Source organism: Carassius auratus, chromosome 49, assembly GCF_003368295.1.
Source record: "Carassius auratus strain Wakin chromosome 49, ASM336829v1, whole genome shotgun sequence".
In the NCBI taxonomy this organism is placed as follows: domain Eukaryota; kingdom Metazoa; phylum Chordata; class Actinopteri; order Cypriniformes; family Cyprinidae; genus Carassius; species Carassius auratus.
This window is the reverse complement of record NC_039291.1, coordinates 4,424,803-4,496,891: the sequence shown is the minus strand read 5'-3', so window position 1 is coordinate 4,496,891 and position 72,089 is coordinate 4,424,803. Positions and strand designations below refer to the sequence as shown.

General features: G+C 40.2%; 2 protein-coding genes and 1 long non-coding RNA gene across 3 annotated transcripts in view; all 3 read left to right on the top strand.

The window, feature by feature from the left end:
• Nucleotides 1-6,386, top strand: part of LOC113066062 (serine/threonine-protein kinase PRP4 homolog) — a 116,903-nt gene extending 110,517 nt beyond the window's left edge. The window contains exons 10-15 of the mRNA XM_026237666.1: nucleotides 209-346; nucleotides 869-1,022; nucleotides 1,097-1,211; nucleotides 1,373-1,524; nucleotides 1,745-1,831; nucleotides 5,847-6,386. Coding sequence (XP_026093451.1) covers nucleotides 209-346; nucleotides 869-1,022; nucleotides 1,097-1,211; nucleotides 1,373-1,524; nucleotides 1,745-1,831; nucleotides 5,847-6,050 — 850 coding nt within the window. The 3' untranslated portion in view covers nucleotides 6,051-6,386. The remainder of the gene's footprint in view (nucleotides 1-208; nucleotides 347-868; nucleotides 1,023-1,096; nucleotides 1,212-1,372; nucleotides 1,525-1,744; nucleotides 1,832-5,846) is intronic.
• A 12,548-nt stretch (nucleotides 6,387-18,934) lies between these two features.
• Nucleotides 18,935-20,783, top strand: LOC113065930 (G2/M phase-specific E3 ubiquitin-protein ligase-like). The gene is made up of 3 exons (XM_026237465.1): nucleotides 18,935-19,089; nucleotides 19,185-19,399; nucleotides 19,932-20,783. Exons 1-3 carry the CDS (start codon nucleotides 18,962-18,964, stop codon nucleotides 20,177-20,179), a joined length of 591 nt encoding a protein of 196 aa, XP_026093250.1. The 5' UTR covers nucleotides 18,935-18,961; the 3' UTR covers nucleotides 20,180-20,783.
• A 2,888-nt stretch (nucleotides 20,784-23,671) lies between these two features.
• Nucleotides 23,672-50,491, top strand: LOC113066061 (uncharacterized). Its single transcript, XR_003279116.1, has 3 exons — nucleotides 23,672-23,791; nucleotides 49,692-49,851; nucleotides 50,355-50,491. It is a non-coding gene; the product is annotated as an uncharacterized LOC113066061 (long non-coding RNA).
• The last annotated feature ends 21,598 nt before the right edge of the window (nucleotides 50,492-72,089 follow it).

Sequence of the window (72,089 nt, the reverse complement as noted above, 5' to 3'; positions counted from 1 at the left end):
GAGTAGACTGTAGCCTAAGACTATCTTACGTTTTAAAATGTAAAACGACTTTAACAGGTGACTGACTTGCAGTTAACGCTGTGGCCCTGTGTCAGCAATACATGTGGCGGTAAAAGGCATTTTGGTTGACCACCTACTGTATCTATTCTTTAGTAGTCATGGCTGAAAAAGACATTTTCATTCAATAGTTTTTTGGTTGTGTCTGCAGGCAGAAGACTGGACTGAAGGAGCTTGAGTTTCTAAAGAAGCTGAATGACGCAGATCCTGATGATAAATTTCACTGTTTGCGGCTTTTTAGACACTTTTACCACAAACAGCATCTCTGTTTGGTGTTTGAACCTCTCAGGTATTTTATGCATGTATTTTTTGTGTACACGCAAGTTAGAAAATTGGTAGTTACAATATATGTTTGGCTGATACCAATGCACAAAATTTGCTGGAGCCAATAACATCAGTCATCACATTAAGCTGTGCGACTGTTTTGTAATAAGTAACTTTTCCTCATCGTGAAGGATCACTTTAGTAATGGCTACTGGAAATTCAGCTTCGCCATCACAGGAATAAATGACATGCACCCAATATGAGTTTGCATCCCTGATAGATGTACACATGTAGAATTGTACAGTATTTTTGGAATAGGGCATCAAACCAATTTCATGTCATTGGAAAAGGTGAATGTTTAATATATTGAAATATTGAAATTGACAAAGTGTACATGTTTGAAATGGGGCTGAAATGACCCTTAACATGATCAGCATTATCAAACTAATTTCACATATAAATATGGCCACTAACATCTAATATTATCTCAAATATAATGCAAAATACATGTATTCTGAGCTGTTTTTCACCATTTTGTCTCTCTCAGTATGAACTTGCGTGAAGTACTGAAAAAGTATGGTAAAGACGTGGGGCTGCACATCAAGGCAGTTCGTTCCTACAGCCAGCAGCTCTTTCTGGCCCTCAAACTTCTGAAACGCTGCAACATCCTCCATGCTGACATCAAGCCAGACAACATATTGGTGAGCATCATCTATATGGCTGCTAACACGAGATTTTATTGGCTCACTCGCTCTCTCAATCACTCTGTCTGCAGGTGAATGAATCAAAGACCATTCTTAAACTCTGTGATTTTGGCTCTGCATCTCATGTCGCTGACAATGAAATCACTCCTTACCTTGTCAGTAGATTCTACAGGGCACCTGAAATCGGTAAGTTGTATTGTAGTTGTGTGATTGGCAGGCCTGCTTACATTCATATTAATATATTTTAGTTGTCACAGATTGTTTCCTCACCCACAACCACAGCAGAACTTGTGAACCAATTCTGCAAGGGTCTAGTAATCGGATTTAACTTTTTCTCTTTTTCCCAGTCATTGGTAAACCGTACGATTATGGCATTGATATGTGGTCAGTCGGCTGTACCCTATATGAACTATACACTGGGAAGATCCTGTTCCCCGGCTCTTCCAACAACCACATGCTGAAGCTGGCCATGGATCTGAAGGGCAAGATGCCCAACAAGGTGCTGAACTAGAGAGTTCAGGGTTTATTTATTTTATTTTTTATTTGTATTTTTTTTTACTTGATTGTTTCTTAGTTTTTTTATTTATTATTATTATTATTATTATTATTATTATTTTCAATTAAAATTGGTTTTAAATAGTTACTCACTTTATTATGGCATTTAAGTCTTATGTATAGATTCTTACGTGTTTTTTTTTTTTATTATTGTTGTTGTGTAGATGATCCGGAAAGGCCTGTTTAAAGACCAACATTTTGACCAGAACTTAAACTTCCTGTATATAGAGGTAGACAAAGTGACTGAAAGGGTAAGTTCCAGTTCACGTGTTGGATTCCACGTTCATGTGTTGGTTTTCTAATTGACTTCTATGCCCATTTCACACAACTATGATAACGCACATATCTGCTTTAGGGATGTAACAATACAGTCAGCCCACGGTTCAATAGATACCTCATTTTTTAACCATGGTTTTCATTTTGATTATGTTCAGATGGCTTGGGACACCAGTTTTTTTTTTTTTTTTTTTTTTTAATTAGCGATTGAAAATGCTATTTAAAAAAAGCTCTAGAACACTTTAAAGGGTTAGTTCACCCAAAAATCTAAATTATGTAATTAGAGAGAGCTCTCAGTCCCTCCATTGAAACTGTGTGTATGGTATACGGTCCATGTCCAGAAAGGTAAGAAAAACATCAAAGTAGTCCATGTGACATCAGAGGGTCAGGTAGAATTTTTGTGAAAATAAATTTTGGTCCAAAAATAGCAAAAACTACGACTTTATTCAGCATTGTCTTCTCTTCCGGGTCTGTTGTGAGCGCGTTCACTGCAGTGTATGATATCCGGTTCACAAACAAATCATTCGATGTAACCGGATCTTCTTGAACCAGTTCACCAAATCGAACTGAATCGTTTGAAGAGAGAAGATCTGGTTACATCGAATGATTTTTTTGCGAACCGGATAATCATACACTGCAGTGAAGAGAATACAATGCTGAATAAAGTCATAGTTTTTGCTATTTTTGGACCAAAATGTATTTTCAATGCTTCAAAAAATTCTAACTGACTCTCTGATGTCACATGGACTACTTTTGGTGATTGTAAAATCGATTTTCCATGTCTTAAAAAAAAAAGTTTCCTTTTTCCACATCAAATAACGGACGAATGTAAAGACAGTGCTGGAAACGCACAAGTCAGCAATATGTCTTATTTATTGGCATGAAGTTTCATGCAGAATAACATACAGCAACAGGAGTGCAACATTCTCGAAAAAATATATATATGCAGAGGGGACGGCTGTCATAACAAAAGAAAAACATCACTGCAGGCTTCAACCAGGCTGCATTTATGATTTTAGGCAATTCAAAAATCTCCAAGATTATTTTAAATAATGATTCAATCCATTTCAAACAACTGTTAAATTGTTTAAATGTTTAATTGTTAAACTATTAAATTTTAAATGGACTTGAGAACAGGCCATGTGTCCAGAGCAGAGTGTTTTTTATTCAACTGTCCAGCTGTTGAGAAGACGTGCTCCGACCGCACTGATGTCCCAGGGACACTCAGGTACAGCTGTGCAAGGTGGGGGTATTACTGCCAATTTTCCACCACAAAAGCCGGTCACTCTCAGCTTGCAATGGTCCTTTTCATAACTCAGAATCTCCTGTAACTAGATTCGCAAATAAGGCGAATTCGCGTCTACCTCACCGCGAGACCTCCAGACGCGTATAAACGCGTCTTTACATTGCCTTAACATTGAAATCATTCGCGCCAGACGCTCTATTCTCGTTTGGTGTGAACGCAGCATAAGAAGTGGCTTTCGACGTCACTGGGTCTTATAGGCGTGTAAAATTGCTGGTATTTTCTGTCTACCTTTTGCAAGGCATACTGTACTTTCAGAATTCTTTCTTTTCTTTTTCTGCTTGTTTGTGAGTCGTGAGTAAAATCGATTCCCTATTTTCATTTTCAAAACTTATTTTGGTTGGTCCGATCGATTGTGCAATCGATTTTCAAACTAAAAGTGACAGCCCTACTTCTTACCTTTCTGGACATGGACAGTATACCATACACACAGTTTCAATGGAGGGACCGAGAGCTCTCGGACTAAATCTAAAATCTTAAACTGTGTTCCGAAGATGAACAGAGGTCTCACGGGTTTGGAACTACATGAGGGAGAGTTATTAATGACATAATTTTTGGGTAAACTGACCCTTTAATTTAACTCCAATACTAGTGGTGGGCGATATATCGTTTAGACGATAATATCCAAATTGTTGTCTGGATGATATGAAAAATTGGGATATCGAATATTTCATCATTTGTACAATCCAACCCCCCAAACATGAAAAGAGCTGAAAGCTAAAGAGAAAACAAATAATGCACACTGTAACCTTCTAAACAATTATATGTAGCCATTTTAATAATGTAGTAGGGGTTTGTTTGACTATATATATATATATATATATATATATATATATATATATATATATATATATATATTTTTTTTTTTTTTTTTTTTTTTTTACAAAATCCAGATCATTCCTCAATTGCACGAGAGTAAGCTGCTACTAATTTGCAATACAACCACGGAGTTCTTACCTGTGTGTTATGATGGTTCTTAGGTTGAAGCTACAATCCAAAAATGTAAAGAGTAAAGCCGATGTACGATTCATAAAATAGTTGTTAGAAAAGGCGAAATATGCGTTGTTTGCGGAAAACTGAAGTCTTAAGTTAAAACGTTTTTCTTAAATGTCTGTGGCGTCCATAAGTGGTGAGATTCGTGATTGCATCATTAGAAAATTGCTCTGTATAATGAGTCCAAAAGATGGAATACATTTTCCCAAGATATCCACCGGAATAGCCTCCGAACACGAACAGGGCTTCTTTTAACTTCTAGAAAAAAAAAAGGAGAAAAAAACACAATTACACAAAAATGAGCGAAGAAAGCGAAAATACACGGTCATCCTCAAAACCAGTGCCAGAAGAGCTAACAGCAAGACGTGGGTCAGCTTTTTTAGCCTGGAGATGGTTTGGTTTTGACAAAGGAAAACAAAAAAAAACAAAGACAACAAAAGTCGCCCAGCTGTAGAATTTGTCGCATGCAGATCGCCGTATAGCAGAGCGCCACAACCAACCTCTTCTATCATCTCCGTACAATGCACAAAACACAGTTTGAAGCGTATGAAAGGCTTTGTGCTGAACAAAACAGCACTGCTGCTACAAACACGGTACAAAAAAAAAAGAACAGACACAACAGACCTTGGCAGAAACATTCACAAAGAAAACACGGTGAAAAGTGGAAAATGATTACAAACTCTGTGACAAGTTTTATTGCAAGGTCTGTTGCCAATTCAATCAGTCGAGAAGGATGGGTTTCAAGAAATGTTACAGACTTTAGAACCCAGAAATAATCTGCCTTCAAGGAGATATTTCAGTGAAACAGCTCTACCAAAACTGTTGAAGTCTTGTCGACAAACGCTGTCTCATAAATTGCACAAGGTAACCTATTATGCCATATCCTCAGATCTTTGGTCCAGCAGAACCTCAGAGCCGTACTGCAGAGTAGGGTCTGTGTTATTTTGTTCCTTGTCTTTTTTTTTATCCTCATCTTCTATATTAATATAATGTGCAAAAATGTTATATTGTGTTGCAAAACACAACTTTTTTTTTTAAAGAGGTACTCACATTAATGTTAGTCTATTACTAATAGAGTACTGTTTGCAAAGCACAAAGCTAATTACGTACATATATTGTACTGAAAAAGCGCTGTTCTTGTATTAAAATAAACATTTAGTACAGTAACTTTGTTCATGTTTAAATCAATAATGTCTCATATCTTAATGTACTAGTAATTCTAAACAATAATAGGTCAAATGCAGCAAGTCAAAAGACCAACTGGAACTTCTTTGCCAATTTGCACACATTTCTTTAAAGTATTAAAGGAAAAATATCGTCTGAATATCGATATCAAGATATTCGGAAAAAATATTGAGGTATACATTTTTGTCAATATCGCCCACCCCTATCCAGTACACTGTAGAAAACATGAATTATTATGTCTACTTCAAGTTTCTTTTGAACGAAATGTATTATTTTCATGGATTTGCTATTATTGAGCTCTATAAACACATGTAATGTCTGTTTAATATATACTGGACGCCAGAGGGAGCCCTCGCACAGAAGCTCCACATACGCATCTCAAAAATAACAGAAATCAGGGAAAACTGTGTATATTGTACTAAATGGTTCAGTGTATTATTGAGAATTGTAACATCCCTAGTTTGTTACATGCCCTTCACCTTCTCTCACACATTCTTTTAAACCTTCAGGAAAAGGTAACTGTGATGAGCACCATTAACCCTACTAAAGACCTGCTCGTGGACATGATTGGAGGTCAGAGGTTACCGGAGGATCAGAGAAAAAAGGTCATGCAACTTAAAGATCTATTGGATGGTACTCTAATGCTGGACCCAGCTAAACGCATCAGCATCAACCAAGCCCTTCAGCACCTTTTCATTCAGGAGAAGATATGATACTTTCACATCAGACCTCTGTCTGTCCACTGTTCCAGTACTGAGCCAATAGACTCAGAATGTTTTGAATCAACACAAGACTTTGAATTTTCTATTTTTATTCATGTTTTTCTAGTGATTTTTGTTTTACCCAGTCATTTTTGATTCAATTCTCTCAGAATGATCTTGTTTTTATTGTACATATGCACACATTGTCATTCACTTGAGAGAAAGGCATGTTTAGCAGTTATCAGACTGTCTTATTTAACTTCAGAAGTGACCGAAATGTGCAGAATGCAGCATTTACAAGTTTAGTTGAGTTTTTCAGATGTTGAAGGCTAGAAATGGCTGGGCAAACAGATCAGAGGGGTATCTTAAGAGGAAAAAAATATTTTTTTGGATTCTCCAATTATAATGCAGATGTATCCGTTTTGGTGACTGTTTAAACCAATGGCTTCAATTATTATTATTATTTTTTTTATCTAATCAAGGAGTGCACCACTTTTGCTGGTTAGTAACCTCATACAGGCTCCTTCCTGTTGAAAACAGTATGCAATAGACCATCATGTATAGCTGTTAAAATGATTGGTTTTGCCGCATTGGTACGTTCACCTCAAACGTTACTGGAGATCACAGTAGAATCCTTCTTGTATCATTATATTTGTCCCACCTTACAAGCTTGTCCTATTAAGAAATTATTTTTTAGAAACCAATTTAATTTACATGGGATTTGAGTAAATGGTGGCAAATTTTCACTTTTCAACAGCTAAATTTTTAATTTACCTGGATTCACTGTTTGAAAACGCCAAAGCTGTTGTTTTAATTTGTACTTTTTGGATCATTAGTCTTTATTGGTTTCGATAAGCCTTTTGTTATTGCTAATTATCTCTGAAGTATGAATTGGGCACCACATTACGATCCAAGTATACAAGGCCTGTTAAAGATGATGCTTGTATTTCAGTTACCCAATGATAAGGTTATATACTAGGGAGTGCCTCCCTCTTTGCCTGAATTGAATCATAGCATAAAGTCTCAACAGATATGCCCTGACAGACAGACGATCAATTATTTTACAGTGTAAATAATTCCATTTTCGCAGTGTAAAACAATTTTTCTTTCTAACTTGGAAGTTTTTTTTTTTTTTTTTTTTTTTTTTTTTTTTGGAAAAAAAATAAACTTTAAAGATTTGATAAAGGAAAATGAAAAAGTGTTGTCTTTTTAGTAATAAAATGTTTACATTTTCGGATGTATTAAGGTGTTTTAACCGTTACAGTATGTAACCTATTTTAAGTCATCTGAAATTCTTACATAATCTGTGGCATCTGAGACATGCTGAGACCTCTTCTGTTTTGACTACATAATGTGACATTTAAGCCCTCAAGATGACAAATACAGATTAAGGTAGTAAAACAATCTACTTTAAATTGAAATGCTGTTGATCATGTATATTAATTGTAATTATTCTAATTTATGTTAAATATCTTAAAATTTAAGTAGCAATTTTTTTTTTCCTGATTGTGACATATATCCAAAATCAAAAATATTGAAAAATGTAGACTGGGTTCTAACTGGTTATTGATTGGATTTTGAGATATGATCTTTGCACTCAAAAATTAATTCAAGCATTTATTAGATTGTGGAGGGATGCAGTTTAACGGTGCAGTGTGTAATGTTTGAGAATTAGCCTTTTTCACAATTCTGGGTTTTGTATTTCCAGCTTTCACCAATGCAGGGTAAAGTTAATTCCAGTGTTGCCAACTAATTTTCAGATAAAGTTGCTAAAGGAAGGTTGATTTGTTGCTAAAAGTTGCTAAATGACATTGCATAATCACGACGCAAAATAGTCACATCATCAAATCTCAGCCAAACAATATCTATATTTTCTAGATGTTAATTTAGATTCATTTGTAAAATATGCATAATGTTAAAATACATTGAATTATTGAACACTTTTTACATTTCACATTTTAATAGTTAATTAGAAATTCTACACATTTTCCACAATTATGTTTTAAGTAGTTAATCTGCTACACTGAGAAAAGTTTGTGAAAACAAGGCACAGTCTACTGTTGATATGGAATATTTTGCATATTGTCTTATTGTCCATATTCTTATTTATAATATAAAAAAAATAAAAAAAGTGTATAATTTGCACTTGTAATCTTTAATCAAAAAATTTAATTGGCAATCCATTTAAGCACTGGCCACAATATTTCAATCACTAAAAACAGCAGGGCATTCTAAAATGTTTCATGTGAAAACACTTAAAGTGCATTTTAAATGCGTGATATTAAAAGATCAAATTCAGTACACACCTTATTGATGATGCATGCTTTATGCAGGCAAGCAAATGAGCCCGGAACGTGAACGCAGTGCATTAAATGGTTGTGGTTTCTTTATAATGGTTTTCTATGGGGAAACTTTAAAGAGCAAACTTTTCCCATTGTGTTAATGTTATGGTGTTGAATAAACATGGTGTTAAAAAAAAAAAAAAAAAAAGTTACTCTGGTGAAACTACTGAGAGTCTGACCTCATTAACTCTGGTTAGTGCGATTACACATCCAGGACATTTACGTGGTGTGTGCTTCTACCAGCCAAAACTCTTCTCGCTGAAGCCATTTTATTTGAATCGCCGCTCGGAGTGAAGAATCATGTTTTTTTTTTTTTTTACTGGAAGCATACAGGACGATTATTGTTCATTTACAATTGGAGAAGTGCATAAAGTGATATTTCATAAATGTATGTAAATAATTTTTCGATTGGGTTTAGCAGTACTTGTTATAAAAGTATGTTCAAATTGATTTGACATGGACTTTAATACTTGACCTGGTTGATTGAAACAACTAACAAAGCTATTTAATAGGTCAGTGTAATTATAAGTTTTTATTTATTTGTACATTTCGTTAAATATCAAGTTCGTGTAACGTTAAGGGCACACTGTGCGTGCTGAAACTTTTCTCTCAGACGCCATTTGTTTCGACTGACCCTGCAGACGAGGCCAGTGCTCATTTACTGGAAATGTAGACTGAGAGTTTTCTTTGCAGTATTTAATTTATAGTCTTCTTATTTAAAATTTAATTTAAAAGTTAAAATTTTCTTGACGTGCTGACCTAAAAGTGTTAACTTTTCTCACATAATGTTACACCATTTTCTCCAGTTCGGGCTACAGTGCAAATAAGACGGCCTACGTTAACGTGACCTATAAACTGGGGAAAAACGCAGAAGGTAAGTTAAGCTCTTTATTTCATGAAGATAAGCGTTCCATAAATCAAAATGGTTTATCTTTGTGTTTAGCGTTAGCCGTTTGTCTTAAAAGCATGTTCAAATGTATTCGATATTAACTTTTGTACTTAAGCTGGTTGACTAAAACTATGGAGGACCAGGAGTGCCACTTAAAAATAAAAAGAATCAATTTATCAATTTAATAATTCAAACATAAAAATGTATATAAATAAATCACTTTTAAATGGAAAAATTAATAGACATTTTTAAAGTTGTTTATTTTATTCATGTTTTAAAATGTATTTAAATAATACCATAAAACAATAAATAAATAAATAAACATTTTAAATGTATGAATAAATAGACACATTTAAACTGTTTATTTAATTCATGTTTTTAAACATGGATTAATAAAACAATAAAAAGTACATTAATAAATAATTTAAATGCACAAGTTAAATTGCTTTTTTTTTTTAAAAAAGCATTTGGCATACCTTTTCTCTCTCTATTTGCCAGATGCTTTTCTTTGCAGTTTTGCCAAATGCTTTTCTTTATCCATTTGTCAATCGAGTTAAAAAATGCCATTGGACAGTACACACGTGGGAGCAACCAATCAAATGTCGCCTCAATTTGAAGCGCCAAACTGTCATTGGACAGTTCAAGATCAAGGCTTTATCCCGCTTTAATTTACTTCTGTGGGCTTCTGAGGCGCTGATTGATGGTAATGAATGATTGGCACTGTGGTGATAATTGTTGTGCATAAAACATACAAATGGCAGACATTGCAAACATTTTAAGAAAACTAGCCAATGATGTGGATAGTGGTTCAAATTCTCATGTCCCAGACCGACCAAGTCCAGGAGGACATAACGCCGTGGACGGTAGGAAAATTAGCTTATCTCTATTCTTAAATTTTGTAGTTCGTCTGTATGCTAATGTGTTTGTTCACATATGACTTAAATATATATATATATATATATATATATATATATATATATATATATATATATATATATATATATATATATATATAAAATATATATATTCTTTATCTGCTAATGTCTCCTCTGCTAAAAAGACATACTACCATAAAATTAACAATTCATCTAACTCTCGCATGCTTTTTAAAAAAAAATTCTCACTTCTTTGTCCTCCTCCTCCTGCTTCATCTCTAATAGCTGAAGACTTTGTAACGTTTTTCATTAATAAAATTAAACACATTAGTGCACAATTTTCCACACCACAATCAGTCAAGCTCATATCACCAGCAAATTTACACTCATTTACATCCTTCTCTTCACTCTCTGAGGCAGAAGTGTCAAAACTCATCCTTTCTAATCACCCTACAACTTGCCCGCTTGATCCAATTCCATCTCATCTCCTTCAAGCCATTTCTCCTGAAGTTGTACCTGCACTCACTCACATCATCAACACTTCCCTCCACACTGGTGTTTTTCCCTCATCATTTAGACAGGCACGTATAACTCCACTACTTAAGAAACCCAACCTCAACCCATCTCTTTTAGAGAACTACAGACCAGTTTCCCTTCTTCCTTTTATTGCAAAAACACTTGAACGATCTGTGTTCAAACAAGTCTCTACATTTCTCACACACAACAATCTCCTTGACAGCAACCAATCTGGCTTCAGAAGTGGACATTCAACTGAGACGGCCTTGCTCTCAGTTGTTGAAGCTCTTAGACTGGCAAGAGCAGAATCCAAATCGTCAGTACTTATCCTGCTTGATCTGTCCGCTGCTTTTGACACGGTTAACCACCAGATCCTCCTATCAACGCTACTGGCGAAAGGCATCTCAGGAACAACACTTCAATGGTTTGAGTCTTACCTATCAGATAGGTCCTTCAAAGTATCTTGGAGAGGTGAGGTGTCCAAGTCTCAGCATCTAACTACTGGGGTGCCTCAGGGCTCAGTTCTTGGACCACTTCTCTTCATTAGGTTCATTAGGTTCTGTCATTCAGAAACATGGCTTTTCATACCACTGCTATGCTGATGACCCTCAACTCCAGGGGCGGACTGGCCATCTGTGTGATCTGGAGAATCACAGAACGGCCGGTACTCCAGGACGGCCGGCGGGCCGGCCCACCACCCGCCAAGCATGCAGTCATCACCTGTTTTTTTTTTTTTTTTTTTTTTTTTTTGCCCACTAATCTGTTTTACACTCCAGTACTGTAGGTCGCAGCAATGTAAGTTGGATGCCAGCTGCACTGGCCGTGGGCCGCCAAGTAAGGAGAAAAAGTGGAAGAGTAGGAATAAACGAACAAACAATATGCATAACGTGGACACGGGTAAAAAACTGAAGCCGCTAAATATCCCAAACAAACTGAAATATATAGCAATATTTTCCAGCAGCAGCACCTCGCAGTAAAATATAAGCAGCAGTGAAGTGAGCCAGACAGTTATGCAGAAACATGATTACAGTAGTTAAAAAAGCTAAACTTCAACATTTTAGCTGTAAAAAGACACATCCAGTAGCTAATATTAAAAATACGTTGTGCTTTTACTTTTAAAAATGTTGGTAACATTACAGTTAATGCTTAAAAACTTTTTATCTAGCTGGTTTCCAATTTTGAATACAGAAGTTACATTTGTAATGGTGTATTTTAAAATATATTATATTATAAAATAAGATTTCATTCATTTTAAAACCGCATGGAATAATCAATTCCATCGTTTGTTTATTCAGGTTGAGTTTACGCAAGCCGATTGCTTTGGGCCGGGCCTAGTCAAAGTCCAGGGCTGTTTTTTAGTCCCAGTCCGTCCCTGCTCAACTCTACCTCTCATTCCACCCTGATGATCAGACGGTAGCTATTCGCATCTCAGCTTGTCTAACTGACATTTCTTCCTGGATGATGGACCATCACCTTCAACTCAACCTTGCAAAGACAGAACTGCTTGTGATTCCAGCAAACCCATCGTTCCATCACAATTTCCCAATCAAGTTAGGCACATCAACCATAACTCCTTCAAAAACAGCAAGAAGCCTTGGAGTTATGATTGATGATCAGCTGACTTTCTCAGACCACATTGCTAAAACTGTCCGATCCTGCAGATTTGCTTTACTGAAGATCAAGCCCTTTCTTTCGGAACATGCTGCACAACTCCTTGTTCAAGCTCTTGTTCTGTCCAGGCTGGACTATTGCAATGCCCTCTTGGCAGGTCTTCCAGCCAATTCTATCAAACCTTTACAATTAATTCAGAACGCGGCAGCAAGATTAATTTTTAATGAGCCAAAAAGAATAAACGTCACACCTCTGTTTATCATTTTGCACTGGCTTCCAATAGCTGCTCGCATAAAATTCAAGGCATTGATGTTTGCCTACAAAACTACCACTGGCTCTGCACCCACACTGTGTTAACCTAACTGAGACTTGTTATAGCACTTATATATCATTGCTCTTTTTGTTGTTTTTGATTGCTTCCACTGTCTTCATCTGTAAGTCGCTTTGGATAAAAGCGTCTGCTAAATGAATAAATGTAAATGTATATAATTTGACGTGATAAATAACATTACCCATTTAAAACAAGGCATTTGTTGTGCCGCGTACGGTGTAACTTAGGTATTGTTTTAGTCAGACACCCGCCTCATCCTGGCCTATTCTCACATCCACAGGTGCGCATAAAACCAATGTTGCAAACGAAGCACCTTTGTCACTTTATTTTTTGCACTTTTTGCTTAAGCCTTAGCTTTATATCCAGTTGAAAAATATCGCCAATATCAGTCTTGCTCTCCCAGTACAGGATCGTCTCTGTGTTGATTGTCTCGTCTGTGTTTTGGCCGGGAGAAGCTGTACATTGCCCGCAGCTGATTCGTTTGTCGTTTGTTTCGATGCTGCGCTCTGCTTTAATATTTTCAAAATTATATAGCCGCTCTTTAACCTTATTGTATGGTGATTTTTGTCAGATCATGTCACTGTTATAAATCATGATTTTAGCAGGTCAGTGAAAGTGATTGCTGGTATAATGGGTCGCGTTTATTCACTATTTATATTCAATTCAATTCAAGTTTATTTGTATAGCGCTTTTTACAATACAAATTGTTACAAAGCAACTTTACAGAAAATTGTTTCTACAATATTTAGTAGTAGCTAGTAGTTTGTGCACGTTTGACAGGATTTTAGAAAAAAATAAATAAATAATAATAATACAAGACGTAGTCAGCTAGACGATGATCAATATTAGTACTTAATAGTTATTATATGATGCAGTCATACATTTAGCAATAATTGTTAGTTCTGTTTGTTGATTCAAATGTTGATTATTTTGTTCTGTTAAAACAGAAAATCAAAAATGCCTTTATTGGGGATTCAGTTTATTATTAAATATAGTATGTGGCAATTTAGAGAGAAGAATAACGTCACGAATATTGTTATCACGTGACACCCTTCTAAATGTAATAAAGAAGGGGATTTAAGAAAACTACACTTATGTATAAAATATTTTGGAAGTATTTAATTTCATTTGATTAAAACAAACCACAGAAGTCCTGGACTATCCTGTACAATATGTACTGTAAATTAAAGGAGCTCTAAGCGATATCACGCGTTTTTTAGGCCAAAACATTTTGTCACAGCAAACTTCTCCTCAGTATTTGCTAGCTGCCTGTCCCCTGAACACACTGTAAAAAACAGTTGGCAGCCCATGCTCCACAAGGGGCAAGAAAAACAAAACAAACTGGGCTAATCTGCACCACGAAACATAGCAAACTGTTCCAGCCAATAACCGACAAGAAGGATTTAAGGGTGGGGTTTGGGGGGTTAGTGCATGGAGGAGGGGAGGGTCTAGCTAGAGTTTTGTTTGACAATACTTTGAATGTCAACAAGAAGTTACGTCACCCAACATTGCTTAGATCACCTTTAAATGAGCATCAGCAACCACCCTTTTCTTTAAAAGCTGAATCCTGTATTGTTTTTCAAAGGCAAAAAAAAACCACGTGAAAAATGTTTCGTATGTTCAGATTGGTTAATACAGATGTGGTTTCACAGATAAGGTCAAAAGATGTCAAACGCATTAAAGCAATGAAAATCAGTTTTGCACACTGTACAGTCGTGGCCAAAAGTTTTGAGAATTACATAAATATTGGAAATTGGAAAAGTTGCTGCTTAAGTTTTTATAATAGCAATTTGCATATACTCCAGAATGTTATGAAGAGTGATCAGATGAATTGCATAGTCCTTCTTTGCCATGAAAATTAACTTAATCCCCAAAAAAACTTTCCACTGCATTTCATTTCTGTCATTAAAGGACCTGCTGAGATCATTTCAGTAATCGTCTTGTTAACTCAGGTGAGAATGTTGACGAGCACAAGGCTGGAGATCATTATGTCAGGCTGATTGGGTTAGAATGGCAGACGTGACATGTTAAAAGGAGGGTGATGCTTGAAATCATTGTTCTTCCATTGTTAACCATGGTGACCTGCAAAGAAACGCTTGCAGCCATCATTGCGTTGCATAAAAATGGCTTCACAGGCAAGGGTATTGTGGCTACTAAGATTGTACCTAAATCAACAATTTATAGGATCATCAAGAACTTCAAGGAAAGAGGTTCAATTCTTGTAAAGAAGGCTTCAGGGCGTCCAAGAAAGTCCAGCAAGCGCCAGGATCATCTCCTAAAGAGGATTCAGCTGCGGGATCGGAGTGCCACCAGTGCAGAGTTTGCTCAGGAATGGCAGCAGGCAGGTGTGAGCGCATCTGCACACACAGTGAGGCGAAGACTTTTGGAAGATGGCCTGGTGTCAAGAAGGGCAGCAAAGAAGCCACTTCTCTCCAAAAAAAACATCAGGGACAGATTGATCTTCTGCAGAAAGTATAGTGAATGGATTGCTGAGGACTGGGGCAAAGTCCTATTCTCCGATGAAGCCCCTTTCCGATTGTTTGGGGCATCTGGAAAAAGGCTTGTTTGGAGAGGAAAAGGTGAGCGCTACCATCAGTCCTGTGTCATGCCAACAGTAAAGCATCCTGACACCATTCATGTGTGGGGTTGCTTCTCATCCAAGGGAGTGGGCTCACTCACAATTCTGCCCAAAAACACAGCCATGAATAAAAAATGGTACCAAAACACCCTCCAACAGCAACTTCTTCCAACAATCCAACAACAGTTTGGTGAAGAACAATGCATTTTCCAGCACGATGGAGCACCGTGCCATTAGGCAAAAGTGATAACTAAGTGGCTCGGGGACCAGAATGTTGAAATTTTGGGTCCATGGCCTCGAAACTCCCCAGATCTTAATCCCATTGAGAACTTGTGGTCAATCCTCAAGAGGCAGGTGGACAAACAAAAACCCATTAATTCTGACAAACTCCAAGAAGTGATTATGAAAGAATGGGTTGCTATCAGTCAGGATTTGGCCCAGAAGTTGATTGAGAGCATGCCCAGTCGGATTGCAGAGGTCCTGAAAAATAAAGGCCAACACTGCAAATACTGACTCTTTGCATAAATGTCATGTAATTGTCCATATACAGTATTGTTCAAAATAATAGCAGTACAATGTGACTAACCAGAATAATCAAGGTTTTCCGTATATTTTTTTATTGCTACGTGGCAAACAAGTTACCAGTAGGTTCAGTAGATTCTCAGAAAACAAATGAGACCCAGCATTCATGATATGCACGCTCTTAAGGCTGTGCAATTGGGCAATTAGTTGAATTAGTTGAAAGGGTTGTGTTCAAAAAAATAGCAGTGTGGCATTCAATCACTGAGGTCATCGATTTTGTGAAGAAACAGGTGTGAATCAGGTGGCCCCTATTTAAGGATGAAGCCAACACTTGTTGAACATGCATTTGAAAGCTGAGGAAAATGGGTCGTTCAAGACATTGTTCAGAAGAACAGCGTACTTTGATTAAAATGTTGATTAGAGAGGGGAAAACCTATAAAGAGGTGCAAAAAATGATAGGCTGTTCAGCTAAAATTATCTCCAATGCCTTAAAATGGAGAGCAAAACCAGAGAGACGTGGAAGAAAACGGAAGACAACCATCAAAATGGATAGAAGAATAACCAGAATGGCAAAGGCTCAGCCAATGATCACCTCCAGGATGATCAAAGACAGTCTGGAGTTACCTGTAAGTACTGTGACAGTTAGAAGACGTCTGTGTGAAGCTAATCTATTTTCAAGAATCCCCCGCAAAGTCCCTCTGTTAAAAAAGGCATGTGCAGAAGAGGTTACAATTTGCCAAAGAACACATCAATTGGCCTAAAGAGAAATGGAGGAACATTTTGTGGACTGATGAGAGTAAAATTTTTCTTTTTGGGTCCAAGGGCCACAGGCAGTTTGTGAGACGACCCCCAAACTCTGAATTCAAGCCACAGTACACAGTGAAGACAGTGAAGCATGGAGGTGCAAGCATCATGATATGGGCATGTTTCTCCTACTATGGTGTTGGGCCTATTTATCGCATACCAGGGATCATGGATCAGTTTGCATATGTTAAAATACTTGAAGAGGTCATGTTGCCCTATGCTGAAGAGGACATGCCCTTGAAATGGTTGTTTCAACAAGACAATGACCCAAAACACACTAGTAAACGGGCAAAGTCTTGGTTCCAAACCAACAAAATTAATGTTATGGAGTGGCCAGCCCAATCTCCAGACCTTAATCCAATTGAGAACTTGTGGGGTGATATCAAAAATGCTGTTTCTGAAGCAAAACCAAGAAATGTGAATGAATTGTGGAATGTTGTTAAAGAATCATGGAGTGGAATAACAGCTGAGAGGTGCCACAAGTTGGTTGACTCCATGCCACACAGATGTCAAGCAGTTTTAAAAAACTGTGGTCATACAACTAAATATTAGTTTAGTGATTCACAGGATTGCTAAATCCCAGAAAAAAAAAATGTTTGTACAAAATAGTTTTGAGTTTGTACAGTCAAAGGTAGACACTGCTATTTTTTTGAACACACCCCTTTCAACTAATTGCCCAATTGCACAGCCTTAAGAGCGTGCATATCATGAATGCTGGGTCTTGTTTGTTTTCTGACAATCTACTGAACCTACTGGTAACTTGTTTGCCACGTAGTAATAAAAAATATACTAAAAACCTTGATTATTCTGGTTAGTCACATTGTACTGCTATTATTTTGAACAATACTGTAAGCCTTTGAAACATATGAAGTGCTTGTAATTATATTTCAGTACATCACAGAAACAACTGAAACAAAGATCTAAAAGCAGTTTAGCAGCAAACCTTTTGAAAACTAATATTTATGTAATTCTCAACTTTTGGCCACGACTGTACATTTGAAGAAGCTTTTTTAATTTTTGCACAACATGACCTCAGTCATCATCAAACTGAAGCACAATCCTGATAGATAGCCTGGTAATACCAAACTATGCTACTTCGCTTTGCTTCGTAGACGGAGTATGGCATATCATAATTGAAAAGCGTTTTGTTTCTCGCGGTGTGCTGCTTTCTTTCAGGGTGCTTGTCTGAAGTTTAAAATCATTGGTTACCCGTAAGCCAATCACATAATCCCATCACGGCTCTCAGCCCGCCCTCTGTTCGTTGATTGGCCAGCTGTTTTCAGGCCGAAGGAAAACTGAAATCTATGATGCTTTCTCAGACTAAGTACAGAAGCTAAATGAAATTGAGCGGAAGTACGAAGTCTGATGTAGTCAGGCTACCTGATAGAGCCGCTTATACTGAAACACTGATATAGGAGTTTCAGTTTCAGACGCAGCTGTAGTCTCACAAATTCCTGTGGGATATCTATGTTGATCTATGAAGGTCTATACAGTACAAAAACTTCTGTCACATGTTTTTTCAACTTTATTTTTCAAAATAGCTGCAGTTTAAACAAAGCATTTTTAAAATGTCATTGTTATGGGTTGTTTATATTTTCAAATTTACAGTTGAAGTAAATAGACTTTTCGCAAGCTATGGAGCAGAAGCCAGCAGGAGACCTTTAAGTCGTCGTAGTCGTTCTACAAGACCTCGCAGTAGCTTCACAAGAGTTTTCTGCTGCTTAAGTAGAATGACACAAAGTGTTGCACCAACAAAGTTTGAAAGGGAGGAACTGGAAGCTACAGGACTAGGAGAGAAAAAGGTTAATTTTTTTTGGTGGGGATTGTGTAAGTTTTTGTTTATAGACAAAAGATTTCAAACAAAAGTTTTGCTTCTAAAATTGTTGCTTTATCTTTTCCTTTTTACAGGTGATGAAAACCATGCAGAAGATTTCAAAAACTACATTGTAACGACATATCCAAAACTTGGTGACTGTGGGGGATTTGAGATTTTAAAAACATCAGGCATGACCAGATCTAGGAATCTGGTGGTGTTGCCTTGCCCAAACACAGTCTTATTTAAAATGATTTCATAACATTAAGTCATTGTAGTTAATTAAAATATTTTGGTAACTTTCTTTGCACAAAGGTCTCTACAGGCAGATATCTCAAATGATATCAGTTTGTATAATTCATGGAGGAGGAATGGGGCCACATTTCTTTTCAGAAAAGCTCTTTCTCCAAGTTTGTGGTAAACCCACCCGTCCTGCAACCTTGGATGAAGTAGATGATGAGACCTTTAAAGAAATGCTTTGCAAAGTAAGTATTTTTCTTAAACTGCAGTGAGCAAAATTTGGAAGTTATGCTGGAAGAGTACACCATTAATACAGTGTTTTTTTGTATTTTAGCTGATACATGACGGTTTGTTTTGTTTTTTCAAGCCGAAACTCTTCCAGAAGCCAAAGCTGCCATTGATATGGCAGAAGATGGCCTGTCCATAATTGGAGCCTTTAGATCCATTAGTACTCTTAAGCAGCGGGACATGCTGGTACAGTCAGCTGTGGAGTATTATGTTGATGGGAGATGCAATGTTGCACTGCAACAGTACATAGTATCAAACACTTTCTTGTTTGTTGAAATTGTTTTCATTCCTTGTTCTTTGTACATGCTACATGTTTTTTTTTTTTTTTTTTTTACAGGTTTGTCGATGGTTTTAACACCCTTGGACTTCTTCAAGAAATGCAGACACACACAGATCTGTTTCACATCATATTTGTTGAAGACAAAAAAACACTGAGATCTTCAGACCTGACATCACTTTTTGAAGTAAACCTGTCAGATCAAGACACCTATAAGAAAGAACTAGAGACCAGGACCTTGTGCTTCTGGAGAGACTGGATCATTGATGTTGAAGGTATTTTCAAAAATATATATATTTATTTATTTTTTTTACATATTTTTTCCTATAAAGTTTTATATACAGCTTCTGTATTCACTATATATTTATATATGATTAAAAGTGTGATATTGCTTTTATAAAGTAGTTCGTCCAACAGGTTAATGTAAGTGACATTTCACACAAATATTGATAGATCTTATCTCTATCTCGGTTCCAAAGGAAGAGAGCCGTTAGAGATGTCATTGCTTGTCTTAAATAACAGTATTAATACTAAATTAGATTTCAGACATTATTGCAAATTTTGCATTTGTACTGTCAATACTGAACCATTGCATTTCTCAAAACATTGCACAGTAGCATGGTTTCTCTCCTGAATGAATCACATTTTTAACGAGTTACATGGAGAATGATTACATAATTTAGTTATCTGTGTATATATACAATTATTTAATGAAAAGGTGAAATACCCACCACCAATACACTGTCAGCTTGTTTGGAATGGCACAAACAGTACAGTTGTTAGACTGAATTTCTACATGTGTTACAGATGAAGAATGTACACCATTGACGTTGGAGAATGTGCTGGAGTTTACTTCAGGGTCTTCAGCCATTCCACCCCATGGCTTTCTGCAGCAGCCCAAAATCAAATTTCTTCATGAAGCACCAGAGAAAATATTTCCAGAGGCAAACACTTGCAACATTGTGTTAAAATTGCCCATCCATTATAATTACGAGTCATTCAAAATGCACATGAGCAATGGCATACTGTGGGCACCAACACTTGGCGTAGCGTAGTTCAACTCATGTGCATTAAATGGATACTCCACTTTGAAATGAAAATTCTGTCATCATATACTCACCCTCATATTGTTTCAAACCTGTATGAATTTCTTTCTTCTGCTGAACAGAAAGGAAGATATTTAGAAGAATATCAGTAACCAGACAGTTTCTGGTCTCATTGACTTCAATGTACTCCAAATACATGTGGAGTAACATTTAACAAAATCCTAGCAGTTCATATTGAATTGTTTATCACAACAATGTCATAACAAAGCTATGGAAAGTCAGAATTTTATTTATTATTTCTCCAATTGTGTTTGGCTGAAGTAATGAAGACATCGTACACCTAGGATGGCATGAGGGTGAGTAAATTATGGGGTAAGTTCCATTAGGGTGGAGTTTAAATTCATTGTTGTTTGAAAATACTATGTTTTTTTTGTTTTGTTTTTTGACAACATGAAATGTTACAGTTGTTCAGCTGTTTTATTGCTCAGTGACAATGCACTATAACCAGTCAAGTTCATACTACAAGATTTGTTCATTTCTGAAAGCATTAGAAAAAAAAACAATGTAAACATTAACACATTAATAATTGATGCATGACAGTTAATCTCGTCATACTGACATGGTTAATTCCAACTTTTAATGAGTTTAAAATGTTGTTTACAGCGTGTTAAAGCATAAATTAAATTAAATGCTTTTTCAGATATTACTGTGTCTTATTTCTGATCAACAAATACAACGTCTTTCTGATATGCACATATTGTTACGAACTGCTCCGAGACACGAAGTTTGAGGATCCAAATGCAGTTTATTTAAAGTGATATTCAGAATCGTAATCAAAATCCAGGCAAAGGTCATACACAGGCAGGCAATCCAACAAACAGACAAATCCAGAGGGTGAGGCAGAAACAGGAAAACCAGGACACGGGCAGAGATCAAGAACCAGGAACAACGACAACTAAAGAAACGCTCAGAAATGCAGTGGAATAACGTACAAGACTTCGCAAAGAGAAGACTATGATTCACCAATCATTTGTTTTACAGCAAGAACGGTTTCCATGTAGACAGATAATGCATCTGAGAAAGGTACATCTGGGTTTGGTAGTGTTGTCAGCTCGGTCAAGCCTCGATGCAGATCCAACTCAGGAACATGAACACCTTCTGCTTGTTGCCCTTGAATATCTTCCCTGACTTCATCATCAATGTCAATCTACAACAGTTTCAGTATGAATAAATCATTTAGAAAACTTAATTAAAACAATTAAATTAATCGATCAGTACTTAAGTTTACATTTTTACTCTTAGATTTTTCATTGTCAATTTATCAGTGAAGAAATAAATGAAAAAAAGGACCATCCTTCTATAAAAGCAAAGTAATTAATGGTACCTTATGCAACTTGGAGCCACCTATAGGCAATTAGTTGAATTACACTTGTAACGGTTACTAACGGAGTTTGATTGACAGCTTTGCTTCCCAGTACAGTAGGCGGAGACACTTTTTGCTTGCAGGCTGCAGTCAGACAGACCATCTGAGAGAGTGTGTGTGATGATTTGTGCATACATGTCAGCGCGGCATCGCTCGTCAAGTTCGTAGCTTATTCAGTCCATTTTAAATTCTGATTTTGGCCGCCTCTCAAATGGGTTAAACCATAGATATATTGCCTATGTATGAAGTTCAAGTAAATGTGCTAGATAGAAAATCTGCGATCATTCAAGGATGTGCATTTATAGCATGGACAGGAAAGGGCCGACGCCTGCATGATTTCATCTGACGGTATAAACATATTATAATCGATCTGTTCTGTGTGAGAACAGAACGAACGAGCCTTTTTTGACGTTTTTAAATCTGAAATGTCCAAAAAGCAACTAAATTGTCTCTTTTGCAGAGATTACAATGAATGTTTGCGAACTAACTAGCTAACCTGATAAATGGAGTATTACATTACTGTACCTGTCCAATAGAAACGTGGCCAACTCTGCATCGCTCTTCAATCCAAATGCAAACCTCATCTGCTGCCATCTGACAAACGCCAAACCCAGATTTACTCTGGTTTTACTCCGGGCTTTATCTGATGCTCTCTTTACATTGCTATATTTTCTTTTTTTTTTGGCAAGCTCCGTCGCTAGTAGGGCTTTCGTCCGCCATTTAACAAAATATTGGGCATGTTTGTAACTCTGTGTACCTGCCCTCAAAGCCTGTCATTGGCTATCACCTCACACACACCCTTACAAATGTACACACCCCAAAAGGTCCCGACTCCAATATATGCTGGCTACCACGGCAGTGGGGGGAATGTCAGTTTTGATACTCTGCCAGATACTATGTTTTAACGTTAGCTGATGACATATAAGGGTTATTATTGGATATTTTATTATGGAACAAGTTGCATAAGGCACCTTTAACTAAACCCACTGCATAATTACCTGATTTGAGCCTTCCTTCTGTAACGGATATGCAGGTCATCGATTCATGGGTTAAATTCAGGCATATAACATGAAACCTTTTTACACTAAATGCCTGGCCTGGCGCCAGCCTGGCTGGACTTAAATTATTTACGATACCCGTGGGAGCCTCAAAGGAGACATGAAAACCCCCAACCACATTCCAACACATACAGAAAAAGAAACCTTTCTTAGAAGTTCCTTACCTTCATCATTTTATTAATAATATGTATTTTGAATATGTTTTGTGTGTACCATGGTTAATCCTTGTTATGCAAGGATTATAATTTTACTAGCTTATAAATTGGAAATGTTTCTCCTCATTTTAACTTTCTCAAAGAGAGCCATGTTTCTGCAACCCCCACTCCTGACCAGGTCGTAAAGCTGTATGACCCCACTGGGCAACAGGACAGGAAAGAGTCCATTCACTGGTACCTTTTTCTCAATGTATCCTAAACTATTACCTCAGACGTAGTCTAAAAGTATTGTTTTTGTTGGTGCTTTGAGATGTTTCCCATATAAATTGGGACTATCTGCAATTTACTAGCGTGTGTTAATCTTTAAATGTGTGTAAATTCTGCATTTGAATGTAACTTCGTATTTCTACCAGTTATATATGTACTGTTTTGGTGTTTTTGGAATTGTCATGTTGTGTCCCAACTTTTCCCCTGTGTAAAATGTGTGTAAAATCTATTAATCTTGAATTAAGAACTTGCTAGAATATCACTGCTGAAATCTAACAAGCCCCAAAGTTAGTAGGGTGGGTGTTTCCACAGAGACAAAGGAACTTTTCCCCGCATCAGAACGCGGACGTTCATTGGTTTTTCACGCGAAAAGAGGCGTGAACCATCCCAAGCCATAAGAACCGACCAAACAAGGTCCGCTGACTCCCTTCCCTCCTGCATCGACCCTGTTCGCTCCCGCTCATATCTCTGCGCGGCCTTGGGGCTGAGAGGGGGAAGCCATTCTTATGGCTCCTTCGGAAGCTTTTGTTTTCATTGTTTTGTTTTCTTTACTAAGTTTATTCAACTATTCGCCTCTCCACACAAGGAAGACAAAGGACCACGCTGCTCCAGCGCAGCTCACACGCGCGTCACACGGCCTCCGGCACACGCACGCTGTTTTCAAAAGGACCGGCGCACAAAGCGTCACAAAAGACCATGCTTACGCACGCTGGGCCATGTAAGTATCTTTTTCTATGGAGATTTAAATGCTGTTTTAAAGTGTTGCTATGATTTGAGTCGTTGTTGGCTTCCAAAGTTACTGACTGTGATTTTCATACCTGAGCTCATTCTGTGATCTCATTCATTTTCTCTCTCTCTCCCTCATTTCGATCCCGTTATGTCTTGTACAAAGTTTACTGTCTGTATTATCGTACGCATATTTACTGTGTGATTTGTAGTTTCAATGTATTATTAGTCAATTATTAAAAACCCATATATTCATGATTCTGGTCTCCACCACCCGCTCACATTACGAGTCACTGAGATATCTGATTTAGCTACAAGCTTTAAATTTAGAAACTAAAGTTATCATAATGATAGGATAATGTTTTCATGGCCAGAGAATATTTTTCCTTGAATTACAAGAAGTGATAATTTTACTGAAAATTGATAGGTCAATCTTACGGCCGTTTGCTGGACAAACCACTGTTTGATATGCAGTAATTTACAGTAAGAGATATCACAATAATTGCTATTTTTCATAATCAATAAAATTTATTGTAACTGTCATATGAGATATATATATTAATCATATTCCTGATTAATTATTCAAATTCCCTATATATCATTTGAGTTAATTATTCTGTACAACTCACTGTTGCTACACTTCTCATGATTTGACCAAAGCTGCAGCGGAGTTCTGTTGCCAGCAGATCGTAGACTGTGACTATTCCAGGCACTCTGAAATTCTTGTAGATGCCTCTGAATTTGTGGTACGTAAGACCAGTGCAAGGCAAACAAATCCACTTCCTGGTCCGGATTATGCCACCCTTCATCTTTCAACTGACGAAAGGTAGTGTAGAAGAGGTCTGTTACTTGGTCAAAGACATCTCTCCACAACCGCTTAATTCTTACATAAAAAACAAACAAACTTCAGTTTAAAAAAGTTCAGTGAAGGAAAACGCTATTCATGTGGCTACAAGGTAACAAGCTTTCTGGTTGTGCACACTTCTTTCTGTGATGTGTGACTGTCTGTTTGCTCCTCTGGTTCTTATCATGAAGCGGGCAACCATTACATTTTCTCCCCCCTTGTTAGAACGCACTCTAGAGGGAACACTATATATTTGTACAGCAGACAGGAAGCTTTGCAGCACTGTTTGAGCCTTGTTGTTTGTGGCAACTTTTAAGTACGCCACAAGCCGGGAAAAGCCATCAATTCCCCATGGATAACAATTCTCCATCTGCAAATTTAAGTATTTAAAGTTACTCATTTAAGAATACAACATGTATTAAAAAATAACTTGTCCCACACAAGCACACAAAAACGATATGCAATGGCTACAACATTGAACATGATTTTGTGTCCAATAGTACAGGAAAGGTTTTAAGCAATGGCTTTCTTCCTACACCACATATTCACTTATGTCAATAAAAGCATAACATGAAATCATTACATATAACAAGTAGGGCAAGCTCAAGCATGCAGACTTTTTTGCATATATTCTGATAATCTGAAAGAATACAAGACTATTACACTATAATTGGTAGCTGAAAACATAAAACAAAACAAAATATTTGATAAAACTTTGTGACTGATGGGAATTTTATTTTTTAGACATATGTAAATGATTATATTTAGGTGTGTAAGAGAGCAGATTATGTGTGACCCTAGAAATAAGCAACATTATCCATTAATTTTACCAAATAAATGCTTAACACCAACCGAATAAGTTTATGATTCCCATCAATGTGCCACACACTGTTGGGAGCTGGTACACTGTAACGTCCGCGTCGGGCCGTCCTAAGACGTAACCTGTGCAGTTCCTTCCGGATCTACTCGTCTTAATGATGCTAAAACCCTTTGTTCTTCAACAGATTATAACAATAATATTCATATGTTAGATTTTGCATTTTTTTAAGAGAAACTGCACATTTTGGATGCCTTTTTTTAAAAGTTTTACATCATTTAAATCTGACTCAAATGAACTAGCAGCACATTATTTCTTGCGTAGTGATGGCTATCTATGTTCAAGTACATCAGATGCATGCAGAAGAAGTGTAATTAGACTGTATTTAAAACAAACAGTATATGACTCACACATTGAGTAATTGCGCTCAATTTTTGCTGGTTTGATTTAATCTTCCCAGTAAAGTGAAACATAACTTGGCTAGTGATATGACAGTGTCACTCGCCACTGTAATTTTTTTACCCACATTTGCCTGCCCAAATAGGAATAATGCCCAAAACATACAAAAAGGAATTTTGTAAAGGTGTAAATGGAAAAAGCCAATGGTAGGGATGCACCAAAATGTATTGATTTTTAGCCAAAAGAAAAAAGGCAGAAAATATCTGTTAATTTCAAACTTGGATGAGACATTAGAAATGTAATTAGACATAAAATGTTAATATTTGCTACATTTCCTACTTTTAATATGAAGTTTCCTGGATCGTATGTGTCCCAAGATCATCTTGTAGCCAGTATTGGGGTATCTGTGGTGTATTTCCGCCACTATTCTATCCAACTCCTTATTCGTAATGGAGGTGTACAAGTCACGTTTCCTAAAAACAAAGCATGTTTTAATTATAGTAAGGCATTACACACACACAAGTTTTACATAATACAATTATATTATAATATTTTAACAAATTCTGACTTCACTGCCCTTTAAAGGTGCCATGTGTAATATCCAAAAAATGACCTACACGCATCAAAAGAATGAGAAGAAATAAGGGCGATGATGTCATTAAAAAAATGTCAAGTTATAGTGCCGTAGAGATATCCACCTTAATTAGCATTAGCATTACATGCCACGGCCCGACAGGTGTCGTAATACCAGTTTTGGCCATGGGAGGCGGTATGCGGGCAACATAACCACCAGCCAACCTGCAATACACTAATAATTTGCACGGCTTGTGGGCGTACTTGAACCTGATGTCAATCGTGTGGAAAGTACAGCCCACTACCCGCTACAGGGAAACAACCGTGCTCGGAATCACAAATAAAATCCGATAAGAAAAGGAGCCGAACCAGAGTAAACATCGGCACTGCTTTCCATCGCTGGAGACAACTGATGGACTTGAAAGAAATGAGGTTCGACTCCGAACTTGCAACATTTAATTTGGATTGGTAAGTAAGATGCTGTTAGTATTTCGCTAGAAGTTTGTTTTATATGTTTGCGTATTTTTTTTCGGGAAGTTATAACATAGAAATGTATCGAAGGCTGTTCGCTAAACATGCTAATGTTAGCGATGGCTAACCGTAGCTGCGTTTGATAATTAGCTAGCTATAACTTACCCATTTTTTTATATCATAACTAACCTGCTCTGTCTAGTCTGTTGGTCTCCGTGTCCTCTTTGTTTTGTGGTTTTTCTGTGCGTGAGAAAATTGATGTGTGGCGTGAAAGCGTGTGAAAAGTCAATTGCATGTGTCTCACGGTGAATGCTTGAGAGTTGGCAGCTCTGATTACGTTGGTTGGCACTAGCTTGGTCAATATCAGCTGTCTGATGTTGACCAATGATGTTAACAGAATGCTGTCTGTCAAATTAATTTAATTCAAATAATGTGTATATACAACTCAAAATGTAATATGAACAAAACGAATATGAACATATTCACTGGTAAAGGTGAAGGGCAGTAGCTTGAAGATGTCATGTTTCAAAATCACTTGACATCACCCAACGTTCCTCTGGAGGCAAAACGTCCTCTTAGGCTATGGCACTAGGGTTGTTGTGAAGGTAGGGGCGGAGCATAGAGACTATGCCATTTCTCGTTTGTTACTCTAGAGTAGACCAATTCACTTTATTGAGGCATACTGCCCCCATCTGGTATGGAATGTGGAGTATGACTTGTTTTTTTTTTTTTTTGCCAGACATTACACATGGCACTTTTAAAGCACTCACATACATTCGAGAGCCCCCCCCCCCCCCTCCTCTTCACGTAACCAACTTAACTGTAGTAAATATCCCGTCTAATGTTTGTTGTAATGCTGTAACATTATATGTAAGGGATAATATAGAGTGAGACTGTTGTTATAGCGAAAGCGTAGGGGTCTTGAATCAGACTGAAGGGGTTGTATTCACAATTTGACACAAAATATTGATTTAAAAGGGAATTTATTGATTTAAAAACCATTGTATCCCTTACATAAAGTCAGTCATGCGATTGACCGCTGTAGTTAAATGCGAGCAGGCATATTCTTTCTGGAAACAACATTGATACAACATTTTCTTTCATCAATAAAGGCTCAGTGGACTCACAGGTATTGTGGGAGGTGACAAAGGGCTTCATAAGAAACTTTTCTATTTTTTACATTGTTAAGTCTTTTGTGTCTTCTTTTTGATGTATAATTTATTTTGAATTTGTATTTTTTTTTTTCTTGTGATTGAGTACTGCACTTTGTACTTTTCTCCACTGCAGTGTCTTGTTTTTTTCTCGGCACAGTGTGGGTCTGCCTGGTGGGTTGGTGGGTGTGGGGGGTTATGGCCGCAGTCTGAATTGTTGTCATATCTTGTATTGTACTGAAATGGCTGCTTAATAAAAATAATTATTCACAAAAAATAAAAATAAAAAATAAAAATAAATAATAACTCCTGACTATTATTAAAGGTAATTTAGTCATTTTGATCATGGCTGCTGAAACATCAGTTTATATTTGAGCTATAACTGTTACCCCAGCACTTACTTTATTATGTTTTAAACACAGAAATACCAATCTCTTAATAATTATCTGTGCATATGAAGATCTATTTTTGTGTGTTGTACAAGACCTCGAAGTAACCCATACAATAAATCAGCCCCCGCTTCTGCGATCCATGCCATTTTAATGCCTTTTAAGGAGGACAAAATGGTCTTTCAACGTTCCTCACTTAAGTTTTTTAAAACTATAAAAACATGCATAAAAATAAATACATTATATCAAACAAAAATAATAAAAGTGGATTAAATAAAAGCATGATATTTTATTTTCAAAGACTAAAAAGAAATATCTATACTGAATCTTAATAAAATGACTAAATTATTATTATAATTTAGGCCTAAACAGCTAAATCTGTAAATTCTTTAAACAGACTAAATTTTATATTTAAGGTGGGCTACAATGGGCTAGAACAAAATTATTGATCATTTGCATAAATCATATGTACCATGTTCCAACATGTGCTTACGTGTTGTTAACGCATTCCAGTGGAAGCACAAGTAACTGATTGTGTTCCCAACATGTTGTTTACAAGTGAAGACATTAGAGAGGGTATAGTATGCTTTGTGACAAAAAGTTTGAATGATGAGGGTCATAAAAAGTCCTGTTTGGACCCCCGTTCCTGTACAGCCTCTGTACAACATCTGTTTATTGCCCCTAAAATGTTTTGGAATTTATGATCAGCGGGAAAAGTGTTTCTGTGTGAAACAATGTAATGACCGTTTTTTTTTTTTTTTTTGCCTCGGAAAAGATTAAAAATGGTTCAAGGTATGTATTTAAGAGGGCTTTTACACTGGGCTCGTTTGCAGCAGTCCGAACGCGATTGTTCCCCGTGCCGCCCGCAATGTTAGTCTGCTTTCACACTCAATAGTTGTATCGAACCCAGGTCCGTTTGCAGTCACCTTACGTCATCGCAAACACACACGGAAAATGCATGGACAACACAATCATCTTGGTGCTACTATGCACAGTATAATAATTTATTTTAATTATTTTAATTATTTAATTTAGACTTTTAGGAGTGTGTGGAATCAATCTCGCCTATCTCGTGTGTTGATATCGTGTGTTATGTATGCGCAGGACACTTTACTTCCTGAACAAGTGCACACCCGAGTCTGTGTTGCTTGCAGATTCATGAGCAACTGAACTCAGACATCCTTCTCCAGGAAGTCTTGGGTTCGATGATAGCGTTCACATTGGTGATTTTTCATGCGATCTGTGATCTGTAAACAGTGTGAAAACCCCCTAAGAGTTGTTTGTCACAAGTCAATATGGGCAATATGTATAGCCTATTAAAATGATATAAACAATGCTGTAAATGATAAATAAAAGAGAAGAAAGTTATCATGCAAACCAGTGGTTGTGTGGAGTATTTTTTTAAAGTTTAGAGGATTTAAGTGAATCTATAAGCATTATTTAATGTATAAAGTAAAAAATAAGCTAGTAGGCTAATATAGTAAAAATGAATAAACCATAGCTGGATTAAATCAACCCATTATGCTGGGATAAATAACCCAATTTGCTGGGTAATATTAAACCAAATTGGGTTGTTTTTAACCCAGTGTTTTTAAGAGTGTGTATAATGCACAATAAAATCAGTAATTCTCTTTGATTTTCTTGCCATAAAACTTGTTAGCAGTTGAAATAGATGTAGAATGTCTAAACTTTTACAACATTGCACGAAAGGCTAAATATTTCATCTCAAGTAGTGCATCGAATCGCTGTCACCGCTGAAAGTAAGGAGAGGAAGCAGTTGCGAATAATTGGTATTTATTAAGATGAGTAAAGTCAGGCTGGATGATGGTGGGTGACGCAGGGACCTCAATGGCAGCACAGACAGGTGAGGAGGTGATTAATTGCGCTGGTGGTGGTGGTGAGGAATCCGCGATAATGACTTGGTAATCGAAAAGCGACCAAACAGGAACAAGACACAATGAAGCAGAGCTGGTTGAATACAGACAAGAAGCACGGAGGAACTTGAACAACGATCTGACAAACAAGAGACGAAAGACAGGGCATTAAGTAGGCTGGTGGAATGAACTTCAGCTGCCACTGATCAGATGATCAGCGGTAACACCCACATGAAACAATCAACATGACGTAACATGAGACGAGCAGGAGACGGTGCATTCATGAACCGTGACAGTACCCCTCCTACTAAGGATGCCTCCTGGCGTCCCCAGACTCCCTTACCTGTTGACTGTAATCATCGATAAGAGAGTGATCCAGTATGTCTCTAGCAGGCACCCAACTTCTCTCCTCCGGACCATAACCCTCCCAGTCCACCAAGTACTAAAATCCGCGTCCCCTCCGTCTAGAGTTCAGAATACGATTGACCGAATACGTGAGTTCCCCATCTACGAGTTGCGGCAGGATTAGGCGGATTAATCGGAGAATGAAATACAGGCTTTATTTTAGATACATGAAAGGTTGGATGAAAGGATGGAAGTTTGAGGTGGACTGCCACCGGACTAATGATCTTGGTGACAGTGAACGGGCCAATAAATTTGGGAGCCAATTTATTAGAGATGGAACGGAGAGGAACGTTCTTGGTAGAAAGCCACACTTTTTGATCCAAAACGTATACGGGAGGCCTAGACCGGTGGCGATCGGCTTAAGCCTTGGTGCGCGCCCCCACTCGGAGTAGAGTCTCGCGTGCTCTAGTCCAAGTGCGGTGACACCTCTGGACAAAGGCATGAACGGAGGGGACCACGACTTCGGATTACAGACTGGGAAAAATAGGTGGCTGGTAACCTACACTACACTCAAATGGAGATAAGCCCGTAGCCGATATTGTTAATGCATTGTGGGCGTACTCCACCATTGACAGTTGTTGGCTCCAGGAGGAAGGATTCTTGGAAACCAAACATCACAACACCCTTTCCAAATCTTGGTTGGCTCTCTCGGTTTGACCATTGCTCTGGGGATGAAACCCTGAGGACAGACTTACAGTCGCTCCCAGTAATCTATAGAACTCACAACAAAATTTGGACACAAATTAGGGTCCCCTGTCGGAAACCAGGTCTATCGGGAGGCCAAGTAAATGAAAGATGTGATCTACAACGGTCAACGCTGTCTCCTTGGCTGTGGGTAATTTGTGCAAGGGATAAAGTGAAGAAGAAGTTCATGTGAAGTTGCGAATAAAACGCCGGTAGAAGTTGGCGAACCCCAGAAACCTCTGTAGGGCCTTACGGGAATCTGGACTTGGCCACTCTACCACAGCCTTAACCTTCTTGGGATCCATGCGTATTCCCTCAGTCAACACGATATACCCAAAAAACGGAACAAACTGTGCATGAAACTCGCATTTCTCCGCCTTGACAAAAAGCCCATTCTCTAGCAACCTCTGAAGCACTCGTCGAACGTGATGCACGTGTTCCTGGACAGAAGAGGAAAAAAATTTATATGTCGTCCAGGTAGACATATATGAATTGATTGATCAAATCTTGCAGCACGTCGTTGGACAGCCCAAAGGGCTGCGGAACTCGATAGAAAAGTCTGAGAGGGATCTCTCTCCCTGACGTAATTCAGCTAGCATCCTAGCCGCCTCTCTCCCGGCGACGGCCTGATCAAAGACCCATCTCATCTCGGTGGAGAGTGTCTGGAACGAGGCGCAGCATGGATCTTGATTCTCCCACACCACCATTCCCCATAATGCCACCCTCCCAGTGAGCAGGGTCAACACGAATGCGACCGTGACTTGTTCATTGGAGAAGGTCCTAGGTTGAAGAGAGAAATGCATATTGCATCATGTTAAGAAAGCTCTACAAAAATTCGGCTCATCCGAGTAGGTCTCCGGAATGGGGAGGCGTGGTTCTGGCTGGGAGGGGGTCTCCGGTGGTGTGGGAGGAACGGGCGGTGTGAGCGGCAGAGTAGGAGCTCATAGAAGTTGTAGTTGCTGGGTGAACTCGGACACCTGCGCCACCAAAACCTGAACAGCGCGACCAGTGTCGTTAAGATTCCGTTCCTGGGAGTCCATCCTTCGAGCACTGGCGCTGAGGAACTCTTCCAAGGCCGATGATGGGTTGCTCGCTGCTTCCATGGGTGATCAGATCATTCAGTCACAGCTGAAAGTAAGGACAGGAAGCAGTTGTGAGTAATTGGTATTTATGAAAATGAGTAAAGTCAGGCTGGATGATGGTGGGTGACGCAGGGACCTCAATGGCAGCACAGACAGGTGAGGAGGTGATTGAGTGCGATGGTGGTGAGGAATCCGCGATGATGACTGGTAATCCAAGAGCGACCGAACAGGAACAAGACACAATGAAGCAGAGCTGGTGGAATACAGACAGGAAGCAGGGAGGACCTCGAACAATGATCTGACGAAAGACAAGGCATTAAGTAGGCTGGTGGAATGAGCTGCAGATGCCGCTGATCAGGTGATCACATGAAACAACATGTGTCAACATGAGACGAGCATGAACCGTGACAATCGCGAACGGCATCGGGTGTCTGGGACTGTGTGATTACTGGTGTGATCATATCAGCGAAAGGTATTTTGATAGATTGGTTTATAAGCATTTTGGAAAATGGGGACATGGGTTACTGTATGTCCTCATTAGTCACCCTCTCCTTGTAATACCTGTGTCATACCCATGTCATTATACAAAGTTGTGTCCTGATATGTCACAAAAACATGCACACACAAGCAAACAAAAATATACACCCAAACTCAAACAAGTACATAAATATACAAACAAACACACTAGGTCACAGACACAAAAAGACCTTTATTAGATTGAAAATGAGTTGTCATAAGGTTTCTTTGAAACCAAAAGTGCTTCTTATACAAGTTGCTACAAATGTCTCACAGAACTTTTACAACAGATTAGACTTTTTTTCTCAATTTATAACTTGTGTTGTTAACCATACTGTTTAAAATAGTTTCAAAAAGTATTCTTTTTTTAGCTTTCATGTAGGATTCATGTCCATACTCAAGTGTTTTTAGTAAGAGTCCTGAGACAAATTAAAATAGATGTGTGAAAAGACTTTTCTCTTTGAGAGATTTGAAATTACAGACTAAAAGTTTTACATTCTTTAAAACAATTGAATTTATGCATTTCTCTTGAATATGTATACAGCAGTGTTGTAGTCGAGTCATCAACTGTCGAGGCCGAGTCGAATCTCAAGTCCCAGTGTTCAAGTCTGAGTCCAAGTCCGAGTCACCAAAGAAGAGTCCGAGTCGAGTCCAAGTCGAGTCACCATTGCCAGAGTTCGAGTCCGATTTTACAGGACACTGTATTTATTTACAAGATACTTAAAACATAAAAATCAATATGATATGCAGAGAGAGAGAGAGAGAGTGTGTGTGTGTGAGAGAGAGAGAGAGAGAGAGAGAGAGAGAGAGAGAGAGAGCGTTTGTGTGTGAGTGGCCGAGTGTTTTAGCGTGAGTGCGTTTGTATGTGTTCAAGCGAATGTGTGTGTGTGTGTGACAGCACGCGACTGGTCAGAAGCAACGTGTAACGATAAGGCCCGTTCACATTCGCATCTTTTGCGTCTAAGTTCGTTATTTCAAATGTAGGCGCGGTATGTGCGCTCATAATGATAGCGACGCGCTCATTTGTTCCAGATGCGTCCTAACCGCATCGAGTTAAAAACATCTCAACTTTTAAGAATGCCGCAAGTGCACCGCGGGTCATGTGACAAGAACTAACCAATCAGCTTCATCCTTTCCCACAAGTGCCCGAGCGCTTTGGAAAAAAAGTAATGTGAAAGTAAAGTGAGTGACGTCAGTGAGTGTGTTGTCAAGCAAAGAGAGCGAGCGGTAGCAGTGTCTGTGAGGGAAAAGAATAGATCCTGGCCAGTCTTGGGCACGAAACAGGAAAAGTGTAACACCTTATATAATTTTTTAAATAACATTTTAGTCAAAAACAACGTGATGAATGCTCAAGTCCGATTTTATATATCCTTGAGTCCGAGTCCAAGTACGAGTCATCAGTCCGCGAGTCCAAGTCGAGTCTGTGGTTCTACCATGTTAATCAATAATAAAAGACTCATTTGATTTATGATGTCTTTCTTTTCAAAACACAAACATCCTTATGACTTTTTAAATGCGAACAGCCGGTTTTGTTGGAAATTAAAAAAAGAGAAGTAAATAGATAAAAACACAGTTATGTTTGTTAGTTAGACTGCTTATAGTTTGTAATAAAATCATGTATTTAATCCAAAACATATTTCTTTCAAACACTCATGCACCACGCAGCTTTCACAGACACTCCTCACAAACTGCCAACAAGGTCCTTAAGTTTTATTTTAACAATTAGCTGTAGCTGAGACCCTGATGGAATTATTTTACTCACAGTTTCAGCAAGGTTACTATGGACTTGTAATAGGTTATAGATTGCAAGTTACCCTATGTAAAATCTAAAAGGTAGTGGGGGACCTGACCTGACCCTGGAGGATCAACTGTGTCGGGCATCTTGTGCAGTGGCACCTGACCCAGGTGGATCAATCGGGACCTTAGCTGACCCTGGAGGATCACCTCTGGGGGCCATCTTGTGCAGTGGCGCTCATACATCGAAGGATGAGTCTCAGGGGCAGCGACCATTTTGTGAACAGTCTCCGGGCTGACAGCCATTTTGTGGAGAGACTTTGGGGCTTCAACACTGTCCTCTGCCTCTACCACAGCGAACGGAGGGTCACATAATATCAGTGCATAGTCCATGATGTCCCTTAAACTGCCCTTCACCTAAACTATTGTTACCTGGATGGGAGTTTGTTCATTGAGTCCAAACGGAACAAGTCCTTATACAACACTTCATCATGAAATGGTACTTGGTAAGACAACTCACCGAACCGGTGCACATACTCCTCAATAGATAGGCCTCCTTGACGAAGATATAATAGATGGTCTACTGGGTCCATGGTTGAGCTGGAAAGGTGAAATGTTGACATGAAAGTGGGAACAGATAACACAATGACGGGGGGATACTGGGCTGCTGGATCCTGGTATGGCGAAGTTCGGATCCATATGCAGTGGTTTAAAGGTCCCCTTCTTCGTGATCCCATGTTTTAAACTTTAGTTAGTGTGTAATGTTGTTGTTAGAGTATAAATAATATCTGTAAAATTCTAAAGCTCAAAGTTTAATGCCAAGCGAGATATTTGATTTAACAGAATTTGCATACAAAAAACGACCCGTTTGGACTACATCCCTCTAGTTCCTGTATCTTTGTTTGGGCTTCTCAGGGACACTGTACTTGGAGATTAATGGTTAAAATTTATGTTTAACTCTTGTTCCCGAAAATTATAATCCACATTTAAAACTATGTGCAGCACATTGTGCTGAGCACAGCTTGCGAACCCCAGAAAGTTTAATGCCGGATTTGCACAAAGATTATTCTTGAAAGATGGAGCAGTTCACTCTTTGTCTGGAGAAGGCATTGTTTATGGACCACAACTGGTAAGTGTATTTTATTATTTAAGTTGGTACGTTTAACAGTTTCTGTAACTTATTACACAAAGGTCAATGCTGTTTAGCTTTGTTAACTAGATGTTTAGGGCTGTGCAAAAAAACTAATGAGATTTTCATGCGCAACTCGTCAATAAAAACGCTCCTATGATTATAAGTACATCTCCAGCACATGCTCCTGCCCACTTGCTTCTCAAAACTACTCCAAAACTAGTCCAATCGTGTTTACAGGAGGGCCGCACGCTCAGCTGCTGTCGAATCACAACACAGGAACCGCTTGCCCAATCAGAACTCGTTACGTTTTCTGAAGGAGGGACTTTATAGAACAAGGAAGTCATCAGCCCGTTTTTATGACAGTGAAAACAGCGGTATACAGGTGAATTTTGTGAAAAATACTGTGTTTTTTTACACGAAAAAAATGAACACATTATATTGCACACTGTAAACACAATCAAAGCTTCAAAAAAAGCGCGTAAAACGGGACCTTTAATAAAAAATAAAATGGTCAAACAGGCAATGATCAGAGAAAACAGGTATGTCAGGGATATCCAGAATCAGCAACAGTAACAAGCAGAGGTCGGGGCAGGCTGCAGAGAATCAAAGTCGCTATAAACAATCCAAAGTCAGACACTGGAGGAACAAACAAAAGGAGAAACGCTCAGAATTGACAGACTAGGCTAGAACAAGAACGCACTATTTGTGAGTCCAAACACAGTTTATATAGGGAGTGATAATGGGGAACACCTGGTAGTGATTAACCCTAAGCACAGGATTCTGGGAAATGGAGTTGGAAATGGGGCCTGAGTGAGTCCTGAGTAGAGTCCCCTCTACTGAAGTTCATGGGCACTCCAGCTGACGACCGTGACAATACATCACCCAAATAGGAAATAAGCATGTGTCCTTAACTTCTGAAACATCTGTGTCTCATATTTTAGAGCAGTCAATGCAGTTTATGAAATATGTCAATTAAATCTGTATGTGTGTGAAAAAAAATATATTCATGTAACCCCTCTGTAATCGTTAACATTTTCATAATTAACTGCAATGTCACTTTTTTTCAATTTGTTTTTATTTGTTTCACAATTTTTTCTCAGTAACTGTAACGGATTACAATTACATTTATTTTGTAATCAAATTACATAATTTAGCTATATGTAACTAGTTGCCCCCCAACACTGTTTATGCATTATAACAATAATAGATAATGAAAGAGTTCATTAACCTCTTTAACATTAAAAATGCGGACAATATCACTTAACACTAGTTTGGCAAACGGGTTTATTCATAAAACAACCCAGACCCCTGACTTGAAAGCACTGTAACAAGTACAGCCATTGCCGAAATGTATAGAGACACAGTGAGATAAAACTCTGGATGTGCGATTGACCGACTTATCACATGTTTATTATATTATTACAATACTGTCAATTTCTAACTGACCCTCTGATGTCACATGGACTACTTTGATGATGTTTTTATTACCTTTTGGACATATACAGTATACCGTGCACACACTTTCAATGGAGGGACTGAGAGGTCTCTGACTAAATCTAAAATATCTTAAACTGTGTTCCGAAGATAAACTGAGGTCTCACGGGTTTGGAATGACATGAGGGTGAGTTAATATTGACATAATTTTGATTATTGGGTGAACTAACCCTTTAATAGCATGTGAACAACACAGCTTGGCTACCATGGTTCTGTTGTATTTATCTGTGCTTGTAGTTGATTACTTTCAATGCAGCTACACGCTTTCACCTTCATAGGTATGCAAAAACTTGATTTCAAAACAGTATAATAGCTATTAAATTATCTTGTGTTTTTAAATACGTATTTGGTCTCAGAACAATCTCCAAGCAAATCTGATTTTATGGTGGTTGTGCTTTAAAATTAAATTATAACAATCCTAATTTAAGCGATGAAGGATTTTGAAAGTCTGACAGTCATTAGTTGTTGAGGCCTACTGTAATGTTAACCCTGGCTGATTTACGTTTCAAAAGATAAACGGTTAAAAACATTAAATATTTAGAAAAGTCTTAAAACATGTAATCAAATGTAATCAATTACATTACTTTTTTTTTCAAAGAAATTGAAATAGTTACACTACCTTTTAGATTTTAAATAGGGAAACTTGTAATCTATAACCTACTACGAGTCCATAGTAACCTTCCCAAAACTGTGCATAAAATAAATCCATCAGGGTCTCAGCTACAGCTAAATGTTAAAACAAAACTTTAGAATCTTGTTGGCAGTTTGTGAGGAGTGTCTATGTGTTACAGTAAACCAGGACAGGAGGATGAAAAACCAGTTAACACAGTTTACTAAGGCATAGGCAGAGGAGCAGGTAGTGCACGGTGAGGTAATGGTGCTGGAGGTAGTGATGATTGGATCCGTTGGTTGACAGTTCAAGACGCTGGAGATAGTGGACACCCCCCCCCCCCCACACACACACACACACACGATGGAGACTTGGAGACACTGGAGATTGCTGGAGAGAGTGTTGTCCGAGTGTTCACCTGACCATGGGAAGAGTGGTGGTTGGTAGCCGAGCACACACTGGAATGGAATTAGTCCGGTGGTAGGCTGTCGTATGGAGTTCTGTGCGTACTCGGCCCACCCTCGGAACTGGTTCCAAGAGTCCTGGTGGCCATGGCAGAAGGTAAAAAGGAAACGGCCGATCTCCTGAATCTTCCTCTCTGTCTACCCGTTAGACTGGGGATGGTGACCAGATGTCACTTCCTGTTTGTTGTTGGCAACTGTACTGTGTTTGACTTGCCTGATCTATCTCAACTGCTATTTGTACCCAAAAATACAGATGAATTAGACAAAATTACTGACAACATGGGCACTATTTTCTCTAATACATTAGAAACTGTTGCCCCCATCAAATTGAAAAAGGTTAGAGAAAAACGTACTGTGCCATGGTATAACAGTAATACTCACTCTCTCAAGAAAGAAACTCGTAGTCTTGAACGCAAATGGAGAAAAACTAACTTGGAAGTTTTTAGAATTGCATGGAAAAACAGTATGTCCAGCTATAGACAGGTAGTGCAGAGCATATACACAAACTCATAGAAAATAACCAAAACAATCCAAGGTTTTTATTTAGCACAGTGGCTAAATTAACAAATTACCAGACGCCACCTGATTCAAATATTCCACCAACGTTAAATAGTAATGACTTTATGAATTTCTTCACTGATAAAATAGATAACATTAGACATACAATAGCGAATGTAGATTCTGCAGCGTCTAACACTTCAGTTTCATCCATCGCACCCAAAGATAAACTGCAGTGCTTTACAACTATAGGACAGGAAGAGCTAAATAAATTTATCACTGTATCTAAACCAACAACATGTTTATTAGATCCTGTACCCACTAAATTACTGAAAGAGTTGTTACCTGTAGCCAAAGAACCGCTTCTCAATATCATTAACTCGTCGTTATCTTTAGGTCACATCCCAAAACCATTCAAGCTGGCCGTTATCAAGCCTCTTATTAAGAAACCAAAACTAGATCCTAGTGTACTGGCAAATTATAGGCCTATTTCAAATCTTCCATTTATGTCTAAAATTTTAGAAAAAGTTGTGTCTGCTCAATTGAGCACCTTCCTACATAAAAATGATCTGTATGCAGAATTTCAGCCAGGTTTCAGGCCCCACCATAGCAAAGAAACTGCACTTGTTAAAATTACAAATGACCTGCTCCTTGCATCAGATCAAGGCTGCATCTCATTTCTAGTCTTACTTGATCTTAGTGCTGCGTTTGGCACCATAGATCATGACATACTCATAGATAGATTACAAAACTATACAGGTATTCAAGGGCAGGCTCTAAGATGGTTTAGATCCTACCTGTCCGATCGCTACCATTTTGTTTACTTAAATGGGGTGTCATCTCAGTTATCATCAGTAAAATATGGAGTGCCACAAGGATCCGTCCTAGGTCCCCTTCTATTTTCAGTATACATGTTGCCCCTTGGTAATATTATTAGAAAATACAGAATTAGCTTCCACTGTTATGCTGATGATACTCATCAGACCAGATGAAACTTCTCAATTATCTAAACTAACAGAATGTGTTAAAAATTTAAAAGATTGGATGACAGATCATTTTCTCCAATTAAATTTGGATAAGACAATATTAATTATTGGACCAAAAAACACTACACAGAATCTTGTAGATTACAATCTGCAACTAGACGGATGTACTGTTACTTCCTCTACAGTCAGAAATCTGGGTGTTATATTAGACAGCAATTTGTCTTTTGAAAATCATATTTCCAATGTTACAAAAACTGCATTCTTCCATCTTAGAAACATTGCCAAGCTACGAAACGTTATCTGTTTCTGATGCAGAAAAGCTAGTTCATGCATTTATGACCTCTAGACTTGACTATTGTAATGCACTTCTAGGTGGTTGTCCTGCTTCGTCAATAAACAAGCTACAGGTAGTCCCAAATGAAGCAGCTAGAGTCCTTACAAGGTCAAGAAAATATGATCATATTACCCCAATTTTACAGTCTCTGCACTGGCTACCTATTAAGTTCCGTGTCAGTTACAAATTATCATTACTTACCTATAAGGCCCTAAATGGTATAGCTCCTGTGTACCTAACTAGCCTTCTACCACACTACAACCCATCACGCACCCTACGGTCACAAAACGCTGGACTTTTGGTAGTTCTTAGGATAGCAAAGTCCACTAAAGGAGGTAGAGCTTTCTCACATTTGGCTCCCAAACTCTGGAATAGCCTTCCTGATAATGTTCGGGGTTCAGACACACTCTCTCTGTTTAAATCTAGATTAAAAACGCATCTTTTTCGCCAAGCATTCAAATAACGTATCTCTTAAATTGTGAGTGTAGTTGCAAATGATCAAATGTGCATTTTTATTAATTGGCTTGGGTTAAACAAATTTTAGTTTGTTGGATCTGCAGCTGTGCTAAAGATGTCTCTATTTTGTTTCTATGTTTTGCCATGGGATTTACATCCCGTGGTAACTAGGATTTACACAAGCTCCTTTCTGGATCCAGAACACCTGAGAAGAGATTATGCTGACCATCAGAGGACCTCAGATGATTCTAACCCTGAATCAGCAAACAGAACTAACAATTATTGCTACATGTGTGACTGCTTCATATAATAATTATTAATTAATAATATTAATAATGTTCATCGTCTAGCTGACTACGTCTTCTATAAAAAAAAAAAAATTCTGAAAATCCTGTCAAACTTGCACAAACTGACAGTCACCACCATAAGCTACTACTAAATATTGTAGAAACATAATTTTCTGTAAAGTTGCTTTGTAACGATTTGTATTGTAAAAAGCGCTATACAAATAAACTTGAATTGAATTGAATTGAATTGACGGCCACACCTAGGAGTGAGTGGAAGGCTCTCCAAACCCGGGGATGAACTGGTGGCCTCTGTCGGAGACAATGTCTTTGGGAAGTATCTGAAGACGTGGTTGCATAAACATTAACTCAGCCGTTTCCATGGCTGTGGGTAGACCTTTCAAGGGGAGAAGATGACATGATTTAGAGAACCGGTCAACTATAACAAGAATACAAGTGTTGTTATCAGAGGGAGGCAGATCCGTGATGAAGTCCCCCACTATCAATCAATCAATCAATCAATCACCTTTATTTATATAGTGCTTTAAACAAAATACATTGCGCCAAAGCACTGAACAACATTCATTTGGAAAACAGTGTCCCAATAATGCAAAATGACAGTCAAAGGCAGTTCATTACTGAATTCAGTTATGTCATCTCTGTTCAGTTGAAATAGTGTCTGTTTTAATTTGCAATCAAGTCAATGATATCGCTGTAGATGAAGTGACCCCAACTAAGCAAGCCAGAGGCGACAGCGGCAAGGAACCGAAACTCCATCGGTGACAGAATGGAGAAAAAAAACCTTGGGAGAAACCAGGCTCAGTTGGGGGGCCAGTTCTCCTCTGACCAGACGAAACCAGTAGTTCAATTCCAGGCTGCAGCAAAGTCAGATTGTGCAGAAGAATCATCTGTTTCCTGTGGTCTTGTCCTGGTGCTCCTCTGAGACAAGGTCTTTACAGGGGATCTGTATCTGGGCTCTAATTGTCCTGGTCTCCGCTGTCTTTCAGGGCAGTAGAGGTCCTTTCTAGGTGCTGATCCACCATCTGGTCTGGATACGTACTGGATCCGGGTGACTGCAGTGACCCTCTGATCTGGACACAGACTGGATCTGGTGGCCACGGTGACCTCGGAACAAGAGAGAAACAGACAAATATTAGCGTAGATGCCATTCTTCTAATGATGTAGAAAGTACGGTGTTATGTGAAGTGTTCCGGTTCCAGTTTACCTAATTAATGCAGCCTAAAAATCCTTTAACGGATTTGGATATTAAAAGCATATTAGTATGTTATGTGTATGCCAGGTTAAAGAGATGGGTCTTTAATCTAGATTTAAACTGCAAGAGTGTGTCTGCCTCCCGAACAATGTTAGGTAGGTTATTCCAGAGTTTAGGAAAATAGGAAAAAGGATCTGCCGCCCGCAGTTGATTTTGATATTCTAGGTATTATCAAATTGCCTGAGTTTTGAGAACGTAGCAGACGTAGAGGAGTATAATGTAAAAGGAGCTCATTCAAATACTGAGGTGCTAAACCATTCAGGGCTTTATAAGTAATAAGCAATATTTTAAAATCTATACGATGTTTGATAGGGAGCCAGTGCAGTGTGGACAGGACCGGGCTAATATGGTCATACTTCCTGGTTCTAGTAAGAACTCTTGCTGCTGCATTTTGGACTAGCTGTAGTTTGTTTACCAAGCGTGCAGAACAACCACCCAATAAAGCATTACAATAGTCTAACCTTGAAGTCATAAATGCATGGATTAACATTTCTGCATTTGACATTGAGAGCATAGGCCGTAATTTAGATATATTTTTGAGATGGAAAAATGCAGTTTTACAAATGCTAGAAACGTGGCTTTCTAAGGAAAGATTGCGATCAAGTAGCACACCTAGGTTCCTAACTGATGACGAAGAATTGACAGAGCAACCATCAAGTCTTAGACAGTGTTCTAGGTTATTACAAGTAGAGTTTTTAGGCCCTATGATTAACACCTCTGTTTTTTCTGAATTTAGCAGTAAGAAATTACTCGTCATCCAATTTTTTATATCGACTATGCATTCCATTAGTTTTTCAAATTGGTGTGTTTCACCGGGCTGCGAGGAAATATAGAGCTGCGTATCATCAGCATAACAGTGAAAGCTAACTCCATGTTTCCTGATGATATCTCCCAAGGGTAACATATAAAGCGTGAAGAGTAGCGGCCCTAGAACTGAGCCTTGAGGTACTCCATACTGCACTTGTGATCGATATGATACATCTTCATTCACTGCTACGAACTGATGGCGGTCATATAAGTACGATTTAAACCATGCTAATGCACTTCCACTGATGCCAACAAAGTGTTCAAGTCTATGCAAAAGAATGTTGTGGTCAATTGTGTCAAACGCAGCACTAAGATCCAATAAAACTAATAGAGAGATACACCCACGATCAGATGATAAGAGCAGATCATTTATAACTCTAAGGAGAGCAGTCTCAGTACTATGATACGGTCTAAATCCTGACTGGAAATCCTCACATATACCATTTTTCTCTAAGAAGGAATATAATTGTGAGGATACCACCTTTTCTAGTATCTTGGACAGAAAAGGGAGATTCGAGATTGGTCTATAATTAACTAGTTATCTGGGGTCAAGTTGTGGCTTTTTTATGAGAGGCTTAATAACAGCCAGTTTGAAGGTTTTGGGGACATATCCTAATGACAATGAGGAATTAATAATAGTCAGAAGAGGACCTATGACTTCTGGAAGCACCTCTTTTAAGAGCTTAGATGGTATAGGGTCTAACATACATGTTGTACGTTTAGATGATTTAACAAGTTTATACAATTCTTCCTCTCCTATAGTAGAGAATGAGTGGAACTGTTCCTCAGGGGGTCTATAGTGCACTGTCTGATGCGAAACTGTAGCTGACGGCTGAATGGTTGCAATTTTATCTCTAATAGTATCGATTTTAGAAGTAAAGTAGTTCATAAAGTCATTACTGCTGTGGTGTTGGGAAATGTCAACACTTGTTGAGGCTTTATTTTTCGTTAATTTAGCCACTGTATTGAATAAATACCTGGGGTTATGTTTGTTTTCTTCTAAAAGAGAAGAAAAGTAATCATATCTAGCAGTTTTTAATGCTTTTCTGTAGGATATGCTACTTTCCCGCCAAGCAATACGAAATACCTCTAGTTTTGTTTTCCTCCAGCTGCGCTCCATTTTTCGGGCTGCTCTCTTTAGGGTGCGAGTATGCTCATTATACTAGGTGTGGTTCGGTGTGACCAAGGGTGGTTCGGGATGGGCAGAGGGTGGAGCTTGCCTGATTGTAGGTGGCATGGACTCTTGGAGATGGCGCGGTCTCTACATCCGTGCACGTATCTTCTGATGTCCGATGCCATATTGGGCCACCAGAAGCGTTCCCTCAGCAGCGAGAGGGTTTCATTGTCCCCCGGGTGACCAGTGCCAAGAGAGTTATGTGGATCATCAGACATCAGAAGACTACAGAGAACTGTTCAGACTGCCGAAAGGATTATTGGTGCTCCTCTGCCCACCCTTCAAGAACTGTATACATCCAGAGTGAGGAAAAGGGCTCAGAAAATCACTCTGGATCCCTCACATCCAAGTCACCCCATCTTTGAACTTTTGCCATCTGGCCGGCGCCTCAGAGCCGCAAATACCAGAACAGCAAGGCACAAGAATAGTTTCTTCGCCCCAGGCAATCTACATCATGAACAGTTAAATGTTCCCCACTTATGCTTATGCAAAAAAAAGTGCAATATCCTTATACTTATTTGTTACTCCTCCATTCTAGTACTTCCCTGCATCTTATTCAATCCTATTCCATTATCATTTATAGCACAATTGTTTATACACTTATTTATTTGCCTAATTTTTTTTTTTTTTGACCAGGACTGACAATTACCTTTTCAGGAAGTATAGTCTCAGTCTCTTCCAGGCTTTCCTCAGGGGCATGACACCGGGACAGGACATCGGCCTTAATGTTTTTGGCCCCTGGGTGATATGAGATGGAGAAGTTGAAGTGGGTGAAGAATAGCGCCCAGCTGGCCTGCCTTGGATTTAGCCGTTTAGCCATGCGTAGATACTCGAGGTTTTTATGGTCCGTGAGAACTAGGAAAGGGTGTTTGGCTCCCTCCAGCCAATGCCTCCACTCCTCCAGAGCCAACTTGATGGCCAGTAGCTCTCGGTTGCCGATGTCATTCATTGTGGCCAGTAAGGGTGATAAAAGCGGTCTTCCACTCGCCCCCCTCACATATCCGGATGAGGTTGTAACCCAGTTGTAGCCCATTTTGGAGGGTTATCGGACCAATACTGTGACGAATACATCTTCGACTCAATGGTTTTACTTGTTATTGTATGGACCTGGTAGGCTGACGGCATTGCCGTGGCAGTGAGGGAAAGCTGATGGCAGAGGGTGCCGGAGATTAAGTTGCCGGCTGATGATATGCCCCGGAGATGCACAGTAGAGGCAGAGATTCTGGGCCAGCCGTTCAGCAGCAATGAGTCGGTATGAGTCGACGAGCATGGGCTCGCTTGCTGGTTTTGGGGAGCTGACAGTCTCTGGTCAGCAGAGTGGCAATTTAGAATACGCCTGGCCCTGGTGCTCTTTGAAGCATGACTGCATACGAGTGGCGAAGCAGATGGAGAGTTGAATGAAGCGTTCGAATCTGATGGTGTCCTCGTATGCAACGAGATGCAACCGCACTCAAGGTTCCAATCCTTGACGGTAGGTGGTCAGCAAGGCCTCGTCATTCCACCCACTAGTGGCCGCAAGAGTACTGAACTTAAGAGCATATTCATTGACAGACATTTTCCCTTGTTTTAAATTATAAAGCTTCTCACCAATAGAAGAATCACATGCGGGTCTGCCAAAAACTTCTCGGAAATGGTTGATGAAGCTAGAGTAAGACTGGATAACAGGCTTATTTTGCCTCCAAATAGAATCGGGCCACTGAAGTGCTTTACCTTGGAGTTGAGATATCAGAAAGGCCACTTTCGATCATTCAGTGGGGTACAAGTGTGGTTGCATCTCCAGGACCAGCAAGCATTGGAACAGGAGCGGAAGTGCTCGCAGGTGATGGGGATGCCGGAAGAGTGGTGAGGGTTCGACATAAAGCGTCAACAAGGTCCTGGAAGGGGTCCGTGAGGCTCATGCTTGTGCCGATCGGTCTTGGTCTTGTCTTCTGTTACAGTAAACCAGGACAGGAGGCTGAGAGAACAGTTAAAACAGTTTATTGAGGCACAAGCAGAGGAGCAGGTAGTGCACTTTGAGGTAATGTTGCTGGAGGTAGTGATGATGGGATCGTTGGTGGAGAGTTCAAGACGCTGGAGCTAGTGGACACACACGCACACGATGCAGACACTGTAGATTGCTGGAGAGAGGTAAGTAGGGAGATAGTTAGTCCTTAGAGTAAGGATGCAGGTTAGACCTTAATTGCAAACGAGACCGGATGCTGACTGGGGTGCTGTGTGTGGTATTTATGTGAACTGGTGATTGCAGGTGGATGAGGAGCAGGTGGGAGAGATTAGTACTCAGGTGAGGGCGTGCGCTATGATTGGTTGGTAATGGAACCTGGCGTGTCTGTTACACTATGAAAGCTGCGTAGTGCATGAGAGTGTTTGAAAGAAAAATGTTTTAGCTTAAATATATGATTTTACTACAAAAGTCAAGTCACCTTTATTTATATAGCGCTTTAAACAAAATACATTGCGTCAAAGCAACTGAACAAAATTCATTAGGAAAACAGTATGTCAATGATGCAAAATGACAGTCAATGGCAGTTCATCATTGAATGCAGTGATGTCATCTCTGTTCAGTTTAAATAGTGTCTGTGCATTTATTTGCAATCAAGTCAATGATATCGCTGTAGATGAAGTGACCCCAACTAAGCAAGCCAGAGGCGACGGCAGCAAGGAACCGAAACTCCATCGGTGACAGAATGGAGAAAAAAACCTTGGGAGAAACCAGGCTCAGTTCGGGGGCCAGTTCTCCTCTGACCAGACGAAACCAGCAGTTCAACTCCAGGCTGCAGCAAAGTCAGATTGTGCAGAAGAATCATCTGTTTCCTGTGGTCTTGTCCTGGTGCTCGTCTGAGACCAGGTCTTTACAGGGGATCTGTATCTGGGGCTCTAGTTGTCCTGGTCTCAGCTGTCTTTCAGGGATGTAGAGGTCCTTTCTAGGTGCTGATCCACCATCTGGTCTGGATACATACTGGATCCAGGTGACTGCAGTGACCCTTCTGAGCTGGATACAGACTGGATCTGGTGGCTACGGTGACCTCGGAATAAGAGAGAAACAGACAAATATTAGCATAGATGCCATTCTTCTAATTATGTAGCAAGTACATTGGGTGTTATGGGAAGTGTTCCCAGTTCCGGTTTACCTAATTAATGCAGCCTAAAAATGCTTTAATGGATTTGGATATTAAAAGCATATTAGTATGTTATGTGTAAGCCAGGTTAAAGAGATGGGTCTTTAATCTAGATTTAAACTGCAAGAGTGTGTTTGCCTCCCGAACAATGTTAGGTAGGTTATTCCAGAGTTTAGGCGCCAGATAGGAAAAGGATATGCCACCCGCAGTTGATTTTGATATTCTAGATATTATCAAATTGCCGTTTTGAGAACGTAGCGGACGTAGAAGATTATAATGTAAAAGGAGCTAATTCAAATACTTAGGTGCTAAACCATTGAGGGCTTTATAAGTTATAAGCAATATTTTAAAATAATATATACTTCCTGGTTCTAGTAAGAACTCTTGCTGCTGCATTTTGGACTAGCTGTAGTTTGTTTACTAAGTGTGCAGAACAACCACCCAATAAAGCATTACAATAATCTAACCTTAAGGTCATAAATGCATGGATTAACATTCCTGCATTTGACATTGAGAGCATAGGCCGTAATTTAGATATATTTTTGAGATGGAAAAATGCAGTTTTACAAATGCTAGAAACGTGGCTTTCTAAGGAAAGATTGCGATAAAATAGCACACCTAGGTTCCTAACTGATGACGAAGAGTACTTTAACGAACTCCTCCTAGAAATTTATTCAGATCAACAGCAAGCTTGGTCAGTTAAATCTAAAGGCCTTTGCGATGTTAAATTGCGAAGATCTTGAGGTTTAATTAAAGGGTGTGTCCGTGGCGACCTGACAAATTTCGATGTTTCGCCATGAAAAAGGAAGTTGTTTTAACTCAGACATACAATTTCCAATCTGCCCCAAACTTCACAAGTTAGATAAGACTTCTGCCCTTATCAGATCTACATGCCCATATTCAGTTATAGTTATAGTGCCACCTGCTGGCAACAGGAAGTGACATGTTTTACGCTGCGACAAACTACTCCTAGAAATCTTTTGACATAAATGTATTTTCTGCGGTCAATCTAATCTAAAGGCCTTTGCAATGTTAAATTGTGGAGATCTTGAGTTTTTGTTAAAGGGTGTGTCCATGGCGCCATGACATAATTTGATGTCTCGCCACAGCAAGAGAAGTTGTTGTAACTCAGGCATAAAATGTACAATCTTCCCTAAACTTCACATGTTCGATAAGGGTCCTGGCCTGAACAGATCTGAAGGCCAATATTCCATCGGGTATGGCAAAATGGCTCAATAGCGCCACCTATACACTTTCAACAGAGTGCTCCTCGAGCTATGTTTCATGTACATGTACAAAAATCGGTACACACATGTAACACACCATTACCTACAAAAAAGTCTCTTGGTATGAAATCCGAATCCCAACAGGAAGTCGGTTATTTAAAATTTTCTCTGCAAAATTGCCATTGTTTTTGCCATTTTCAGGGGTTGTACTTTAGTGAACTCCTCCTAGAGATTTATTCAGATCAACACCAATCTTGGTCAGTTAAATCTAAAGGCCTTTTCGATGTTAAATTGCGAAGATCTTGAGTTTTTGTTAAAGGGCGTGTCCATGGCGGCCTGACAAATTTCGATGTTTCGCCATGAAAAAGGAAGTTGCTGTAACCCAGACATACAATGTCCAATCTGCCCCAAACTTCACATGTTAGATAAGAATTCTGCCCTTAAGAGATCTACATGCCCATATTCAGTTAAAGTCATAGCGCCACCTGCTGGCAACAGGAAGTGACATGTTTTACGCTGTGACAAACTACTCCTAGAAATCTTTTGACATTAATGTATTTTTTTTGTCGTCAGTCTAATATAAAGGCCTGTGCAATGTTAAATTGTGGAGATCTTGAGTTTTTGTTAAAGGGCGTGTCCATAACGCCATGACAAAATTTGATGTCTCGCCACATCAAGAGAAGTAGTTGTAACTCAGGCATAAAATATTCAATCTTCCCCAAACTTCACATGTGTGATAAGAGTCCTGCCCTGAACACATCTGAAGGTCAATATTCCATTATAATGATAGCGCCACCTGCTGGCAACAGGAAGATTGGCACATTTATGGAATATACTTTGATATATTCCACTTATATTTACGACCTTAAATGCATATTTCTCACTGTTCATCTTTTGACTAAAGCTACTCGCTGGTGGTAAGCCCGGGTGCGAGGGCCTGTTCATCACTGCTTGCATCTTTAATTATTGTTTGTATTTTTATTGTCAGGGTATGTGGTTTAAAAGTGTAATGACGTAACTATAAATTTTGATATTTTATAAAGGATGTTTTTTTGTTTATTTTTTTTTTTTTTTCTGAAGCTCCACATTTGCTATGCAGATTTCTGATGAGCTGTTCATGCTGTCATCCAAAGATCAGGCTGTCCTTCAGCATGTGAAAGAGTTCATGAGAAAGCATGTACTTCCTGCCCAACAGGTCAGCATTGCCGTCATGACCTCTGTGGAAATACCTCATGTTAATACAGCATGAGTACAGAAAGGTAAACATTTGTAAATACAATCCCCAAATGATCTCTGTTTTAAGGAAGTAAAGGAGTACTATACCAAGAACAAAGACATAACTGAGAGACGGCATACACCTGCTGTGATAGAAGAGTTGAAGGTGATGATGCATGCAATCATGCTTCATTTAAAATAATTAGTAGTTTTTCATCAAGGATGCCTTAAATTAATCAAAAGTGATTGTTATTGCTATTTTAGATAAATGCTGTTCTTTTGAATGTAATATTTATCAAAAAATCTTGAAAAAAGTCATGGTTTCCTCGAAAAATATTAAAATAAATGTTAAAAAAAAGTTATTTTAAATTATTGCAGTTTTTATTGTATTTTTCAATAAATCAGTCTTGGTAATCCAAAAAAAAATATAATAATAATAATAATAATAATAATAATAATAATAATAATGAACAGACAATAATGTATTTAATTCAACTGGAGTTAGGAAGATGTTCTTTGTATGTATTAATGAGGTCTTTGTGAGCAGGCAATGGCTCGAGCCTCAGGCTTGTGGGATTTGTTTCTTCCGTCTGAGTGGCCTCTCACAGCTGGATTATGCTCATATCTCAGAGAAGACCGGATGCTGCTTCTACGCCCCCAAAGTTTTTAACTGCCAGGCCCCAGGTGGGTGGATGTTTCTTTACAAGTCAGAAATGTAACTGTTTTTATGGAGCTTTTATATTATGGTTTTAAGGTACACTCTTACACTACACTATTTTTACACTACAGAATGATATAAAATTAACATGAATTGTAAGCAGTTTTACAGCTGTAATTACTAAAAAAAAAAAAAAAATTCTTGCAGAGAATGTGCTGTTTTATAATTGTGTCTAGCAAAATTCTGGTACTTTTTTTATACTGTTATACTGTATGTATACTGTATGTTATACTGTATGTCAGAAGTTTGTGTTTTGTAGAAGTACTTTAATGTTTACAATAAAAAAATATAGGTGTATCTTAAAAAATTTGAATATCACTGAAAAGTTCTTTTATTTTTTTATTTAATAATAAAAAAAACTAACTAACTATATATATATATATATGTATGTTCTAGAGCTTAGAGTTTTTTGTTTTAATTCTGATGGTTACGACTTACAGCTTAGGAAAATTACAAATTCAGTATCTCAAAAAATAAGAATAGTCAATTTTGAGCTTGATTAGTTTGATTAATTTTGAGTATAAATACTGAGTAACTCTTGGGCTAGTTTAGAACATGCAACCACAATTATAGGAAAGACTACTGACTTGACAGTTGTCCAGAAGACAGTCATTAACACCCTCCACAAGGAGGGTAAGCCACAGAAGGTCATTGCTGAAAGGGCTGGCTGTTCACAGAGTTGTGTATCAGAATATATTCATAAAAATCTGACTGGAAGGAAAAAGTGTGGTAGGAAAAGGTGCACAAGCAACAGGGATGACCACAGGAATATTGTCAAGAAAAGCTGATTCAAGAACTTTGGCTTCAGTCCACTCCTTGTGGAGCTCTCACGAGTCAGTGCATCAAGAGTCACCACACTCATATGTCTTCAAGAAAAGGGCTACAGCTGTCACGTTCATAGAACCAAACCACTCCTGAACCAGAAAAAAAAAAGGTTTGTTGCTCAGTGGTCCACAGTCCTCTTTTCAGATGAAAGTAAATTTTGCATTTCATTTGGAAATCAAGGTCTGGAGTCTGGAGGTAGACTGGAGAGGCACAGAATCCAAAGTCCAGTGTGAAGTTTCTGAAGTCAGTGATGATTTGGGGTGCCGTGAAGTCTGCTGGTGGAGCTGAAGGCCGCTATCAAAGCAACCTGGGCTTCAATAACACCTCAGCAGTGCCACAGGCTGATCACCTCCATACAACGCCACATTGAAGCAGTAATTAGTGCAATAGGAACCTCGACCAAGTATTGAGTGCATAAATAAACCTGCTTTGGAGATCTTGAACATTTGTGTTTTGTAAATCTTTTTTTGATTAATCTTTGAGAAAATATTCACATTTTTTGAGATACTGAATGTTTAATTTTCCTAAACTGTAAGTCATAACCATCAGAATTAAATAAATAAATAGATAAAAATAAACTTGCAATGAATCTAGAATATAAGTTTGATCTTTTTTTTTTATTAAATTACAAAAAAAAAAAACTTTTCCATGATATTAAAGGTGCACCTGTATTTAATATGATATTAATATTTTAGCAGTTATTTAAAATGCATCTGATCACTATAGACAATAATCTAGAAATGCTGTGAAGGAACACCACAAAACCTTAAGCAGCAAACTTTGCAATACACAATTTATATCACTGATAAAACTTTTGGCCATGACTGTACATCCGTATATGTAGTAGGATTTTTTACACGTCATCATTGGAGGGAAACGATTATTGACCTGCCTTTATTCCATTGCATATTGGACGTTAATGATTATTAGGGTACATGAATTAAAATAAAATTATGTGCACAGAAAAAACATTTACAAAAAACACTAAAAGTTTTCTGAAAAAGAAAACAATTCTTCATTTTGATTTCATGGTGACATTAACCCTCTAACAGAAACTGGCAATATGGAAGTTCTGCACCTGTTTGGCACAGAGGAACAGAAGAGACTTGTTGGATTCCTTAGAGGTTCTTCTTCTGTATGACAGGTAATATATAAAGTTTACTAATTGACTATTCAGTCTTAAGAAAACTTTTGGGGATTTAATTTAAGATTCCTTAAACAGCTGGACAGAGCATAAGGCATTGGAAAAGAACATATAGTCTCTAGACACATTCATTAGTACTCACTTGATTTCAATTTAAATTTCAATTCTATTTGTATAGCGCATTTACAACAGCATCCAGGCTGACCAAAGTGCTTTACAGAAGAGCAAGAATATTACACATACATGAAAAATAGACCAGACAAAAATTTAAAACCACCCATTTAAAAATTTAGCATAACACAGTAGTCAGTACACTAAGGAAAATAAAAAAGTTTTTAGCAAGGACTTAAAAATAGACAAGGAAGGGGCCAGTCTGATCTCTAAAGGCAGGGTATTCCAGAGTCGTGGCCCAGTCATCGCAAATGCACACTCCCCTCGCTTTAGCCTAACGCGAGGGACCACCAGCAGAGCCTGGTCACAGAATAGTAGGCTTCTTGATGGAGTATAAGGATGAAGAAGTTCAGATAAATAGACAGGAGCTTTGTTATGAAGGGATTTATAAATGAAGAGGAGAATTTTAGATAAATAGAATTTTAGATAGTCTGTTCTCTGAGAAATCCGCAACTAGTGAAGGGATCTAAGAATTGGAGTGATGTGTTCATGTTTACGACAGTTTAAAAGAAGTCTGGCTGCAGCATTTTGGACAAGCTGAAGTCGTGCAATTTGAGATTTAGATATACCGCAATATAAAGAATTGCAGTAATCTAGACGCGATGTAACAAATGCATGAACAGCCGTTTCTAGAGTTTTTGAAGTAAGAAAGTTTTTAATTTTAGACAGTAAATGAAGCTGATAGAAACTGGATCCAATAACAGAAGAGATATGTCTATCAAATTTTAAGTGTTGGTCAATAGTAATACCTAGGTTCTTCACCCGTGAGGATGTTAAAACGGATAAACTTTCTAGCTCAGGGCTTATACACTGAGAGTTCTCATTGGGACCGAAAACAATTACCTCGATCTTGTCCTCGTTTAAGAAGAGGAAATTTTGGGCAAAAGCCATAATTTAACCTCCTCTAAACATTGGAGAAGAGAAGTGATTGCATTGGAGTTGTTTTTCTTAACTGGAAGGTAGATTTGAGTGTCATCTGCATAGAAATGAAAAGACACACCATGTTTTCTTAGAATAGAACCCAGAGGTAGCATGTACAGAGAGAAAAGAGAGGGAGCTAAAATAGAGCCTTGTGGAAGGGCACAGGTCAGAGGAGCAGGGGAAGAGAAAATATTTCCCAGTTTCACTAAAAACTTTGTCAGATAGGTATGACTGAAGCCATTTCAGAGCGTTTGCTTTCAGACCTACCCAAGACTCTAATCTAGATAATAGTAAGGAGTGGTCTATGGTATCAAAAGCAGCCGATAAATCTAAAAGAATAAGAACCACAGAGTCCCCGGGAATCAGTGGAGAGGTAAATATCATTTAACACTCTCAAAAGGGCGGACTCAGTGCTGTGAGCAGACTTAAAACCAGATTCAAAAACCTCATAAATAGAATTACTAGTCAAAAAGTGTTTAAGTTGATTCAGCACGATCTTCTATAAAACATTTGAAATGAAAGGCAAAACAGAAATTGGATGATTTTTTTTAGAACAGTGTGGTCCAATGAAGGCTTCTTGAGTAGAGGAGTGACTGTAGCAACTTTAAAGTCGTCAGGAACAGAGCCAGTTTGGAGACACTTATTAATAAGAGACAGCAGACCTGGCCCAATTGAATCAATAATTGATTTTAAAAATTTGAGGTGAATGATATCGCTAGAACAGAATTAGGGTTTAAGATTGTCAATCACCTCCTTCAATTCCTGGAGACTGATGGGTTCAAAAGCATCCAAAAATGCAGAGGAAGATGACATGATTGGAGAGATGGTTAAAGTTCAAGTGGAGCAGACACCAAGTCTTAAGTTAGTAATTTTGTCACTAAAATATCTCAAGAAGCTTTCACAGAGAGCATCAGAGGCAACAGGAAAGGTGTTAACAGAAGGATTGGTAACAGATTGAATAATTGAAAACAAAACCTTAGGTTTAGAGTGATTAGTTTCAATTAGGTTAGAAAAGTATGCAGCTTTTGCAGACTTAGCTGCAGTCTGGTAAGAAGTAAGAGAATCTCTGAACATTTGAAGAGAGATATGAAGCCTGTCTTGTTTCCATTTACGTTCGGCGTTTCTACAGTTTTGTCTTAGGAGACGGGTATCAGAGTTTTGCCACAGTACAGATTTAGTTTTTTGCTTGTGAGGCTTAAGGGGGGCAGTTGCATTTGCTGCCTTAAGCCAGGCAGAGTTCAAGAGGCTAAGATGTTGATCAGCATCCAAGTCAGATAACGGTTGATCCAAGTTCAACTGTGAGTAACAATCAGCAAAACACAAGTTGAAATTTGTGCTAAACTGTGGAGAGTAGAAGCGAGAAAGACTAACAATTGTATTTGAAAAATAAGAGAGCTCTGGAAGAGACAGTTATGAATAATATAGGCTTATGGTCAGAGATCATAAAATCTAAGAGCACAATATCAGTCACATCAAGCCCATATGAGAGTACAAGATCCACCGTATGTCCCTGAATATGAGTAGCGTCACTGATCCAATGAGATAGATTAAAAGCATCAGTAATATTAAGAAACTCATGTGATAAGGGGTTAGACGGACAGGAGACATGGATATTAAAGTCGCCCACCAATAGAAAGCAATCATAATTTGTGGCAATATTGCCGATCATTTCAGTGAAATTCTGTATAAAATCCTTAGTGCAGTGCGGAGGACGGTAAATCACCACTAGACATACAGGACCATTCCAGTCCAAGTGAATAAAGTGAGCTTCAAAGCTGGAAAAGGCCGTTCCAGGGACCAATCGACAGCATGCAGAGAGTTCTTTAAAATTGTTACTTTGCCACCCCCGCGTCCACTCGGACGAGGAGAGTTAAAAATGTGCAGTCATCAGGGATCAGATCAGAAAACGGAGTTAGATCACCAACCTTTATCCAGGATTCCGTGATAAACATAAAATCCAAGTTGTGAGCTAAGTAAAATTCGTTTACTAAGAAGGTCTTATTCACCAAGGAACGGGCATTTATTAATGCCATCTTTGGTGGAGAGATAATAACTGGAGATGAGGACGCTCTTTCCAGCACGCGTAGATATCTGTGAGTTACTCCCCGACGTCGGGAGCCGAGGCCGATTCGGTGGAGACAGGAACGAAAAAAAGGGCTCGGGTACAGCGGGAGAACATGACGAAACCACTGGTATGCAACGTCCAGTGGGCGCCAGGTAGTAGAGCCACCGTAAAGCGATTCGTGAGAAGGATCCGATAGAAAGCCAGGCCACAGATGAGCTTTCAGCTTCATGAAGTATCCTCCATGGTTTCCTCCTTTCCTCCTTCACTTTCTCCGCAGGATGTTGAGGGGCTACCGGAGGATATGTCCTGGGATAGCCGATGTGAACGACTCATCAGTCTTGTTAAAGGAGCAGCCCACATCTAAAGTGTAAGATTTTGTGAAAGAGGTCGCAATCGAGTTGCGAATATCCAAGCGTGCTTGATGGTCGTAGATTAAAAGCATGTAGCAGTTTAAAAGTAGAGCAGACAACCAGACAAGCTTTTGCAGACTTAGCTGCAGTCTGGTAAGAAGTAAGAGAATCTCTGAACATTTGAAGAGAGATATGAAGCCTGTCTTGTTTCCATTTACGTTCGGCGTTTCTACAGTTTTGTCTTAGGAGACGGGTATCAGAGTTTTGCCACAGTACAGATTTAGTTTTTTGCTTGTGAGGCTTAAGGGGGGCAGTTGCATTTGCTGCCTTAAGCCAGGCAGAGTTCAAGAGGCTAAGATGTTGATCAGCATCCAAGTCAGATAACGGTTGATCCAAGTTCAACTGTGAGTAACAATCAGCAAAACACAAGTTGAAATTTGTGCTAAACTGTGGAGAGTAGAAGCGAGAAAGACTAACAATTGTATTTGAAAAATAAGAGAGCTCTGGAAGAGACAGTTATGAATAATATAGGCTTATGGTCAGAGATCATAAAATCTAAGAGCACAATATCAGTCACATCAAGCCCATATGAGAGTACAAGATCCACCGTATGTCCCTGAATATGAGTAGCGTCACTGATCCAATGAGATAGATTAAAAGCATCAGTAATATTAAGAAACTCATGTGATAAGGGGTTAGACGGACAGGAGACATGGATATTAAAGTCGCCCACCAATAGAAAGCAATCATAATTTGTGGCAATATTGCCGATCATTTCAGTGAAATTCTGTATAAAATCCTTAGTGCAGTGCGGAGGACGGTAAATCACCACTAGACATACAGGACCATTCCAGTCCAAGTGAATAAAGTGAGCTTCAAAGCTGGAAAAGGCCGTTCCAGGGACCAATCGACAGCATGCAGAGAGTTCTTTAAAATTGTTACTTTGCCACCCCCGCGTCCACTCGGACGAGGAGAGTTAAAAATGTGCAGTCATCAGGGATCAGATCAGAAAACGGAGTTAGATCACCAACCTTTATCCAGGATTCCGTGATAAACATAAAATCCAAGTTGTGAGCTAAGTAAAATTCGTTTACTAAGAAGGTCTTATTCACCAAGGAACGGGCATTTATTAATGCCATCTTTGGTGGAGAGATAATAACTGGAGATGAGGACGCTCTTTCCAGCACGCGTAGATATCTGTGAGTTACTCCCCGACGTCGGGAGCCGAGGCCGATTCGGTGGAGACAGGAACGAAAAAAAGGGCTCGGGTACAGCGGGAGAACATGACGAAACCACTGGTATGCAACGTCCAGTGGGCGCCAGGTAGTAGAGCCACCGTAAAGCGATTCGTGAGAAGGATCCGATAGAAAGCCAGGCCACAGATGAGCTTTCAGCTTCATGAAGTATCCTCCATGGTTTCCTCCTTTCCTCCTTCACTTTCTCCGCAGGATGTTGAGGGGCTACCGGAGGATATGTCCTGGGATAGCCGATGTGAACGACTCATCAGTCTTGTTAAAGGAGCAGCCCACATCTAAAGTGTAAGATTTTGTGAAAGAGGTCGCAATCGAGTTGCGAATATCCAAGCGTGCTTGATGGTCGTAGATTAAAAGCATGTAGCAGTTTAAAAGTAGAGCAGACAACCAGACAAGCTTTTGCAGACTTAGCTGCAGTCTGGTAAGAAGTAAGAGAATCTCTGAACATTTGAAGAGAGATATGAAGCCTGTCTTGTTTCCATTTACGTTCGGCGTTTCTACAGTTTTGTCTTAGGAGACGGGTATCAGAGTTTTGCCACAGTACAGATTTAGTTTTTTGCTTGTGAGGCTTAAGGGGGGCAGTTGCATTTGCTGCCTTAAGCCAGGCAGAGTTCAAGAGGCTAAGATGTTGATCAGCATCCAAGTCAGATAACGGTTGATCCAAGTTCAACTGTGAGTAACAATCAGCAAAACACAAGTTGAAATTTGTGCTAAACTGTGGAGAGTAGAAGCGAGAAAGACTAACAATTGTATTTGAAAAATAAGAGAGCTCTGGAAGAGACAGTTATGAATAATATAGGCTTATGGTCAGAGATCATAAAATCTAAGAGCACAATATCAGTCACATCAAGCCCATATGAGAGTACAAGATCCACCGTATGTCCCTGAATATGAGTAGCGTCACTGATCCAATGAGATAGATTAAAAGCATCAGTAATATTAAGAAACTCATGTGATAAGGGGTTAGACGGACAGGAGACATGGATATTAAAGTCGCCCACCAATAGAAAGCAATCATAATTTGTGGCAATAATGCCGATCATTTCAGTGAAATTCTGTATAAAATCCTTAGTGCAGTGCGGAGGACGGTAAATCACCACTAGACATACAGGACCATTCCAGTCCAAGTGAATAAAGTGAGCTTCAAAGCTGGAAAAGGCCGTTCCAGGGACCAATCGACAGCATGCAGAGAGTTCTTTAAAATTGTTACTTTGCCACCCCCGCGTCCACTCGGACGAGGAGAGTTAAAAATGTGCAGTCATCAGGGATCAGATCAGAAAACGGAGTTAGATCACCAACCTTTATCCAGGATTCCGTGATAAACATAAAATCCAAGTTGTGAGCTAAGTAAAATTTGTTTACTAAGAAGGTCTTATTCACCAAGGAACGGGCATTTATTAATGCCATCTTTGGTGGAGAGATAATAACTGGAGATGAGGACGCTCTTTCCAGCACGCGTAGATATCTGTGAGTTACTCCCCGACGTCGGGAGCCGAGGCCGATTCGGTGGAGACCGGAACGAAAAAAAGGGCTCGGGTACAGGGGGAGAACATGACGAAACCACTGGTATGCAACGTCCAGTGGGCGCCAGGTAGTAGAGCCACCGTAAAGCGATTCGTGAGAAGGATCCGATAGAAAGCCAGGCCACAGATGAGCTTTCAGCTTCATGAAGTATCCTCCATGGTTTCCTCCTTTCCTCCTCCACTTTCTCCGCAGGATGTTGAGGGGCCACCGGAGGATATGTCCTGGGATAGCCGATGTGAACGACTCATCAGTCTTGTTAAAGGAGCAGCCCACATCTAAAGTGTAAGATTTTGTGAAAGAGGTCGCAATCGAGTTGCGAATATCCAAGGGTGCTTGATGGTCGTAGATTAAAAGCATGTAGCAGTTTAAAAGTAGAGCAGACAACCAGACAAGCAACCACAAGAGCGACAGACGGCAGGCCCAGTACACAGGCGCCATCTTGTTTCCCATTTTTATTTTTATTTTACTTGGTGATTTGGGTTGATAATGAGGTCTGTGTTCAATGAGTAAACAAGGAGAGAAATAGCTGGTTGATGAGATTGAAGAAAAACAATGGTATTTTAATTATCTTGCTAATTGAGCATGCCAAAAGGATTTTTATTTTTATTTTCTGACCCTGCTGTCCCAGTGAGCATTTTTTTTTTTTTGGTCCAATGGTAATGTCTTAACTTTGCCATTTCTGTATTGCATTAGCTTTAAGAATTTCTCATTTAGATTTAATTTTAATAAAGTTAAACCTCTTTTTTGGCTAATTTTATCAGTAAAAGAAAACCATGACAATTTCCCATATTATTTCTCCCAGTGTGTGTATGTGTGTTGTTTTAGTTGTCATACTACAGACAATGTACTCATGTTTGTGAAACAAATATCTGATGACATATAAAGTATCTACACTAGGTTATCATTTCCACCTTGACAGCCAGTCTCTCTGTTTGTTTGTCTGTTTTCTCTCTGTTGTTAACCTCCAGATATTATCCTCCAGTGCAGAAGTTCTCAATCTTTTTATCTCCAAAGGTCCCTATTGTCCACAGCAACACAACACTTAAAAATAAATATAATTAATATGAATATAATTAGTATTGATTTTTGGTTTTAACATCAAGTAAAAAAAGTTTACTAAAGCGGCAGGTTTCACCATGACAGCGGTCACGGCAGCCCTCGTGTGACTCCTCCTTGTGTGAAGACCAACGAAAGTGTAAAGACAATCGACTCTACCTGCGCGACTCCACTGAACAGGGCACTTGAGTATTGCTTTTCTCTTCTTTCTTTACTTTTTGTATAGCTTTTCTCAAATACTTATATCTTACACTTGTAGTCACTATGTGCTTTCAGATCTCTACTATCACTACTAACACTCGGAGAGCACGCTATGTGCATCGGAGAAAGGCCTGTCCGACAAACCTATGGCCTGTCCCTCTGACCTCTACTACTACGCTCTCTATTCCAGTTGGTCTCTGGAACTGCCAGTCTGCTGTTAAAGGGGGGTGAAATGCTCGTTTTCACTCAATATCCTGTTAATCTTGAGTACCTATAGAGTAGTACTGCATCCTTCATAACTCCAAAAAGTCTTTATTTTTATTATATTTATAAGAGAAAGATAGTCTGTACCGATTTTTCCCGGAAAAACACGAGCGCCTAGAGGCGTGACGTGTGGGCGGAGCTAAAGAATCACGAGCGCCAGTAGGCTTTTGAGTTGAGAGCATGTGGAAGCTGTGACACAGATCCAGAGGCTGAAATTTAACAAGAGCAGCATCAGCAAAGGCAGTATGCTATGTGGTATGTACTGAAACTGTATATATTTGCTTAGCGGTTTTGGAAAATGACTAAGTTCCACTTTATGTCGTCTTTTTTTTTAAGCTGTACATGTGGAAAGTGCAGTTTGATGACAACATCGCATGTTGTTTACTTGATGTGCTTACACGCTGATAGCTAAGTTAACAAAACAGAGATATTTGAAGCAGTTTTATTAGCAGTTCATGTGGTTCCAACACACGATCGTGACCCTTTTCCGTTGGGACTGCATTATCCTTAAGAAATAAACGACGTGCAATCCGAAATGCAGGGAACAAACAAAAACACTTGCACAACTCCGTTGATGGTCTGTAAAAATAAACTCCATCCACTGGTCCCTTAATTCTGTTTCTCTTTTGGTAATCTGTGCAGGGTTGTCTTGCCCTGGCAACCAAAAACACACTTCTTTTGTGACTTTTCGCGACGCTCTCGCTCTGATCAGGCTGTGCTCAGCCTCTCAGTGCTCTGCTATATGAGAGCGCGCGCTCTTCCGGCAGAAGAGCGCGCACTTAGGACCCATATAAGGAAATTCCACTCCATCTAACGTCACACAGAGCCATACTCGAAAAAAACTTTCCGAAACTTGTGACAAACCGGAAGAGGTTTTTTTGGAACAAAAATACTCCTTCAAACGTACAACTTAATTTTTGAAACTTTGTCCATGTTTAGCATGGGAATCCAACTCTTTAACAGTGTAAAAAAACTCAGTATGCATGAAATAGCATTTCACCCCCCCTTTAACAAAGCAGACTTAATTTCTTCTATTGCTACTCATTCCGGTCTCAACCTCATGACACTGATTGAGACTTGGATCAAACATGAAGACACTGCCACTCCCGCAGCCCTCTCCACTAATTACACTTGTTCCCACACTTGTTCCACTGGGAGAGGTGGAGGTACTGGTCCCCTTATATCAAAAGAATGGAAATTTGATCTTCAGTCATCACCGACAGGTAATGGTCCATTTGAATCACATGCCATTACTGTAACCCACCCTGTTAAAATCCACTTTGTGGTCATTTATCATCCCCCAGGTAAATTGGGAAACGTCTTGGAGGAGTTGGATGTGCTGCTATCAAACTTTCCTCAAGATGGTACTCCTCTGGTACTGCTTGGTGTCTTCAACATCAACCTAGATAAACCCCAGGCTGCTGACTTCAAAACTCTCTTCATTTGATCTCAAGCGAGGGTCTACTACAGTGACTCACAAATCAGGCAACCAACTTGACCTTATCTACACAGTCTGTTGTTCCGTGGACAACTCTTCAGTTGCTCCACTGCACACCTCAGACCACTTCCTCATTACTGCTAACCAAGCACTTACTCCTGAAGCGGCACACACTCCAACGCAGGTCACCTTTCGACGGAACCTACACTCACTTTCTCCATCTTGCATCTTCTGTGGTTTCACCCTCACTTCCTGCACTCTCTCGGTTTCCAGCACTGGACACGAACAGTGCCACGGACACTCTTTGCTCCACTTTAAAATCTTGCTTGGACAACTTTTTCACACTGTCGTCTAGACCAGCATGCACCCCGCCATCTGCCCCCTGGCGGTCTGAGGTTCTCTGTGAACATCGTTCTAAACTCAGGGCTGCAAAGAGGAAATAGCATAAATCAAGAAACTCTACCGACCTCAATGTGTATCAGTCTCTTCTGTCTTCCTTCTCTGCAAATGTCTTCATGGCTAAAACATCCTACTATCACAACAAAATTAACAGCTGTTGTGACGCTGGGACACTCTTCAAAACTTTCTCTTCTCTTCTTAATCTGCTTCCTCCATCAACTCTTACAGCGGACGACTTTGCAGTTTTCTTCACAAATAAGACAAGAACCATCAGTGACCAATTCTCCACACCGCAGACTGAGGATAACTTCACAATGACCGACGCACACTTTTTCTCCTCCTTCTCTCCGCTCTCAGAGATGGACGTTTCCAAAGTTCTCCTGTCCAATCGTCCTACTACTTGTCCACTTGATCCGATCCACACTCACCTCTTTCAAGCGATCTCTTCTTCAGTCGTACCTTCGCTTACTCACATTATCAAATACTCTCTTCACTCTGGAACATTTCCCTCAGCATTTAAGCAGGCTCGGTTAAGACCACTGCTTAAGAAACCATCTCTAAATCCAGCGCTTCTAGAAAACTACAGACCGGTATCCCTTCTTCCATTCATTGTAAAGACACTTGAGCGAGCTGTGTTCAACCAGCTCATTATGTTCCTTGTACAGAACAACCTCCTGGACAGTAACCAATCTGGCTTCAAAAGTGGCCTCTCAACTGAGACTGCCCTGAGCAGCTTCAAAATCCTCAGTACTCATCTTACTGGACCTGTCTGCTGCTCTTGAAACCATTAATCACCAGATTCTCCTGTCCACCCTCAGAAAGATGGGCATCTCTGGAACTGCACTCCTGTGGGTTAAGTTCTACCTCTCTGATAGATCCTTCAGTGTGTCTTGGAGGGGTGATGTTTCTAAGTCACAACAACTTGCCACTGGGGTTCTTCAAGGCTCAGTAGTTGGACCACTTCTCTTTTCCATCTACATGACGTCATTAGGATCTGTCATTCAGAAGCATGGCTTTGCTTATCACTGCTATGCTGATGACACCCAACTCTACTTCTCATTCCAACCAGATGATCCGACGGTAGCTGCTCACATGTCAGCCTGTCTTAGTGACATTTCTAGCTGGATGAATAACCATCACCTTCAGCTTAACCTTACGAAGACAGAACTCCTGGTGATTCCAGTTAACCCATTGCTTCATCACAACTTATCTATACAACTTGGTTCATCAACCATTACTCCTTCTAGGACAGCCAGAAACCTAGGAGTTGTGATGGATCATCAGTTAAGCTTCACAGACCACATTGCTACATCGACCCGGTCCTGCAGATTTGCCTTATACAACATTAGGAAGATAAGACCCTTCCTGTCAGAGCAAGCCACCCAACTTCTTGTCCAAGCTCTTGTTCTCTCCAGACTGGACTATTGTAATGCTCTTCTTGCAGGACTTCCTGCATGTACTCTCAAGCCTCTGCATTTGATCCAGAATGCAGCAGCGAGGGTTGTCTTCAATGAGCCAAAAAAAGCTCAAGTTACTCCTCTCCTCATCAGGTTACACTGGCTACCAGTAGCCGCTCACATCAAATCCAAGGTACTGATGCTTGCTTACCAACATACCTAAATTCACTGGTTAAATCTTATGTGCACTCCAGAAGTTTGCGCTCTACAAGTGAACAATGCCTTGTGGTGCTATCCCAAAGAAAATCAAAATCACTCTCACGGTCCTTCTCCTGGACTGCACCCAGCTGGTGGAATGACCCCCCAGTCTCAATTCGTACAGCTGAGTCTTTAATCATTTTCAAGAAACATCTAAAGAGTCATCTTTTTCGCCAGCACTTAAGCAACTAATACTAGCACTTTTTCTTTTCTTGTCTTTCCGTTAAAAAAAAAAAAAAAACATGGCTATGCGGTCTGTACTAGACTAACTGAGACTTGTCATGGCACTTGTATACTGTTGTTCTCTTATTGACCTGACTGCTTATATTGTTCTCATTTGTAAGTCCCTTTGGATAAAAGCTAAATGATTAAATGTAAATGTAAAAAGTATTAAAATATTTTTCTTACACCTTGAATACATTTTAGTGTGCACTCTGCATTTATAGTTTTCAAAAACATTTAGAATTTTATTCATCAAATAATACTTTACTTTGTGTGTTTATTTGCCCAAAAAAATCATGCAAAACACAATTTTATTTATTTTCGATGTTATAATAAACTATTCCTTATATAACTCTAGTGGGACAAATTAGACTGTGGCTGGTTTTCAGGAGTCTTTTCTATTATATTATTTACTTTTTTTGTTGTTGATTGTTTTCTCCTGTTTTGTTTTACCATGCGACTGATTTGGTGGACAAACATTTATATATATATATATATATATATATATATATATATATATATATATATATATATATATATATATATATATATATATTATTATTATTATTATTATTATTATTAATACTTGGGAGGAAAAAGAATTGATAAAAAAAATTCCTTGACTGCTTTTTTTATATATATACCTTAAACCTAGTACTCTGTTACACTTACACTCTGTTTTTCTCTGATATAGAGCCAGATGATGCTTTAAATGATGCCACAGACATAGTGCACCCTTCACAGGGACAAAGACCATTTTATTATTAATGGCAAAAAGTTGTGGAGCAGTGGTTAGTGTGTGAATGCTACAGAATGAGAATGAAAGTAGGATGTGGAGAGGAAATATTTTGTTTGTCAGTTAAAATAAATTGTAAATTTTAGGTTTTCACTCTTTTGCAGACTAAACACGTTAAAAGGAACACTGAACAGCAGGAGTTTAGATTTCTTAGCCTTAGTGTTTTAACCAATATCTTACCACAAAGACGTAAAGAAATATTTCACCAGAATGATTCATCCCATAAAATGTCCACGTTCATTCAAATCTTCTCAATGACTGGAATGACATTTAAAAACCATTTAAGATGTTTACACACACCAGCTATGCAGAATCTGTGAACGATAAACAGAATTGGGGAACTCAAAGCGATCACAACGGGTGGCAAAGCAGAAACAAACCAAGTAGATGTAATTCCCGCCTTCAGCTTCACAGACTTCCAAGTAAGTTGTGAGGAAAAGCCAACTATCATCTCCTCCTGCCTTTGACAAGATTCAGAAAAGTCACATTTTATAGGATTTTCCAACTGCAAATGACAGGCAAACATAATTTGGTACAAGTTATTTTTTTTTCTTACCTCATTTTCCAGTTGAAAACTGGATCATCATGAATCATCATCATGAGTCATTTTCAAACTGAATGAGCTGAAAAAGCTGCAGTCAAAACTGTAAACTCACCCTCTCTTGCTTTCATTTTCATTCATATTTTTAGGAAAGCTGACCGCAGGCATGTGTAATTACGTTTTTACGTGTGGAACAGCACTTGCACAAGGATCAGACTTTAAACATGCAGTCCATCCTGTTTACAATGCCCAAGGTTGTTTTTCAATCTGTATGGGATGTTTAGAGTTGCTTTGGTGTTTGTCTCTTAAACAGTGTCTCCTATAGAATATTCCAGATGGTTCTATCTGTGGATCTATGTGGTTACGGGGCCTTCTAAATAAAAAATCCTCGAAGCATGATAAAGGCCCAAAGGCCTGTTGTTCTCTGTATCATCATACCAAATTAACTCCATAAAGTCTTTAACTCCTAAAGTCTCCATAAATGACTTTTAACTGCTCCACCAAATCTCAATTCTATACAACACATCATTTATTATGGTAATAAGTGTTTGAAGTCGATATGAACCAAAACTGACCTGCTTAACCTATTTAATATGCATTGTGTTCTTACTGTGAATTATTTATTGGTGCGCATTATTTCACTGTAATATTTAATTTTAAAAATGAAGGTTAATGTATTAATTTATACTTTTTAAATATTATTATTACAGAGTGGAAAAATAAATGACATTTTACAATGCAATCAAATATTGATATTGAAAATCATTTGTTCATAATCTTTTTCAGAGCTGTAAACTCACTACCTCGATGAGAAATAGCTCTGATGGGAAAAGCTGAATCTTTCAATTTGCACACACAGGCATTAATCAAAACACCCATGGAAGTTGCACATTAATGGCTACAAATATTTAAAATGACATTGACACAAAGAAATGTGAGATTTACTTTTGCACTTGACTTAAATTTCGCTACACAATGTCAAGTCGGCACTTGCAACCTCTCAGATCTGGTAGTAGAAGTTCAAATCCTAGCACTTTGACTTGCTACTCCTTTTGAGGTACCCCTGTTGCAAAACTAACTTGTACAGATGTACAGTATATGCAGATGTGAGAGAGCAGAGCCGGGGGAGGGGCTTTGGAGCAAATGAAGATATTTTATTTGGTCAATAGCTGACCCATGCCTGACCAATGAATAACGCCAGCCATTGCGACTTGCCTAGAAATGTTTGTTTTATGCATATTGTGGTGGGGTGAGGAACTACACGACAACCGATGGACAAAGAAAGTCCCCGAAGGGTGGATTTATTAAGTAAAATAGTGCTCTTGGTGAAGGCGGTGCTCTCCTGTGGCGCTTCAAGTCCCTCGTGCTCGCTGTGTCCTGAGTGGTGGATCCCGTGCTGTGCTCTCCTTAGTGGGGCTGACGGTCACACGCTGCTCTCTGTAACAGAGGAGGAAAGGGTTAGCGTCCTTGTTGGGAGACATTCCTCACCACTCTGTCTTCCTCCTTTGCTTAAGAAGGCTCCGCTTGATGAGCTGCAGGTGCGGCCGCTCAGCCCGTGATGAGCTCGTGCCGGTGATTCCCGTGTGTTGCCAGGGCGACGCTGACGAGCGCTCGGGACGCATGTCACACTCCCCCCCCAAGCGTCGACCTGCGCCTGCGGTACAATGGGGAGATATGGGGAGGGTGGGGAGTGGAGCCTGACAGACCTGCGAAAGCTGCCCCTATCCTGGAGAGACCGTCCGTGTTGGCGTTGGCTGTCCCCGCCCGATGTTGTATGGTGAAGTGGAAGTCCTGGAGCGCAAGGAACCAGCGGGTTACCCTGGGGTTGGTGTCCTTTGCGCGGGCCATCCACTGCAGTGGCGCATGATCTGTCAGCAGGGTGAACCGGCGTCCGAGGAGGTAATAGCGGAGCTCCAGGACTGCCCACTTGACGGCCAGTGCTTCCTTCTCCACGGCGGCATACCGTTGTTCGGTCGGGGTCAGCTTCCGGCTAATAAAGATCACCGGGTGTTCCTCGCCGTCCTGGACCTGGGAGAGAACGGCTCCCAACCCGGTGTCCGAGGCGTCGGTTTGCACCAGGAAGGGGCAGTTGAAGTCGGGGGCTCGCAGGACTGGCTCCGTGGTGAGGGCTGACTTCACCTGCTGGAACGCCTCTTCCGCTTCTAGACTCCAGGCTGTCTTCTCCGGTTGCCCCTTCCTGGTCAGATCTGTCAGGGGAGAGGCTAAGGAGGAGAAGTTAGGGATAAAACATCGGTAGTATCCTGCCAACCCCAAAAAGGCTCGTACCTGGGTCTTGGTAGAGGGCCGCGGTGCCGAGAGGATAGCTGTCACCTTCTTTTCCTGGGGGCGGATGAGGCCACGTCCCACGCAGAAGCCCAGGTACTTGGCTTCGGAGAGAGCCAGGTGACATTTCCGGGGGCTGGCGGTGAGCCCCGCCCGGCGGAGGTCCAGCAGCACCCTCCGGAGCCGCTCTAAATGTTCCCCCCAGGTCTCTGAATGGATGACCACGTCGTCGATGTAGGCCGCGGCGTAGGCCATATGGGGCCGCAGCAGGACATCCATGAGCCTCTGGAATGTGGCGGGGGCCCCGTGCAGGCCGAAGGGAAGGACCCGGTACTGCCAGTGGCCACTGGGGGTCGAGAAGGCTGTCTTAGGCTTGGCATCCTTAGACAGGGGGACTTGCCAATACCCTTTGGTGAGGTCGAGAGTCGAGATGAACCGGGCCCTTCCTAGTCGATCCAGGAGCTCATCGACGCGGGGCATGGGGTAGCCATCGAATTCAGAGACCTCATTTAGGCGGCGGAAGTCGTTGCAAAACCTTAGGGTGCCGTCGGGCTTCGGGACCATGACGATGGGGCTGGACCATGGACTCCGCGAGGGCTCAATTACCCCCAACTTCAACATCTCCTGCACCTCTGTCTCGATTGCGTGTCGCCGAGCCTCCGGGACACGATAGGGCCGCTGCCGGATGATGACTCCTGGTGGTGTTCGGACTGTCCGCCCTGGCAGAGGGGAGAACACATCCGAGAACTGACCGACCAGGTGCTGCAGTTCCGTCTTCTGGGCTGCGGAGAGATGGGGATCCATGTCCACAACCACGGGAGAGGTGGCGGCGAGGGCCGAGAGCTGGGGTCCGGTCCCCACCCAGCGCTTCAACAGGTTTATATGATAGAGCTGTTCTTCCCTTCGGCGACCGGGTTGGCGCACTTTGTAGGTGACGGGTCCCACCCGTTCGGTGACCGTATATGGGCCCTGCCAGCGGGCCAGGAACTTACAGGCTGAGGTGGGGACCAGTACCATGACGTGATCTCCCGGCTGGAACTCCCGGGGTTGGGCAGCCCGATTGAAGAGGCGCTGCTGGTCTTGCTGGGCCTTGGTCAGATGCTCCCGGACCAATGGCATGACCCTGTCGATCCGCTCTCTCATGGCCTTGACGTGCTTGACGGTGGTCCGACATACCACAGGCTGTTGTTCCCAGGCTTCCCGGGCGACATCTAGGAGCCCTCGGGGCTGGCGGCCGAAGAGGAGCTCGAAGGGCGTGAAGCCGGTGGACACCTGGGGTACCTCCCGGACCCCGAACAGTACATACGGGATCATCTGGTCCCAGTCGCGTCGGTCCTCGGCCACGACACGCCGCAGCATCTGTTTGAGGGTCTGGTTAAAGCGTTCCACGAGCCCATCGGTTTGCGGATGGTATACGCTGGTCCGGATCTGTCGGACTTTGAGGAGTTTGCAGAGGTCAGCCATGATCCGAGACATGAAAGGGGTGCCCTGGTCGGTCAAGATCTCCGCTGGTAGGCCAACCCGACTACTCAGTAGGAAGAGCTCCTGTGCGATGTTTTTGGCGGTGGCCTTGCGGAGGGGAATGGCCTCTGGGTAGCGGGTGGCATAATCCACGATAACCAGGATATGTTCATGCCCCCGGGCAGACTTCGGTGGGGTGGGGAGCTGGTTGTAGATCCTCTCCTTTCGCCACCCGCACTTGAGACCAGCAATGCTTGAGGCACTCGTCCCCACGCTGCTCTTTGGCGAGCGTCCCCCCTCCCGCTATCTGCTGGAAGACATCGAAGAACAAGTTAGAGTTTTGGGAGGGGGACTCACCTCCTCGAGGGCTGTCCGACGTCAGCAGCGCGGGGCCTCGTCGAGGGCGCCTTGCTGGACTCCGGCGTCGGCGGTTCCCGGCCGGGCTAGCAGGCTGTGTGCTGGAGGTGAGGAGCTGATCGAACCCCGGCCAATCCCGGCCGAGGAGAACGGGTACCGGTAGGTTCCTTAAGATTCCCACTTCGACGGGCCAGGAACCAGGGGTCACGGTGATGGTCACTCGCCGGGCCGGCACATGCCTGGTGTCCCCGTGCACGCACGTTATCGCCAGCCGGGCTCTGGAACCTGTTCGGGGTGGAAGGACAGTCGGTTGTATCAGGCTTACCCCGCTGCCCGAGTCGAGGACGGCGACGAATGGCCGGCCGTTGATGCGCACCTTGGCCCGTGGTGCCTTCGGCGCTGGACCGTGGACTGAACAGCCTGCTAGCCATGTCCGTCCTGGGGAACGCGGCGGCTCGGTGGGCATTGGCTCGTCCTGGGGGCCGGGAACCGCAGGCCTGCTCACGGGTCGCTGGGTGCCCTCCGGCGAGCGTCGCTCCTGGACCACCCTTCGGGGAAAAGGCGGCGCTCGCTCCCCTATCTCCCGGTGCTGGGCGGCCTCCGCCAGCTCAATGGCCTCCACGAGCCCGTCGAGATCGGTGGGGTTCCTCATGCCAGCCGCCTGCCTCAACGCGCGGGGAAGGGCGCGGAGGAACCGGTCGATCACCACACGCTCAGCTACCTGGTGTGCGGAGGGACCCCCGGTCAACAGCCAATGTTGGGCCAACCGGGATAGTTCGGCCGCCTGGGCGCGAGCGGGCTGTCGAGCTCGATATTCCCAGTCATGGGGGGGCGCTGTTTCTAGCAAGGATGTAAGACGTGTTTCCCCGCTGCTCTGAGAGAAAGTGTTCCATTTACTCATTTATTTGCACAGTTTTGTATAATTTCTTTATACAAGTTGTAAAAATAGTTTACTAACATTAGAAGAATCACTCGCATTGACTGTAAGTCACGAATATGTCGTCTTCTCGAGCGAAAACCGACGCGGGTAAGAGCGGCCGCGGCAAAACTGCACACTCGCCGGAGGATGCTGATGAGGCCTCGGCAAACATCAAGTTTACAGACAGTTCATCTGCAAACATAACTGTCATTCAGGGCATGTTGGAGTCAGTCAAAAATGATATTTGCCAGAAAATTGACTTATTGTCATCGGATCTGCGGTCAGAGATCGTCACAGTTAGACAAGAAGTTAAAGACTGGCTAGGCCCTTTGCAGCAAAAAGTTGACGCTAACGCTGACACTATTAGAGAACTGGAACGTTCGGCATCTGATCACAGTGATCGCATAACTGAAATGCAATCAGTCATATCCACGCTTCAAAAACAGGTGGTACAACTGGATGCCAAATGTGAAGATCTGGAGGGAAGATCCAGAAGGAACAATATTCGCCTCGTCGGATTACCAGAGGGAGTTGAGGGTTCGCATCCAGCTGACTTCGTCTCTCAGCTTTTGCAGAGCTTGCTGCATCTTCAGGAGAAACCTCTACTTGACAGGGCACATCGTACACTGCGTGAGAGGCCAAGGAAGGGGGAGCCCCCCCGTCCCCTTGTCATTAGAGTCCACTACTTTCAAGCCCGTGATGAGATTCTACGACGCGCCGCGCAGCTATCTCCTCTGATGCATGATGGAAATAAGATATCTGTCTTTGCGGACTATACAACTGCTGTTGTGAAGAAACGAGCTGCTTTCAAGGATTCAAAACGTCTCCTTCACTTATGCCCCGGGGTTAAGTTTGGCCTTCTGTTTCCAGCTGTGCTGCGGATCACTCTCTCCAATGGTGCTGTACACAAGTTTGAGGACCCGGCCGCCGCATCGGACTTTATAAAAAAAACTGTCTTACCTGCTAATACCTGAGGTAAATATCATGTAGTCAGTTTGGCTTTAAACAGTGTGCACTGACCAAAATATGGCTATTGTCACTCTGCTCGATAACTTGCCTGCGAGTGTTGTTCCTATTAATATAATTATGTTAGTTTAACATAAGTTCGCACACGTTATTGGTGTTATGGACAAAGTTTAGTCCTCTGTTTTTATTTATTTGTGTTTAATTATTATTATTTTTATTATTATTATTGCACTTTCTCCCAGGCAGCATAGAGTTAATTGTAGCTGTCCGAGTGTTAAAAGGGTAAAGTGCATGTGTCTCGTTTGGGGAGATGCTTCTGCTGAGGTGGGTGGGGGGTGGGAGAAAAGGGGTTTTGTTGCTGTTTTCATGTGTTTTTTTTTTTTTTTTTTTTTTTTTTTTTCTTTATTTTTTCTCGCTTTGTTTTCTCTTCCTCTTTCCTTGGTCTCCGCTCAATTTTTGTCAGTTTCACAGTAAACAATTATTTCACATTCAAAATTTGATCCATATCATCTATGCCACAACCTAAAATGACGCAACATCTAAGTGGGAGGAGTTTTACATTTATTAGTTGGAACTGTAATGGAGTGAACAATCCCGTTAAGCGTAGCAAGATACTACATCACCTCCAACATTTAGGAGCTCACATTGTCTATCTTCAAGAAACACATCTTAAAATTCACGACCACCTATTGTTGAGGAGAAGATGGGTTGGGCAGGTATTTCACTCCAAATTTCAGGGTAAAGCCAGGGGTG

Coding starts and splice junctions, on each gene's coding strand:
- LOC113065930 (XM_026237465.1), top strand. CDS start 18,962: ATGGCAGAAGATGGCCTGTCCATAATTGGAGCCTTTAGATCCATTAGT. Junction 19,090..19,184: donor TGCAATGTTGCACTGCAACA/GTACATAGTATC, acceptor TTTTTTTTACAG/GTTTGTCGATGGTTTTAACA. Junction 19,400..19,931: donor CTGGATCATTGATGTTGAAG/GTATTTTCAAAA, acceptor CATGTGTTACAG/ATGAAGAATGTACACCATTG.